At 37.6% G+C, this 72,089-nt stretch overlaps 1 long non-coding RNA gene across 1 annotated transcript; it reads left to right on the top strand.

Moving 5' to 3' along the window:
- The first annotated feature begins 34,607 nt into the window (after positions 1-34,607).
- On the top strand, positions 34,608-39,879 carry LOC141575098 (uncharacterized). The gene is made up of 3 exons (XR_012502433.1): positions 34,608-34,659; positions 35,293-35,422; positions 38,576-39,879. It is a non-coding gene; the product is annotated as an uncharacterized LOC141575098 (long non-coding RNA).
- The last annotated feature ends 32,210 nt before the right edge of the window (positions 39,880-72,089 follow it).

Here is a 72,089-nt window from a genome sequence, read left to right as displayed (position 1 = left end):
TTTATAAATGACTATAGACTGTTGGAAACTTCAATAAAAGCTTTTGAAAGTTATATTTTTAAAAATAGAAACATCCTTCAAAGTAATCTGAAACACTCTTAAATGGAGCATTTCCTCCGTCTCTAGACACTTTAAAGGTGCAGAATCAGACTGAAGAATGGAACAGAGTGATGGATACTTACTCTCGCCCCAGGATGGGGAAAGGGCCTCCTGATTCAGGAACAGGAGGAACTGCAACAGGAGAACACGGCAATATTTGTATCCTAGAGCAGGCCCGTCTGAATAGAAAGTATTTTTAAAGCACAGCTGACTTGTAAGGAGCACGGATTCTTTTGAACTATTATGCATCTTAACAAATTTGGATGTGGAAGTACAGAACGGGTACTGGGGGGGAAAAGTGGTGACTTGATCTACCTAACAGTAAAGAAAATAATTTAGAGTTTTAAGGGAAATCAAGGATGGACTAAGGATGGGAGAATGAAAGGAGGAGACTGGAATGGAAATAGTGAAGTGGGAAATGGCAAGAAGTCCAGGAGGAGAAAGACAATGTAGCGAGTGAGGGAGGTGAGGGCGTCACCGTTCAGTGCAAGCTGCTCCCCTCCCTTTTCTTCAGTAAACTATACTAATAACTCTCAAACGCTTCGTGCAAGTAGTTTTTTTTTTTTTTTTTAAGTATTTCCTCTTCTGGAAAGGAAATTTTGAATGAAACTGAATTTTATCGTTTGGGGTTTTACAATGTGAAATAAATTCAGTCATTATAGAAAGTGGAACCAAAGTCCAGGATAGATAATGACACTCTGGTTCCCAAACTGATAATTAGGTATTTACCTGGGACTTCGTGTTTCCACAAGTGCGGAATGGCCTTGAACCAAGCAGACCTAGATTTCAGGGGATCAAGATGTGGCCCCTGATAGTGAGTTTCACAGTATGAAATGGTTTTCTTTGGTGGCTGTTATTCTGAAACACAGTATTCAGAGATCAACGTGGAATAATAAGATAAGGTAGATGTAACCTGGAGGTATCTATATGAAGCCATGAGTATTAGAAGGAGACAAAATTACAGAAACTCTATTCATGTAATGTGGAAAATGGCTTAAATCGTGAATGAGGATCTGGTGTAATTAGATCAGCTTCTTAATTAAGGAAGACAAAACTGAACAGGGTGACTCAAGATGGGTCAAAAGGGAATGATTTGAAAATCACAGGGTTTTAAGAGGCCACTAGGAATAGTTGATATAATATCCAAATACGATTTCATTAAGATGCAAAATATCAATGGTGAATTCAAGAATATAGTATTTTAAAATCTCTTTATGATTGAAATATAACTCACATATAGAATATAGTATTGATTAATTAATTTTGAATCTGGGACAGTTTTCAAAAATGTAGATCTTTCATGAACTCTGAACTTCCCTATTATTTAAATATCAAACTGGGATTTGAACATAGGCATAGCGTCTTCTGAGTTGCTGCTGCTAAGTGGTTACTAATTCTAGTCCTTAACTAGCAAGGGTCCCCTAATTAAAAAGAAAAAAGTCATAGCAAATGAAATCACTATAAATACAATTACATATAACATTAGAATTTCCAGAAGAACTATTCAAGTTCTGATTGTTTCATATGTGGGTATTTGCAAGTTCCACTTTTACCTGTCTTCAGTTTTTTGAGCTGGGTTATCTGTTTTGCTTCTAAAGTGTTGCTTTTTGGTTCATTTCTAGCCAAGAATATGAATGGTTTGTTACTGTGGAAAACTTAACACTTTTTCACCCTAGTCATCTACCATTTTCTCCCATTACACAAATTGTTCCTTCTGGTTTGGGCTACTGTTGTGATCTGCATCTGAATCCCATCTGCGCTAAACATCTCTGTACGTATACTGAAAGAGATCACAAAACTGTAAGGGAACACAGGACTCAAATAGTGCTATGTATTTGTTTTGCAAGTGAGGAATATAAACCAGTAGTATTAAATGTTTATCCAAGATCAAACTCCACGTGTTTGCCTCAGTCGGACCCTAGAATCCATGTTTCTGCCTGTTAACTAGTGCTCTCTACACCTAAACATTTAAACTTGAATTTGTCTCCCCCAAAAGAGAGAGCAAGCAATTTCTACATACATGGACACATGCCTAATATTGTCTAATAAGAAAAACAGTTAAGGTAAGGAGTATCACACGTAAATGACATCAGTAAGTTTATGTCCATTTGTCCTTTCCCAAATGCAGCCTTTTTCAGAGGCTATTAAAATGATCAGGAAAGGCTCCTTTCAAAATAGGTACATAGTCTTGAAGTTTCAAAAATCTCAGCCCTCCGTTTGAGTCCAAGCACTTACAAAGCCAATGCCATAATCCCACAGTTGAAGGTGTATTTTCTGGTATCATTCCTAATGCCAAGTTTCCTGTTATCCTGGCTTAGAAGATCAAAAGCCATACTAAGTAGTTAAAACAGAGAGGATTTAATTTGGCTGCACAGTGGTGTAAGGCTGAAAGAGGAGATGGGATGCTCAGATGACACGTCGATGCCTGTCTGCGAGAAGCAGCTGCCTTGGTCTGTTGGGACTGGAGGGGAGAAGTGAGGCTAATGAAATGCAGGAGTCCGGAGGAGGGGGCTGTGACATGGGCTTAAAGTTTGGGAGCTGGAGTAAGTAAAGCACAGGTTGCTCCTGACTGATTATCACCAAAACAAAACCGGAAAGACATCCTGTCCCTCTTTCTTAAACTCCCCATTCCCCTCCATCATCTGCGGCAGGTCCAACTTCATAGGAAGACCCTGCCGGCAGGGGAGTTGGAGCCTCACGGCGTCACAGAGCAGGAAGGGCGTGGCACTGACAGAGAATGGGTTAACAGCTGCAGACCAGGAGCCAGGGAGGAAGTCTTTGGTGACTCTCAGAATAGTGCAGGGGGAGGGGGTAGGAGCAGAAACCTGACTTGTGAAGACGTCAAAAAGAACAGGAGGAGAGAAAAAGTAGCAGCAGTAAGTGCAGACGACTCTTTTGAAGTGTTTAGGGTCATGATTTACCAAGAAGCAGAGCAGTAGCTGGAAGGAGGTTTAGTTTTGTTTTAAATCATCTTTATCGAAGTATAATTTACTATGATAAAATCCACCACAGTCAAGATATAGAACATTTTTCACCTCATAAAAGTTTTTCATGCTCCTTTTCAGTCAAACCCAGCCCAGCCCAAGCCGCACAGCTGGCCCCTGTCAACCAGGTTAACCTAATTCACATTTATGGAACACTATACCCAGTGGCGGCGGAATACACGTTCTTTTCAAATGCTCATGAACATTCGCGTAGGTCGTATTCTGTGCCATAATCCAGAGGTGAGTAAGGGTAAAAGGAATGAAATCATACATAGTGTGTGCTCTGACCATGAGGGAAGTGAATTAGAAATCAATTACAGACCATAATCTACCAACAGCCCAATCCAGAAATGGGCAAAGACCTAAACAAGCAATTCTCCAATGAACACATACAAATGGCCAATAGGCACATGAAAAAAATGCTCAATATTGCTAATTATCAGAGAAATGCAAATCAAAATAAAAAATGCAAAAAAATAGTGTCACCTCACACCAGTCAGAATGGCCATCATTCAAAAGTCCACAAACAGAAAATGCTGGAGAGGCTGTGAAGAAAAGGGAGCCCTGCTACACTGTTGGTGGGAATGTAGTTTGGTGCAGTCATTATGGAAAACAGTATGGAGAGTCCTCGAAAAACTAAAAACAGACTTTCCATATGATCCAGCAATCCCACTGCTGGGTATATATCTGGAGAGAACTCTAATGTGAAAAGATAGACGCACTCCAGCGTGCGTAGCAGCACTGTATACAGTAGCCAAGACATGGAAGCAACCGAAATGCCGCTTGACAGATGACTGGGTGAGTAAGTTGTGGTGCACATATATTCCACATAATGGAATTCTATTCAGCCATAAAAAAAAGAATAAAATAATGCCATTTGCAGCAACATGGATGGACCTAGAGAACATCATTTTTACTGAAGTAAGCCAGAAAGGGAAAGGAAAATACCATATGATATCGCTCTTATGTGGAATCTGAAAAAAAAAAAAAAAGACACTATGAACTCATCTACAAAACAAACAGACTCGCGGACATAGTAAACAATCTTATGGTCACCAGGGAAAGGGGGTGAGAAGGGATAAATTGGGAGTTTCTATAATGAACTAAGGACTCTCATCAATAACCTGAGCTTCCACCTTAAGAAGTTATTGAAAAGTTTGCAAATACAAAGTGAAGGAAAGTTTTAAAAACAATATTATCTATTATCAATAAATACAATGCTGAAACGCTGTGTGTTATAATTTTAACCAGAATATTTTTTTAAATATGCTAATATTAATTTTTAAGATAAAAAGGCAAAAGTAAGGCAGTAGTAAAGGCAGGTCACTGAAATTCATACACTGAAGTGCTGTAAGCATCCTGGCCAGGAATGACAAAGAGTGAATGTGTTTTACGTCTTTTCGTAGATTTCATTAGTTATAAAAACTACTCCTTGTCAATTGGTTCCATGAAAAAAATGAACCCAAAGCAATCCTTGTTTTTTTTAAGAGGTGATATTATAAGAGAAACTACACATTTTTTCTGAAGTAGTAACAAACGCAATAGTCAAGACCAACAAAAATCATCAAATTACATGCATGAGTGTGAAAATGCTCTCAAAGTTATTAATGAAAGACAACAGACAGTGCGTTATTTGGAGAAACAAATTATGAAGGGATGATACCAGCCCTTCACCTTTGTCAGTTCCGAGTTGCCTGTAATTTGGCACTTCCCGTGATTTAAATTTTTCTGATGACTGACTTTGGGATTGAACAGCCTCGTTAACATTCCAGGTGTTTAAACGGCTTAATTATCAGTTTGGAAACTTCCAGATTTGTCTTGTTTTTAGTGCTAAATTAGACGCTAGAAATTGGCTATGCCTGCAGAAATACATTCTCTCATAATTATTAGATCACACGGGTCAAGTTTTAAAGTTTCTGCTTTTGTTACTGATTGGGACTATTTGCTGCCTGTTGGGTGATAGTATGTTAAGAGCTCTGTGGGGGTTGCTATTGTAAGGTAAGAATGAGCATCACTTGCCGCCTCCCGGTCTTTAAGATGAGCATCACACTGATTTGGATCCCTGTTGTGACATCCTTCAGAATATCTGATGCTACCCCTGTAAACGTTCCGCAGATTCCCAAGGAAGCCTGTATTCCTATAGTTGGTTGTTTCTGAAATTCTTTCACAAATGCTAACTTTACTTTTCACTTTCTTCATTCCTGTATGCCACTTGGACACATTCTTTGATGGAGCATACACACAAATACGTATCTACACACACACATGCAAAAGCCTGTGTACTTATGTTCACCAGTTAGGTCAAATGGATACTTTTCCTATATCTGTTTTGAGTGAAATTTGTGATCATAATCAGCAAGGGATGTTAAACAAAAAATCTCATGGTCCTTGGTGTTCTTCCCCTCTGAAAAGGAAAGGGAGTGAAAACAGAGCTACCAGAAGCCTAGTCTCGTATCAGGACAATGATGTAGAGATGATGCTATTTCTGAATGAACTGATGTAAAAATGGTGTCAGGGAGGAGACGGGGGAAGGCAGCCAGGCTGCCTCTACTGCACTGATGGAAACAATGCTCTCCTCTGTGTGACAGCCGGTGGGCCTCCCTCCCCACCCTGTCATTACAGACACTTGCATATCTTTCCGTCTTGGCTCTTTCTAGATCTCTTCCTACCCTTATTTAACAAGCTTCCTTGAGAACTTTCAACATACTGTGCTAAAGGCCATAACTGCATGAATGAGTAAGACCTAGTCCCTTGTCAAAGAGAAGTGGACCACAGACATTGAGTCCATCATAGAATGAGAGAAAAGCGGGGGAGTGCAACAATCAAGGTGCGTAGAGGGTTCGGTTATAGCCCAGAGGAGACTGAAGCAGGCTGAGTGAGGTGGGAAGGGCTCCTTGGCTTTTCCTCTTCTTTTTCTAAGAGCAGTGACCCCCAGGAGTGGACTTGTTCACCTGGCTCCTGCCGCATTACATGCACAGCTCTGAAGCGCATCTTAGGAAACCCACCATTGAGTAGGGGCATTCCTCTTAGGAATCAGCTTATTCTAGATGATTCAACTGTGGACAAATATCAGAACAACTCAGCCAACGTAGTTTCAAGAAGAGTGTTGCAGCATGGCTTAGAGGGAAGGTATATCCCGTGACAGTACCATAGGATGAGGCTATACCAGAGAGAGTCCAACATCCGGGCTTCGCATTTCCTACAGAGAAGGAACAGTTTATTCTTTTGTCTCTGCTTCAACATTTATCCCAATGCTAATTTCTCAGTGGGATTCAGTATTTTCCTGTTGATATAATTTAATTCTCAGTTATTTTTGCAGTAATCAATATTTTATCTTTACATCCAGTATGAGAATCTGTAATTCTTAATTTTCACCTAACTCACTTAAATCACTTCCCTGTTAGTGAGAATCATCTCACGAAGTTTCCAGACACCCCCACCACTCTGCTCAGTGATTGTCATCGAGTACGGGATGAGGGCCAGCTTCCTGAAGCTGTCTGAGTTCTAAAGAGGCTGAGGCCATTCTCAGTGTTGAGGCCTTCAACAATAATAAAACCAGATGTGTAAATATATATTACAACTAAACACCTTGCATTTTCCCCCTCTATGAATTTCTCACTTGAGGAAAAAAATATATGTTCTATTCCAAATTGATACTCCTAGCTCAGCTGGTGGTTATTTGTGGACACGTAGTGAGCACTGAAACATGTGACACCCAATAAGCATGTTCCCAGGTGGGGTCGAGCAATGGGACACTCGGCTTTTTGGGTTCAGATCTCACGCTGTACATGTAATACATTTAGGGCCACATATTTTAATTTTTTGTGCTTTTCCGTGGTGTTTGGGGGTTTAAAATGGCCCCCAAGTATAGTGCTCAAGTTCTGTCTAGTGTCTGTAAAGGTAAGAAGGCTTATGGAGAAAATATCTGGGTTAGACAGGCTTCCTTCAGGTATGAATGAACACATCACCAGTATGATTTATGTAAGATGTCTCAACAGAAACACACACAAAACAAGGCTGTGTATTGATACTGAGGTAAATGTGATCAGAGGCTCACCAGAACCTAACTCTTCATCCCCTAGGAGTTCAGAATTAGCTCATTCAGTGTTCACAGCAACTTTTTAGACCTACCTTGAATAATGAGAATTGACTGTCTATATTCAAGACTTTGTAAAGCTTTGTGAAATTACCAAAATAATAAAAAGAAGTAAAATGAGAATCTACATTTTCTAAGTTCCTAATACTCACTCAGCTCTGTCCAAAGTCTTAAATAAACGCAAAGTCATTTGATCTTCAAACACGATTATGTAAACAAATGACCCGAAATATCATAATTTTCAAAGACCACAGAGTTTGCAGGGGACACAGCAGGGACTGGAAGGGTCTTTGTCTTCTGACTTTATACACTTTTTATTTGCCTAGCAAACCAGGTGCTAAATTTAGACCCGTTTACATTCCTAAATGTGAGAAACATGTTGAGTCTAAACTTCAAACTCAATGTTTTTCCTACCTCTCCCCTAACTGGCCCTGTACATTTTTCCATAATTCTAAAAATGCATCTTTAACAGTGTTTCACCTTATTATCTTTGGATTGAAATCCTAGTTAAATTCCCCTCTTCTCATTCTATATTCTGTTCTGTTCTCTTAACTTCTCAATTCTTAATGCCAGTCTTTAAGTAATTTTTTTTCTTTCCTTTTTGTTCAAAAATCAAATTCTGCAGCTGCTTGTAAGTTCCCTGCAGGTGCCACTGATAGATAATTATTCCCTGTGGGTTTCTAGTACAATTCCACCAGGCTCATTTATCACATACAATTACATCCATTCTACTTCTAAAATGTTTTTTGTTTGGTTTTGTTTCTGGTAGACTTACAAGAAACATCATTATATCAATTTTCAACTAACATCTGTGGATAAAAAGCATTATAATACAAAAGAAATGTCTTCAGGGTGCAGCTCAACATCATGTTTCTTTCTTCACTGCTTAAATAGCACTATGCTCATTTTATTGTCTTGAAATTTGGGAGGGAAAAAAAGCAAGCAAGCAAGCTTATTTTACCATGGTAGAACTTGACAGAGTATGGTTTGCTATTAAGGACTTAAGGTTGGCAAGAGAAGAAATAAAGAATAGTGATTTTTTTTGGTACAAAGTTCTCACAATAAAAGGTAACTATAGCCTTAGCTGTTTTTTTAAGGATAAAAGTAAGCAATAGAAGAAACACTGCCGTGAACTCACTTCCAGTTAACAGCCAAGCAGGCTATGCGTTTGTACACCAAGCTTGAGAATGATGTATAATGACAAAGAGGGACAGATCATCTTTTTCTGGGTATTTATGTCAGTCCTACTGTTAAGCCTTTAAAGGGGAAGTGAAAATACTTCACCCTAATATGCTCATACAGACATTTTTCTTTATGAATTGATTGACAAACATTGTGAGGGTTTTGTTTTTTTCTTTTTTTGGTACCACAAGCTAGCTTGTGCTATTTTAAATTGGTCAGAGAGCAATTTTGTTGAAAATGGAAATGATTATAAGAGCCCTTTCTGATAACAGAGTAATACGTAATTTTAAGAACTGCTTCACTGAATCGACAAGAGAAATTGTGCATCAAATTATCTTGAGACTCAAAATTAGGAACAGATCTCCCCTGTAAAGGTTGGGAGATGTTGCCATAAAAGCATAATCAAATTGGCCTGAGTGTGTAAATTCAGAATCAAAGGGATAACATGAGAAGTGTGCTGTGTTGGGAGAGAGATTTAAGTGTGGCACATACTAAGCTGGGCACGACAGACAACTTATCAAGTCTATCCTGCATCTAGAAAGAAAGTAACAATAAATGTTTTCTGTTGCATTCATATGTTTAAGCTGATTATTGTAGTACTTGGGAATATCAGAGTCACAGATGCTTCAGAGAAGGGTCAAACTGATGCCTTTGAAATTGATGGGCAGAATTATCAAAGACACAATGGATATTTCTTACCATACTCCAATTAAATGAATAAGGATGAAGAGAAGAGCTTATATCAAACCTAGAATAAATGAACTAGAAAAGAAATACTAAAATGTTCATTTCATTGGTCTAGGAAGGCCAACTGACAAGAATGACAAAATTTCAAAGGCAAACAGCACACAAACAAGGGCTGAACTCTATGCAGAGGAGCACCTGGCTCTCAGAGTTACGGGACCATGAACAACTCAGGTGTTTCCCACAGCTGCCTTCTCAGCCTGGAGGTCACCGGGTGGGGTCCCTCTTTTGAGAACCTAAAGAGACACCAGGGAGAGCGCAAGAGTCCAAAACAACCAGAAGGTTCAAGCCTTTCAGTGCAGCAGTCAAGTCTCTGCTGTAAGGACTGCATTCCCAACAAACTTGAGAAGACTCAGCTAAGCTCTCTGCTGGGGGCGTATCTTGACTGGTCCGAGAAACAGACTCAGCATTTAGCCATATAAGTTCTCTGATCCTTGGAGATGTACCCAAAAAGTCCTTACCACTCTACTATTTTAATCCACCAAAGAATTCTACCTAGACCAAGATCAAAGAGTGAAATAGTAAGCTTTATTTCCCTCTTAAAATTTGAACTCAAAAAAAGTGAGGATCCAAAACTATGTGGAAAGTAGGATCTATTTGTATTATGTAGAATGTAATATTGTACATAATGAAATATTTCTCTGAATAATACTATGGGTGAATTTTATTTCCTAATTTATTAAAATATATTTATCACAAAGGATTTATGGTCATTATAATCAGAAAATAATAGCATTATTCTATCAGTGCTGTTATATACAGGTCTAGAGTGTTGACATTTATCCAAATAATTGTCTTTTTTCCAACTTGCAATATTACGTGAAACAAAGGGCACTTAAAATTCCATTCTGAAACCCAAATTAATAATGTGCAACATTTTACTACTTTAAAAAATTTACAGTACACCAATAAAGCACACATATGCCTTAATAGTCATCTATTATTTCTTCTGATATGAAATAGCACATGAATCAGAAATGTCTTCTCTTTAAATTAAGGGCATAAATCTTGCCAGAATTTTATCCTGTTGTCATTGAAAGCCATCAAATCCAATGTTTGATGAATACTAACAACAATATACTACTTGGAATTGATAAAAACATGAAACTTACTTCGTATAGATGTGCTAAATAGTACTAATGCATTCTCAAACACGTTCTCACTGTATGAGATTTGAGATGTTTGTTGGCCAGGTAACATGGAAAAAGTGGTCTTAATGCTAAACAGTAACTGCCCAATTGAAGACATAAAAATTCATTGACAGGATAAAGAACAAATGAATTTACAGACCGCTGTACTTATTTCTGATGCGTATACAGGTTTTTTATTGTGGGTAGTGGATCAAGATTAAACTAAATTAATACAGAATTCTGCCAGCTCAATAAAAGGAAGTTTCTACATTAATTTTTTTTTCCCCAAGACAGTCTGGAAATTATGCCTTCTCATGAACCTAGAAGAAGAGTGTACTGAATTCATTCGAACCCCCTAGAGCACGTCCTCAGAGTCTGGGTTATAAAGGAAGTAAAGCAGATCCTTCACGGACTGAGGAAGCTAACATTATAATGCGGAAAGAAGTACGCTTCACGCTACAGCGGGAAGAGGCCCCTTCTCGGTCCCCAGTTACCCAGTGTGAACAGCCACTTGAACTGGGGTAGAAAAAAAGCCCAATCTGAAACCATTTACATAAACTGACTTTAGTTCTACGGTCTTTTTATTATTATTCTCATTTCAGAAGTCTGTCTGTGTCTGCAAAAGACCACAATTTAAGCGTTACTTATATTTAAGATAACAAACATTTTATTGATTTTGCCAATGGGTGCAGTACAAAAAATATGTGTAACCATTTTTGTTAATTTAAGGATTTTCTAGTACTTAGACCACGTAGTAAAACTGAACAGTAAATGAGTAATTTATGTGACAGTGTGGCATTTTGTATTAGATTCTTTGATACCTTCATGACTATAAAAATAGTCCTGTAATATTTCTGTGCACATAGTTTTATAAATTTTCCTCTGATTAATGGAAACTCAAAGTCTACTCATACATGATAATGAGTGTTGGTTTCATTTATGGTTAAATGTTCAGGTTTGATATTTCAGATCTCAGGACAGAAAAATCTCAAGACCTATACTTCCTTTTAGTGTTAGCACAATCTGCCGTTGGAAGGAGAGCTGTCACTCTCTTCTTAATACATTCCAGTCCTTTGCAGAAAAGCACAGGGCAAAGGGGAAGACCCACAGTGGAACATTTCTGGAGCTGATAATGGAGAAGGCTGCGTGGCAGTCAGAGGCAGATTTCCAAAGGGATCTGATTAACACTGCTCTATCAAATAAGAACAGGAGAATAAGCCATAAATTTTATGGCATTTTTTCTTCTACCTGGTTTTTCATAAGTTGAACTTCCTTCCAGGCTAATTAACCACTAAACATTTTACAAGCAATCCAAGTGCGGAAGCAGTCAAAGATGAATTGCACTTATGAAGTAATTGACAAAGAGTATATCGGGCATTTTAAGCAATGATGGCGTGCATCCTAATACCGGAAGAAAGGCTTATGTACTGTCATTTGACAGGTCATTAGTTAATCTCAAACCACAGCATTAGATAATAGAGACTAAAGGCTAAAACGAACTTACACTAGCTGGGGGTATCCTGAGAAAACACTTAGTGATCTTGCCTTGGCATTATCAAAATACCCCTGGTGTTATCTCAGATGAATTCCCTAGTTATTTTGACAGTAAAGTCAAAGCTGACAAACCAAGGCAGTTCTCAAAGAAATTCAATTACTAAAATGTCTGACAGCTGGCTTTGCTTCTTACTAAAGTTTCCAAAGTTGCTTGCAGCCTGTATAATATAGTTTGCTTTGCAAGACATGCATTGTGTTTTATTTGTAAAATAAAAAGTACTATCCAAAGATAAAATTTTCAGGGACAGAAATTTTGGCTGAAAAAAAGGTAATGATAGTAGATTTGGAAATAGTCACAATTTTTGTTTTGAGAGCCCACTGGCTTTCTAGTATTGTTCATGGCAGTTGGCAGAGAGAATACAAAATTGTTTCCATCTTTATGACCGAAATTTATCAAACATTTATTGCTATGAAATCTGAAGTCACTAAAAGAGTTTATGACGCATTCCTAAATTTTGAACTTAAATGTTTTAGTTCTGAATAACAATATCCCCAAGTGCTAAATAACTGCAGTGAGTGACTATCAGAGTGAGTACAAGTAGCAAAACGTATTAGGGAGAAGGAATAACTTTGTATTTCTATTCCAAGGCTATTCCATCCAATTCAGGGGAGCTGGCAATAAAGAATTCTTTGAAGGATTAGTGTTCTTTCTGTAGTTTGCATTAAAATATAAGAGAACACCTGCACTGACTGCCCAATTAGTCTTTACTCTTTTCTCCTCTCTCCCCAGGGTTTCAACATTTCTAGGAAAAAAAAAAAAAGATTATGTTTAATGGACAATTTTTTTCACTGAATTAAGACTTAAGAGTTTTTACCCTCCCATCCCAAAGATGGGACTTTTGGAAATGAGAGGCTGTCAGAAATCTGACCTGTCTGGTCCCAACCTTTTCATTGACAATGTGAGGAATTCAAAGTTAAAGAAATTCCTAAGGTGAGGTATTTGCTAGAAAAAAATACATTTGGGTTCTACATGACTCTTATCCTCAAACACACATGCAGTATCTTCTCTTATATAGAACCTACTCACATATATCAGTTTTCAAGTATCTACTATGCTTGGAACCCATTTTAAAGTCAAAATTAGACAATGTATTTCTTGATTTTATATGATAAACATTTTCTAGAGACTGTTAAACAATCTACTTTCAGTTATATTGCACAACAAAAAAATCCATTTTTTCCTAGTAATATAATACCAGCATGGATTCTTTTATCAATTTCTAGTGCATGGCTCCAAGCAGAATTAACAAAAATAGACACATAGCTAACTGAAATACTCCACGGCCTTTTCAACAAAGTGAATCAGAAACTAGTGAATACGACCTAAGAGTCCAACTTACCAGGATTTCTGCCCAATTCACCACTTTTATTTCTCTCCCTCCATCAATGCTCTCCCCGTTAAAACAAACCCTCATCTGTGTTTAAAATCCAGCTGTCTGCTTATACCATGATGGATACTGGGAGGAAACGACTTAGTTGACGGGTCTGCTCTACACTTAAAGACCAACTAAAAGTGAACATTGTAACTGCTTTGTAGAGTGATAACGTTTTCTTAGAAAACTATGTCTTCCACTCTTGTGGATGACAATTTCATACGTTCTCTATTCTCCTCAAACTGCCTAAACATTGTCACCCCTTCTCATTCTCAAGTGATGACCTTGACTCTTCCCCTAAACAAAGAGAAATAACAGAAACATCTACCGCCTCCCGGGGCGTGTAGATGCTAACCTGTGTGCGACTGGATGATTATGCTTTGCATTTTCTTCCATCACATACATGACACACAACTGATTCCATTTCCTTTCCCTGTTCAAAGCCCTGGCTGCCTGGTTGTTCTCTCCGCCTCCTGCAGCATCAACTGTTCACTCCCCTGTGACTAATTCTCATAGCATATGTACACATAATTGTATACCTGTGGGAGGTGGTATCTGATCTTAAAAATAAAAACTGGAACCTTCTCTCTCAGATGTATGCACTAGCCAGACACTGCCGTCTTCTGCTATTTTGCTCACCTTTTTCTAAATTGAAGTATAGTCAGTTTACAGTGTTGTGTTAATTTCTGGTGTACTGCATGGTGATTCAGTTCTATATGTATATATATATATATGCATGTTCCTTGTCATATTATTTTCCATTATAGGCTGTTACATGGTATTACATACAGTTCCCTGTGCTTTACAGAGGGACCTTGCTGTTAATCTTTTTATATATAGTAGTTAGTATCTGCAGATCCCTAACTGCGGGCGGTGGGGGCGGGGATGTGGAGGGTGTTTTGCTTTTCTTGGTGAAGAGTCAGTCTTCTCAAGAGTCTCTGAACTCCCTGGCTTTACTTCCTCTCCTCCAATTCTTCCTTAAAGTTACCCTCACCAGTTTTATCCTCATCACTCCTTGGAATCTTACAAGTTTCCAATGACATACAATTTGCCAAAATCAATGAGCATTTCAGTCTTCACTGTTATTCAACTTCTTAGCATTATCTGATACCACTGATCACTTCCTGCCCCTTAAAACTTATTTCTCACCCACATTCCAGGACGTTACTCTCTCTCTTTCCTCCTTGGTTCTCCTTCCATTCCACTGGAAGCTTTGTATGCATCTTCTCTTCATATTCCTGACTTTCCCTAAGTTCTGTTTTCTCCCTCAACCTACACGTGGTCCACAGGTATTTTCATTGTAGTCTATGACTCTAAATATAACATGTAGGTCATTGATGATTTCTGTCTTAGTCCATTCAGGTTACTTTAACAAAATACTGCAGACTTGTTAGCTTATAAACAACAGGTATGTATTTCTCATAGTTTTAGAGGCTGGAATCCTCCACTAAGATCCCCAAAGACTCCCGCTTACTCAGTGAAGTGTCAAGTCCTTGCCAGAGCGCATGGTGCCTAAAGCACTGACCCCTCATACCTCTCTGACCACATCTCCTTCCACCTGCCTCCTTGCTTATTGTCTGCTCTTTGACACCCCAAGAAGCTATGACTTGTTCTTTCTGCCTGAAAAGCTCTTACCATAGGTATCCTCATTAACTTGCTTCCTTGCCTTGTGCATCAGAGGCTTGAATTGTACCCTCTGAGAGAGCACTTCCTAAAAGAGCACACCCCATCATTCTCCTCCTCTGATTTATAGTACCTTTGAACATTTAGCACCATCAGTGTGGACGTTATATTGGCCTGTCTGTATGTTTACTGTTGCTCTCCATTTCCCAATAAAAATAAAAGTTCATTAGAGAAGAGTTTTGTTCTCTGTTGCATCCCCAGCATCTGAAACAATGCCTGCCACGTGGTGATGCTCGATTAATATACAGTAGGTGAATAATATATGAACCACAACTCACCCCATTGAAAATTCAAAAATCTAAAATCTGAGGGAAGAAAAAAGGTTACCATTTGGCTTTGAATTTTACATAGATCTGTTCTTCAAACGAAGAAAAGGAGGCATATCTTTTTTTCACCACCTACTTCAGTTCCCCATTTACCAGAAACCAATTTTGAACCCTTTGGTTGCAAAATATAGCTGAAAAATTTATTAAACAATGAGATATAAACATAAAATTATATAAATCTACAGAAAGACTAAATTAAAATATGCAGTTTTAACTTGTCTCTGTATAAATAAAACAGTAAGGCTAAAGGAAAGGAATGATTCTGGGTCCTCAAAATTTATAACAAAGGAAAACATTTTTTTCTGTAACACTGTATAGCTTAACTTTTGAAACCTGAACAATAAATTACTTAAGAGACACTGGGAATACCTCCTCATACGGGAATCTTACTGCTGGCAGGTGGGCATCCAATTTCTACTAGAGATGTTTTAGAGCTGGAATAGTCACTGCATTAAAGGTGAAACCATCCTGCTATTGGACGGTTAGAGTTACCAGGGAGACTTTCATTTATCAAACCAAATCTGCCTCCTGGTCATTTGCCTCCCTTGGTCTTTATTTTGCTACACTAAGTCAAAAAATTTTTTAACAAAATGAAGGTTTCAGATATACAAATATATTTAACATGTTCTTTTTAAGTCTTTTAAGCAGAACTAAGTCCTTCCGTTCATTTTTTCACACCAGGTATAGGTTCACATCTTTTTTAACTGTCCTAAGTTACCCTCTTTGGAATCTGTTAGAATTTGTTAACATATGTCTTATACTAGGTTTCGCGGTATTCACTGCAATACATTTTAATAATAAGCATCTACATTCACAAATCCAAACTGGCACTGAAATGACCACATGACTGTAAAAAACAGCAAACAGCTATAGCAGCACTGGAGATTAACCGGTATGCCATGCACTCTTCAGAAGCTTGAATAAATTTCTTCTGAATTTAAAATAGGTAAGATAAGATAAAAAGATGTTTTCACTCCCTGACTTGGAAATTCTACTTACTGAAAAAAAAAAACTGCACAATGTCAGGGAAACAGGTCCTGTCAGAATCACATCATCCAGCAGGAGTGGCGCTGAGATAAATGCAAGATACAGAAATGCAAGATACATTATTCTTGGCTCTGCTAATTTGAATAAACACCATTTGAGTGGATACACCAGAAGACCTCCCACACACGTGACTGCAGATGTTTGGAAGGGACAACAAAAATGCAGGACAAAAACTTTCTAAGGACCAACTGTGGTTGTCAGGGCTAACTGGACTTTCAACAATATGGAGAAGAAACCATATAGAGAAAATATGCACTTCTGTAGACTAACCATAACCCACAGGGGTCTGCTGCCTCTACTGCCCTGTGTCAGGCTGTTTACTTGAACTTACGTCATAAACTTTTACCGACCATCCTCCTGACTTAAGGTCCTAAGCTCTTTAGTAAGACAGAGAAGTAAATAGAAAGTGAGGGGACTCAAAACAATCATCCATCTTTACTGCTGGGAGAAGGGTTGAAAAATGATCACAGAAACAGAAGACACAATCTCAGAAACCCTTATAAATACCTGCAGAACTGTTGCTCAAAACTTATCTGTAATAATTATACTGGTTTTATAGATAAGATGTACCGAAAGGTCAAAAGGTCCATGATTCCCTAGCTATTTAAATGTTCTTAGAAGAATCTCTGATAAAAATATTCCCAGTAATTTGACCCATTTGAAATAACTGTATTCCCCAAATCCTTCAAAGATAGCAATCAAAAAGCAAATTAAAGATTAATCATATTTGTGCATACGTGTGAAAAATCTTAAATTGAACATTAGAAGAATCAAACCTGTCAAGGTATTTAAAAAATAGACCGTGAACTAGTTGGGATTTTTCCAGAGGTCTATGGATTATTCAACATTAAGAAATCTATTAATTTATTTAATTCCATTAAAAGGGCAAAGAAGAATAAACTTGGTCTCATGACTCTAAGTACTAATGATGGCACTTTAAATTTTTAATAGCCATTAGTATTAAAAGGAACTTTTAACTAGGATAGGAAGAAAGATAATTCCTTAACTTTATAAGACTATTTATATGAAACATAACGCCAAAATTCCACTTAAGAATGTAACACTAAATACATTCTTATTAAAGTCAAGAAAACATACATACTTATAATTCACTATTTCAGTTTGTAACATTTTGGAATAGTTTTTCTCATAAGTCATAAAATATATATAATAAATATAATGTAAATATAAGATATAATAGATGAGAGGAAGAAATGAAATATTTTCAGATGACATTGTTTACCCTGGAAAACACAAACAAATCATTTACTAATCTTCTAAAATTACTAAGGCCACTTAGTAAGAGTTCTGGATACAACTATGTAGGCAGCAATCAGTAATTTCCTATCACAAAGTGTATTTTGTAGAGAAGAGAATCCATTCATGTTAGCAAAGATCAGTATGTGAAAAATCAACTGAAATATTCAAGCACAGTATTTTTCAAAAGACTATAGATATGTAATAGGTCAATGAAAATTTAGGATGAATACATTCAGTATTACCCAAACATCACTTCTCTCCAAACTAAATTATTAATTTGATGTATTTTTTAAATAAAAGTACCTAGAATTCTAGTTGTAATTCTATCAAAAAAAAAAAAGATAATGTAGTCAATATACTCTTAAAATTAGCTAAGAAAAGTGAGATAATACAAAGATTGATTTCCTCCCAAATTATTAAGAATTACATAGAATATATCACTGAAAAATAATTAAGTGCCAACAAATTTCAGGGATTTGTGATGAAAACAGCATCACAATAAAAAAGGAAGAATTACTGAATGACTGGTATTGAGTGATATGACAACCATCAAGAGAAAAATTGTTTATGATGGGTAAAGTAACAAATTAGAAAAGAATAATTAGAAATAATTAGAAGACAATTTAGAATATTAATAGAATTTAGGATAATCAGTGTTCATTCAGGTATGAAAACAAAGGCAAACGTAAAAACTAAAAACTCAATATTCTAACAAATATTAAATCTTTATAAGAAAACAGTTACAAAATAAATATATAGGTCAAATTAAGAAAAGTATTTTCAGCCTATTTGTAGCTGCCAAATGGTCTGTTACAGGTGCGTAAAGATTCCTAAAGGTACCTTTGCCTACCAGGTATCTAAGCAAGTCCCTCTGTTGGACGTCAGGCCATGCACAAACCCTCAGCGCTATGGAAACCCTGATGTTCGCACTGCCAGTATAAATACAGCCTGCTGCAGACGGCGGGTACTGAGGGTGACTGAAGTATCTGCCACAAAATACGACTATGACTACACAGTATCCACACACGGGTTTTCTCGTAATTAACTTCTAAAAAGAGCAACAGCAACACTCTGCTGTCCTAACGCCATTACAACACTTACAAAGAAAAATGGACCTCCCTCCCATCGAAAGTCAATTCACAGATTTTGATGGACATTGATACTTTATCTGTTTCAGTCACAATCCAGTATTAACCAACAGTAACCCGCAGACCACATTCCTAAGTCAGCAACCTTATTATGCAAAGAGGTAAATGTTAGAAAAAAACTGGAAATTATTTAATGTCCCTAATTATATGCTAGAAAAAATAAGGATGGTGGAAAGCAAATGACATTCACGCCATCTTGCATCTTCTTCACGGACTGTCTGTCACTGGGTGCGCAGTGAGAGCGACAGGGCACAGGGAACACGGAACCCGTCCCGTGGTGGCACACACGTGCAGGGAGGCTCTGCAGAGGCGGACATGGCACAAAGACCCACCTGGGGGGTCTCCCTCTAAGTAATAAAGCCTTAAATCCCTGGAGGAAGAACAGCAGACCAGTCACCTCAAAGACTTAGACAAAGACAACATATTCAGAGGAAGAAAAAAGTAAAGTAAAAAAATAAAACAAAGCCCCATCTCAGGGCAGAGTCAGGCAACCAGGCATTTAGAGTCCCGTGAGTCTGGGAGCCAATAAAGGACTTCTGAGTATTTTTACTACAGGTAAACACTCGGGACATAACTACAGATGAGCACATGTGTTGGGGCACTGGACCACAGTGGGACCAGCCTGGGCTCAGACTCCACTGCATTTTATCACTCCTCCAGGATAAGCCAGCCCATGACTACAGTAAGCATGGTAGTGTTCTGTGTCCCCTAAAATCATTGTAACTTCAGAACCTTGGTTCGCTCATCCACAAGAGATGTGGGTTTTTCGTTTCCCCAGGGCGCAATCGTTTTAACAAATGGCCCTAGATCACTTTGAGGAAAGCTGGGAAGAAGTTGTGTAAGACGCACTTGTGGTGGAAAGGACTCTTGGCAAGCGGTTTCATTTGAGAGGAACTAGCCATGTTGAAGGCTCTGGTCTGGAAATGAGAACAGCTATTCAAGACAGAACTGTGCCCTAACGCTGACTTTCATTACTTAGATCAAGAAGAGCCTCAGTTAGCTACCAGTTTCTCGCAGGGGGTCAGAATACTTGTTTTCACTGCAGTCTTGCTGCCTCTTTCAGTTAACAATGGCTATCTTGTCTAGGTCAGATAAATTTTGCAGTTGGCTTCCATCACCTAAGATTTCACCATTTACTCAGTTATCCATTTCAAGGCAGAATTTTCTATTTTATACCAAGGCTACCAGGGACAACCACTAGGGAGTCTGTGAGGATTTCCCCCACTCCATCATTGAGTTGTTTCTCAACACTACAGTAAAGGACAGTCCTCTTCAAGAGACAAGAATGTAGGTGAGCCTGTAGCACATTTTTCATTCAGTTTCACTCCAACAGTCCCACCTCCCTCTAGAGACCTTTGGATTCATTCTTTTTACATCCTGCCAAGGGAGTTCTTACACCTCAGCTTCATTCAGGTTACAATTCTGTTCAGATTTTAGTCAACCATCCATGCCACTTGTCTGAACAGCTACACACACTGAACTTCCAGTGTGTGAATGAATTTCCAGTCATTCTACCCATATCGATAAGTTTGGTCTGATCTCAAACTGTTCCTTTCTCTCTGCACTACCATATTTAAATTCATTCCAACACATATTCCCCATGTTTCTGCTGATAAACTTTGGTAAAAATCTTAATTGTCCTGGTAGGTAAGCATTCTCCTCTGGGTGTGACATGTTAGTTGCCCCCTGGCTAACTTATTCTCCTCTTCAGATCTGTAGTTCCAGTCTTCTGTAATCACGTAGTTTCACTGAGCATACAGCTGCCTGATTAGGCAACAGCTCTCACGGCCTCTCCTGGAGCTAGCGGTGACATGTGACTAGCTCACCAACACCTGAAATGATCAGAAGTAATATGTGCAAATTTTGTGTCTTTTCCTTAAAAAACCTGTTTTCCTCCCAGTTCTATTTCTTTGTACCTATTTGAAACAGGATCCCGGATATGGAGCTGACTTAGATTCCACCATATGGAAGTGATGGCTCAGAAGTTTGTAGAGAAATAAGGTAAAAAGGATCAAAGGCTCTCCCTTAAAAAACAGAACCGCCCTGCCAACAAATGTCACTCATGTTTTTGACCTTATATGAGAAAGAACTGCACTCTTTCGTGTCACTTTATTACAAGCAGCAAATCTTACATCCTGAATATTGTAACCCTCTGTAGGATGTAGGGTCTAAAAATAACATAGGAGGGGCAGGTCATAAAATACTAGAGAGGAAGGTACCTACTGCAGGTGTGGTTACTACAGACCCTTTAAGCCAGGCAGGAATTAATATCAAGAGAGAGTTTCTCTTGATGTTATGTTCCTTTTCCAAAACCCCCGCATGGATATATCTGTTGAGTGAAAGAGAGGAATTTTAAAGAATGCAATCTTGAGTTTCAGGCTGAAGTAAGGGGGTTACTGCTTTCAAAGGAGTTAAAATGAAGCAGATTCAGCCCATGTACATCTCTGGTTCCCTTACCCGGCTTTGAGGTAAGTTAGTTACCCGCGTGGAGAAAACGTGACATGGAAGGGGAAGATTAACAGTGGCCTGATACTGCTCCAGAGAAACACTAGACAAGAAATATTTTAAAGCATGTAGACTATTCCGAGAGGGAAGAAGGAAGCTCGAGGATGTAACACTCAGAAAAGATGGTGATTGAGTATATGTAAGAAGCTGGCAATCTTCAATGTGGATTTCAAGAAATACAGTAAAATGTGCCTACAAAGATGTGACTCCAAATAATTTGGGAATAGAAACTGTGTTAAAAGGATTGGTGGCAAACACTGAATGCAATTAAGTACAAAAGTAAAACTGACATTCGTGGGATTTATGGATTAGCATAGAGAGTTTTAACTCTAATGATGACTTGATATTTGTGGAGTTTTCCGGTATTTCCCTTCTTTGTAGTATTGTTGGATTATTGAAACTAATAATAATGTTTCTTTTTAATAAATATAATGAATTCATTATTCCAAGATTAAAGAAGAAATACAGTTTTTTCACAAGAATTATTAACAGCAAAACAATCCCTGTTGGTATTGAATAATTATGGACTCCCATTTAAAATACCAAATCTCATGTCACCTATTTAAAATTTTGGTCAAACTGACAAATTATCCCAACTGATGCTTATAAATAAAACAAAAATCTTAACATTTCTCTTAACATTTATCAAAATCTTACCAATTTGAGGCTTGAGGCTTCCTCTCTTCATTCTTGAAGTTTTATCTCACTCTTCTGGATTTATGCTTGCTTAGTATGCTGTTGAGGGGGAAAATTTCCCATAAACCAAGAAAAAGATGAATTGCTCTGTAGTGATATCAAGTAACCAGTAACCATCAGAATGTGGGAAACCCTGGTCTGTTGATCATGGACAACTCAACTGAATGAGAACTTTTTTGTAAGCCAACCAGCGTCAGAACTTTGCTTCTGAAGTCAGCAATAAAGAACAGACTTATTCCATACACATACCTTTGCGGGTTATTAATCAGGAACATCTCGCGGTGTAACTGCACTCCTGCAGATAATCTCAGCACACCTCACCTTCTGAGAGACTGCTGAGTCCTCTGTCCACGATTCCGAAAACTCCGTAAGATCGCCAGCCTGCTCCGCGCAGAGACTGTCTGGCTTCACTGAAATACATAAATTCAGAATAGTCCATTTCAGAAACTGAATGGTGGTCTCATGAGCATTTCTGAGGGTTTGCTTTACAGACATGGAGTCGACAGAACCAAGGAATCTCAGGCCAACAGGCAAGCTCGCTGGATTCCTTATGCCAAAACAGCTTTTCCTTTAGGTCTGTTGGCTGCTGAGACAATCTCAACAGTGACCTAAGCTCCAGCTTCATTTTTAAAATTATTTTGTTATCCTAGAATTTGTAACCAAATAAGTTTTTGTATAAGGTTATTAAACCTAGATCTTTATAAAAAGTGTTGAAGCCTAGATCTTGAAGTAAATTAATTTTGGCTTGAAGGTACATAGTTCTATCAGTTGGGCTTGGATTTTCATGCAAAATCGTTAGACCTTGGGTTGGAAGCTGTACCACTGGCAGGTGTATGGGTTTTTGCTGTTAATGTGATTATTTTCTGCTGCTTGCAGTGCTTTTGTTTTTGTTTGGGTCTATGTACAAAGACGTTTTTACAGACAGACTTCGATTCTGTCCCTTGATTTTTTTTTATTTCTGTTGAACACATATAAAGGACCTGGCTGTCATAGAAAGCAGACGTAGACAGTGTTCTGTTAAGTCTCCAAGTCAATCCAAGTGGCCTCTGAGTTCTAATGACTAGAAACCATCAGGCCAGTAACCAGTCATAAAAAGCATGAGGCAGAATCTCTCCCAGGTTCTTTACAGGAGGGCACTGTTTTTAGAGAAAACCTGCTTTCTACTTAAAGTCTCATGATACTCCTGGCTCTTGCATTTTCCTTGATAAACAGCCCAAAACAAAGTCACTGTAGAATACCAATGGCCCTTATGGGGGACCTTATGACTTGTAAAAATTAATGAACTAACAGATTTACAAGGAAGTCTGTAAAAAAAAAAGTAGAGGACAAAACATGGAACATTCAAAAGTTAGAGTATGTCACTGGAGTATCGAGGCCTCAGAATAAAGTTCAAGCAAGTCTCTCTTAAAGGTTTGTTACCATTGAAATTAACCCTCCTTCACTCTCCGCTCAGCTTTACATGATGTTCTAAATGACCTATCTTTTCTTCAGGGAAAGAAATACCACATTGTTCAATCACTGCATCATAAAGTTCTGTGAGATTGCTAGTCCCTGGTCTAGAGCCAAGGTAAGGATTCTAATTAAGGAGTTTCCCAAACTTTAATAATACTGGCAAAACGTTTGTTCCTGGATGACTGATTTGCAGCAATTAGTTCTATTAATTACTGGCTGCACAGATGGGGGAAATATTTAATAACAGGAGAGAAAAGTATTAAATAAACTCTCTGAGTAGTATTTTATACTGCTTTGAGAAGGTAAAAAAAATAATGTACTAAATAAGGCAGTTTCAAAATTTATAGACAGGGGAGCATATACAAAGTTTCAAAATTATAAATTAAATTAAATCTAAGTGGAGAAGCCATTTACAGAAAGACTGGTGCAAAAGCAAAGCAGTCAGGACTGTGGGCACCTACCAGGCAGGCTCTCCTGCCCGCAAATAGGCCCTTTCTGTAAATACACCTGTAAAGCAGTGTTCCACCCACTGCTTTCTGCATTGAAGTCTCTAAGTACCCCAGAAGGGTTGCCTGCCTAGGACAAATCTTCAAGATCTTTTTTGGCTCAAAAATTCCTGCCCTAATTAGTATTAATTTGGATTGCTAATGTACGATGGGGGAAAATCCAAGTTTTGATTTTCAAGAAAAATCATTTTAAAAGGAACATCTTTGCTTTCTTCCTAAGCTTAGCAAAATTTTCTGGCCCCTCTTCTAAAGGAGAACGTAGCCCTTGGAAGACTGACACATTTTATAGGTGATCCCAGTGCTAGATCTGTGGAATTCAACACCCGTGTCCCTTCCATGTGGCGTTCAAACCAAGCCCTTTGCAAAGCCATAAACTATTCATATATATTCAAAACCACATAGTATGATTAAGGATTTGAACATGTGAATGTAGTTTTTACTCCAGAATTTAATTAATATACCATTTTACGATAGTATAATAAACATGTAGCATAACATGACCAGCACAATAGAATGCAACACAATGTGACATAATACAATTATTAGTACACAGGGTATGAAATCAGACCTGGACTACACTTATCTGATCCCTGTGGCCGTAGGCAAGTTATTTAACCTTTACATGTCTGTTACCTCATATATACATTGGAAAAATAACTGTACTTAATTTATATTGATGCTATGAGGATTAACAGTGAAATACTCATAGCAGTTTATGTCACATAATAAGGAAAATAATCTCTTAAAAACATTCAGCCATCATCAACAGTATTACTATCACTTATAATAATTTTGATGTCATTTCAATCTATCAGAATTAATACTACATAATATGTATGGAAGACCAAATAATTATAGAATTTAGTTCTTTGAAAGAAGCCAAAAAAAGTAAACATAGTTCTAGGTCAGTGTTTTTTCTTTTAAATTCTGTCTTAACATTAAGTATGTTTTAATATATTTTCTACAATTCTTCAATATGATAGATTTTTATTTCTGTATTTGATCTAACATCTAAAAAAAGGTTTAACCGGTATAGACACCAAAAGGGAAACAAAAAATGCCTGACATGGAAAAAAGTTTGTTTCAAGTTCACATTTCAAGAGATTAGCATTTGGTTGTCTGCAATCCCATCTATTTCCTCTAAAGAAAGGTCAGATTTTACATTTCATATTCCCATCTCTACATTTTAAAAACCTAAATTATTTTGACTATATTGCAAAGTGACAACATAAAGGAAGAAATGAAAGTGGGTTTCATGAAAAATTCTAAAAGTTCAGGGATATTTTTCAGTCGTCAAATAAATGCTACATCAGCATCCTTTCCCTATTAAAATCTTAGTTATTAGCATTGAATATATATACATGTCAGTGTTTCCCAAGACTCTGTCGTATGTCATGCCAGTAGAGGCAAGCACGAAGGTGTTTCCAGACCTGGTCCTAAGAGGACACAAAAGTGTCACTGGACTGTGTCTCCCTCAATCCCCTCAACTCCTCACTGTGTCACATGGCCCAGGGGAGCTCCCCACAGTGTTCCAGGGAAAACTCAAGGGAAAGGAATGTTTATCCTACTAGGTTCTGTCCACCACTAGTCCCTAGAGATTCCACTTCCTCCTTTCCTTAAATTGACCTTCCCCTCCCATAAGAAAGATAAATTTGCATCATGGTAACTTTTGTGGAGAAGAAAACACGTAACTAAAAATTAAGCAATCAATTAAAAATCAAAATCACTGTCTACATATCTTAGTGTCTGCTTGACCTTTGGGCATAAAAAGTGAGATCATTAGAGTTTTAAAAGATAAGAAAAATTGATCTCAATTTTGGTAGGAGAAGGGAAACACTGCAAAGATGCACATACAACAGTGCATCCGTGTCACGTAGGATGAAAGATATATCACAAAATGAGAGTGTAGAATATTTTCCTTAAATCTGAAACAGCTTGGTGGTCTGAGGAAACATTATTTCAGTGGGAGCCTGTATTGAATTATAATCATGTTCTCCATCAAACAATAGGGGAAAAGAGAGCAGGATCACCAGGCCAGGACCTACGACACGGTATACCACAGAAGATCATTACTGAATATTTGAGAGATCAAAAGTCACACCTGAAATTCTGTTCTTGTATGTAGGCTCCATATTCCCTGTACAGTCCTTTCTCACCAGTATTATCCTCCCCTTTGCCTTACTACCTGTGAAGAAGGCCTCACTACAGAGCGCTCTCCATCTCTGTCATCTGATTACCCACTCTTCTTCATAACTTTCAGTTTCCTGAGAAGAGATGTATTAAAGCCACCTGAGCCTGAGTTTTTGATGGATAGTTTCTCATCGAATCTTCGATTTCGTTAATTTAAAAGCGGCCTCTATCAGGCCATCCAGCTTCTCCCTCTTCACATAGCTATTTATTTTATGACACCCCCTCATCATTTCTAAAATTGCAGTAAGTCTTAATTCTGCGACTGTCTTTTGCTGTTGATTTCCTCTGCTTGTTCACTCATAGACGTTGTGTTGCTGTGTTTTCATTTCATGTTGGCATGTGCTTTTTTTTTGTTCTGTGTTACTCAAGATAGAATCAATTTTTTCAGACATCTACAAAGTATTTGAGTTCTGTTAGCATTTGGTACTACTTGTTACAATAAATGTTATACTTTTATCTAGATGACAGTTTTTCTGCATTTGTATTAAATATCACATTCATAAATTGCAACCTTACGAGCGCAGAGTACCAAAAGAAAAAATGTTAATACGTATGGGATATATAACCAAAATATTTTAATGTAATATAATTAGAAGCAATTATTAAAAGCAAATTAAAATACCCACTAATTGAACATTTATTATAAATTATAGTAAAGTATGAAGAGGTAACTCACAGGATTTCAAACTAGCTTCCTGGTCCAAAGAAATTGCTATAAACATTGCAGAAGTACCCTTTGGAAATCATGAGAAGAAACGGAATCATTTCAGAATAAGTAGGCTGGAAGGGAGGGAGTGTGTGGAAAGGCAAGGACAAGACTGATAAAGACAGAAACACAGGGAGAGACAGGAGCAGACAGACAGAAGGGAAGGTCGGTGAGTGAGAACACAATGAAAACTGACAGTGGGGAGAAGCAAGCCAGAAAAAAAGAGCAAGAAAAGAGAACATTTCTTCAGAAAAGTTGATGCCCTAATGGCCTCTACACATCACATGTTCAGTCTCATTCCAAATCAGTGAAACCAAGTTTAAACCAAAGTGAAGCACCAAAACACACAAACTCAAACAGATAAAATTAAACGTATTGATAAGACCAAGTTTTCTTGAGGATGTGCAGAAATCATAGTTTAAATCAATACTGTCTCTTTAGAAATACGACTGCCTTTATCGGCTAAGGTTATCTAAGCACAAAGCAGGCTTCAGCGATTTCTTACGTAAGAGCAGCACACGCACACATGCATCATACACACATACGTACAGAACGCTCTCAGCGTGGGAAGATCTCTCAGCAGCGCTGTTCAGAATAGCAAAACTTGGAAAAAGTCCAAATGTCATCAACGTTAAAATGGTAAATAAAATCATGATACTGTTACAATGGAATACTATACGGTAATAGGTAAACATGAAAAAACAAAAACCATCTGCGGTTACACACAACAGCAGAAGGAATTCCACACTGTGGTGAGTGAGAGAAGCCAGACAGAAAGAAACCATATAAAAGAAGATACTGTATAATTCTGTATGAAAGCTTTGAAAAGAGACAGAACTCACCTGTGGTGTCAGCCATCAGGACAGGGATGCTCTTCGGGAAGGAAATAAGGGGTAAACTAGGGGAATTTGAGGTTTTTTAATATTTATTTTTGATCTGGGTAGAGGTCACGTGGTATGTTTATGTTATTCATTGAGCTGCATGTTACGGTTTCTGCACTTTTCTGTGAATATATTTTGGCAAAATATTATATAAAGTAAAACAAACAAAAAACATATCTATGCCAGGGAGCACACACAAGAAGGAGATCTATACAGAACTCAAAATGCGCAGACACTGCAGGAGAAACCACCTGACACAGAATAGATTTAAAGGACGAGGATGATGAGATCAGATACGTTGGAAGAAAGATTTTGTTGATAAAATGTTGAACATACTAGAAAAGATGCTTTTGTAAAAATAATCACACACACATGCGCACACACAACACACATGAAACAGGTGAACACCAGGTCGATTTTTTTAAATCAAATACGGCTCTCTGTGTTAGATAAAAGTATTTCTGGCCTTACAAGATGTAGACCTAAAATAAAGGACACATCTTATTGATACAGTCAAGGAAGAACCAAAAGGGCTCCCGGGTAGTTCAAGTGAAAGAAGAAGAAAGACATCTAAAATGAAGATGAGGTTAAGGTACCGAACGATGAAATGTAAAAGAAGAAGACAGAGCTAACACACGATGAGGAGTCAGACTACGCCTCCTGGGCATTTTACATAATTGGAGATGAGTTCTCAGTAGAGAAGGCAGGGTGGGGAGTGAGAAGCTGGGGACATATCTTTTTTGAGTCCATGATGGAGGAGAAAGGATTACAGGGAGAGGCGCTCGATGAGGCAAGCTGATGGGGAGTATGTTCAGATAGCAGTTTCATGTCCCTGCACATCCCTCTCTCTGTGCGACAAAGGAGAAAAATGTGTTTAAGGATCAGAGGTCTTGTGCCTTGAAGAGCTAAGAAATACATTCCATTTAGGATGTCTGCATCCCGCCTGTGACCTTTTTTCCTTCTTTAAATCCAATCTCATTCAATCACTGAACTAAGCCTTTTCCTTTTTCTTTTTTTAAATCACAGCGAGGGGTTCTGACTTAATGTGTCACCACTTACTTGAGAGTTTGAATTTTTTAATATGACAGGAATTACGGCAGGCTTGGGAGTTATTAAAATAAGTAAGTCATGCTCCCTACCCTTGAAAAGCTCATGACCTACTGAGTCTGGAAAACCAAGGGACGATTTTAAACTGTCTAAAGTAAGAAAGCATGATGTACTGAGGAATGGATTCTAAGACCAGAAAAAGAGGGATTTCTGGGCAGGACCATAAGCTCAAATTACAACACATTCTCTGCCAAAATACAATTTCATGCCTGGGAGAAACTGTTATGTGGAATGTAGGGGACCTTGGATACAATCTTCGGACTTAGGAAGGAGTTCACAGACAAGGACAGTTGTGGAGAAATGCTGCAGGGAGTGGCGATCACTTAGCTTAATGATTCGGATACTTCTGAACACTGGAATTTGACACAACATTGTAAAATGATTATAAATCAATAAAAAATGTTAAAAAAAATGATTCGCATACTTCAAGTTGTTCTTGCTTCATGGTCTGCTTTGGCATCTTTCTTGGGAGCATCATTTAAAAAATTCTGCCCCCTACCCCAGTTCTTTCCTTTCTTGGCAGTTGGTTCAGAAAACTGTGCCTATAGTTACCTCCCACTTGGCAGGGGGCCTCAGTTTAGGAAGAGTTCTCATCCAGGACATTCACACCCGCCTCTTCCAGGAAGAACAGCCCAGCCCTCAGAGATCACCCACACCTGAGCCCTATTCTCCAGGGGTCTGCACTCAGGCTTGGTGGTGGATGCAAAGACTGATTTTGTCCAAACTCCCCTCTTCGTGGACTTCTAAGAGTCCACTGCAGACAACTGGCCAATAGTTCTCTGCTTCCTAAAAACACGGACAGCTAACGGCAATGAGTTTCAAAACTTCTTTAGGTAGGGCTGAACTGATGAAAACTTAAATGTGCTCACATATTCCAAAAAAGCACTCTTCTATCTTGGTAAAGGAGGCTAATGGTACTCAAAGTGACAGAAATGAGGTGAAATCCACGTTAAGGCACTTCCATCAATTGCAAAATTCTAATTTTACTCCAAAAATTAGCCAAGTACGGGCCTTTGGTAATTAACTGGCATTGAATTAAATTCAGCAAACACTTACTCCCTTTATATTCTGGTTTAATTAAATGCAAATCAAGGTTAATCTGTATCCCCCAAACACTCACTTATAGCCATGGCAAAGGCAAATATTAAGAGAAACACTTCCCTTTGATGCACACAACTGTGCTACACTGAAGTATCGCACGCTAATGAGACTTCCCTCCACTTTGCTACTTTACGTTAGTGGCGGTTTCAGACAGCACTGAAAAATCACATCCATACTGCTTCATTTACAGTAGCTTATCTGCTTTTCCCCTAAACTCAAGTTCACAGAAGATAGAACAAGATTAGCTAAACACACAAATTAAAGAGATGAGAGTGGATCTACAAATAGTTATAATGCCTTTAGTTACTGCTATGGAATAGGAAGTTTAAAATCGGAGTATTGTGGCTAAATCCTGTGTACAATGACATTCAGTTAAACTTCAGTATTTGAATAAAGGAGAAACAAAACATATCTTACCGGATTAACAGCTGATTTATCATTAGACCCCCTAGCTACCCTGACTGTTAACATAAAGCAAATACCAACTTTCTTCTAGTTTTGCAGCCTGCAGTTTGCCTTGTGTCACTGTTGAAGAAACGAAAAGGAGAGAAATCCTGATTCAAGGGTCAGAGGATTTAAGATTGAGAACATTTAAGAGAAGTGGAGAACTGTAGCTTTCTTGATTTGGCCTTTTGACTCTTGTGTGAACTACCAAGAATTTAATTACATTGCTTTCTCCTCGGAACATTCAGTTACCAAACTGTACGATTCTGCCATCTGTCCGGAATCCTTGCTTCACTGTCTTTCAAGGAATGAGAGTTATGAGAGTGAGATGATACCAAAGGGTTAATTGTGTAAATCCATCCCCTTACTAGTGGCAGAGGCCCATCTATGACTGTTTAACCATGACAGGGTATCTCACCGCCAGAGAATCCAGGATCATTCCAGTAGACTTCCAGAAAGATGGCGAGAAAGTGTTAGCTACAGAAAAATGGAAAGCTCCACTGTTGGGATGACTGTAAGTTATCCTTAAGAAAAGGGACAAAACTATTAATAAAAGAAGCTGTAAGAGAAATTTATGATGAAGGAATTTATAATTTTTACTTTTTACAAAATTATATGGTCAAAGCTTTTTTTTTTTTTTTAAATTAAAAGACTTTCTCCCAATCTCGAGGTGAGCAATGACTTAAAAGAAAAAACAAGCAAACTGGCATGATATTCATGAAAACAGCAATTTGCAGAAACATAAAATTTTTAAACTGAAGTTCAAATATGTCTTGAGTATATTTAATCAAACAACCCATTGCTATAGCAAGAATCTTTTATATAGAAACCAAAAAGTTGATCTCTATCTTCTTTTTCTAGTGAGCGTGGTCAGCTCCTCTCAAGAAGCAGATACCACTGTTAAACAAGTCTCTCTGGTACGAACTCTTAACACAGCACTAAATGTTGTATTCAGAGAATGTCTTCCGGTCAGCCCTTGCTTTGCCCTGAAAAGTTCAAGTCCTCTTAAAAATGTATTAGGATCTACTGTACTAATATGTTTTCTAGAATTCTGTAATTTCCCAATTTAAGACAGACCACCATCTAAAAGCTTATGAATCAGTCAGTTATTTGTAACTGGGGATTTTGCCATAAAATAATGAAATATACCATGGCCACATGCCCACTTTAAATCTGCATGAAGAAATGCACATCCATACGACCTGCATGCATATGTACAGACACACGTTAATAAATGAATACACAAAACTATGCCAAGGATTTAGCTCTATAGAATCTAGACATTTATCTATTTATCCAGCAAATATTTTTTTCTCTTTTAAAATGCAAGGCATAATGACAGAAGATAGTATCAAGAAAATGTATAAATTTTGCATGTGGAAGAAAATGCATGTGAACATTCATCCTACTCCAGGTACTCTACCCCCTGTGTATTATGTACGTCATATGCATTATGTCACTCTGGAAAAATGTACTCAATAGTTAAATGCTGGGTGCTAAAATAATCTCCTGAAGGAAAGTGACTGGGATCACAAATAAGGCGAAGGATTGAAAATTTTACTTTCAGATAAAGGAGCAGTCGCACCAGGAAACCCGCAGAAACAGTCGCATTTTTGTCCGTGTGAATGGCACACCTTGTGACTGCGCAGTTAGCGTGCGCCTGGTGTAGCCGCACACAGGGGCCCTGAGACACATGCTGAAGGATCACCAGGAGAAATGAGTGTCTAAGGTGATGTCCACCTGAGGGAGCAGCGCAGGCACTGGAAGTAGACATGCCTTTGCTAGAAGCTTGGCTACAGTACTTACTGACTATATGAAGCCCAACAAGTTAACAGTTCAACGGTGTTTTTTGCTTGTCTGTTTAAAGTACGCACACCACAACACATCCCTAGAAGAGGGGTTGAATTAATCACCTGCATGGTCCTGGTCCTCCTCCAATGGCTGGCGGGTGCGAGTGCAGGTCATGGAGAGAACGTGGCCATCAAGTGACCCACGAGCTGACCTAAGCAATCAGAGGCTCCCCGCCTTCCCCCTTGTCCTTGGAGTGTACCTCCTGCCCAGTGTTCCCACAGTGGGAGCCGTTTTCAAGGCCACAGCCTTGAGACAGCAGTGTGTCCCTGAGAGCATCTGGATGGGAGACGTGACTGAACCCAGTTAAAGTCTCAATGTGCATTAAAATTTCACATTCTGGTGGGTAAGTGGAGAGATCTACTTGTCTTGGGGCTGCTCATATGTAAGTTCCTTTGCTTGTTAAACCTGCCACCTCCCTATCTAGAGTGGTCTGCCTCTTTCTTGGATCTCTCCTTGCCCCCTGTGTATGGGGCCAGTTTGCAGACCAACAGCGGGTGAGGAAGGGAGGCGTTTGCTCCAAGAAGCAGACAAGGGGACATGCACATTCATAGCAGAAGGGAACCATCAAGAGGCAGAGGGCTGACGTGCTGGACCAGTAGAAGAATGTGTAGGTCTTCACATGGATCACTCTGCATCCTCACAGATGAATGGGGTTATGCTGGAAATTCCCTCAGCAGGGATCTGGCGTGACTGACATCCTGTCCTACAAACGCACACGTTTTTCTCGTTGATTTTTTTCTATAGTTGAGAGATGTATTAATGTAATTTTAATAATTCAGTATTTTTAGTTCACAAAACTAGTTTCTCATATCATTAAAACAATTCTGAATTTGAAGAAACAAATAAAAGATTATGTATTGGGGGATTGTCTAGTTGCTTAAGCCAGCCTGCAGGAGCTGAAGGCAGTATTTATTTTGACCCTGTAATGCTTCAAGAAAAGGAATCCGTTGGTTATCAAAATTTTAGATGTTTTTAAAAATACTTTCAAAATCAGTTGTGTATTAATGCAATTTTCAAAGGATTATTTTAAACAGTCCTTTGTTAATTCAAGTCAGTGCCTCTGAAATTAGCCTTCTAGTAAATCTGGACTGGCTTCTTGGATTCTCTTATGAAGGATGGGCTTGTAATTAGTAACAGCTGTGAATCTCCATTTTGTAAAAGTGGAGAAGATAGGTTATCAAATTAATCACATTTGGACACATATCAAGTTTTTAAAAGAGGAGAGATTTGTGTATTTTTTGTGTGTGTGGTAACGTTTTGAAAATAGTACATAAAAAAGTACAAATACTTTAGCTAACCTTGCTCTAAAGGCAAAATATGAATTATCTTTCCTCCCAACCCCAAGTTAATTAGGCCATTCACCTCTTTACCTCCTACAGAGTTGCCTCATTCTCTGAACTATTCTGAGCATCCATTTTATCACCTCTGTACATCTTCAGATGCACACTCACTGTTGCAAGGGAAACTTTAACTAGATCACCCATCATCTGCAGAGAGCTGGGACTTCAGAGGAGCCCTGGAAAATCATCTCACCATTAGGCTATAAGCAATTTTGAAAATGGAAAGTAGAGCGTATTTACTCCACCTGGTGAGTCTCTAATTACAATGGTCTAGATTCATCATTTATACGCATTTGTCATTTTAATTAATTACTCAGGGCTCCACTGAATCCCTTTGCTGCCTTCTAAAATTCCCATTGATTTAAAACGATAAAATTGTCACTACAGAGTCACAGACTTTTTGGAATCAGTGGGTTTTTATACAATCAAGAACTATTCTAAATAGTTCATCCTCTCTGTGGAGTTCAGAGATTTCCTACCCCTTAAGATCATCTTGCCTTTCTTTTCCCTCTGACTATGAATACGAAGAATCTATTTACCATATTTTAGAAAGTCACTTAAAAATTCTGTTGTCAGTCTTACAAGTCCCATGTTTAATATCACTTTAAGTATGCATTGGGGTTATTATGTTATATTTTTAATAACTGCTTTAAATAAATAGTAAAGGCTGATTTGGTAGGTAACAGGTTTGCCTGTGAACACATTCATGCACAGAAGTGTCAAGACTGATGTTGAAATGCAATACAAACAGTCTCAGCTATTTATGTAATACCTTTCATTCTTGAACTTCTTTTTTTCCAATTCCATTATAAGTACATTCTTGGTTTTTAATTTATTCAACAACTTTAGAGATTCACCCAATACCATGAAAAAAGTTACTCACACTAGCATGATGGAATCCCTTAGGTTTTGAGTAATATAAAATTCTGGAGCAAAAACCTTTTTTACTAGCCTGAATTAACTAAATCAGTATCTACACCAAAAGCAAATTGATTTAAGTTGGTTACATGGGTGTCTCCTTCATGAACTGCATACCGATGCTAGTCAGTTAACGAAGGCATGTATATGGTCACGGATAACTTCTAATGAGAACTGTGTTTTGCTTACTTAGACTAAGGTACTTGTTCTAAGTGCTTTTTGTGGACAAATTGACTTAATCACAGCACACTTATCAATACCTTCTATTTTCACCTGCATTTTATAGAAGAGAAAACTGAAGCACAGAGGGGTTGTGGAATTTCCAAAGTGAACATGGTAAGTGGCGCACTCTACACACTCCGAGCCTGCACTCCTAGCCATTTTCCTCCACTGCAGCCTGTTTTTGTGTATTTTCACTCTGTTACATAATGTTTGATGTTTGAGATCTAGTCTTTGCCATCTTGTTTTTCTCCTACAAGGCCAGTCAAAACGTAAGTACTGAATATTTTTATTTTTCACTGACATACTTTTTAAAATCCCAACACAATTTGTGGCCAACTCAATATATGTATGTACTGGGCCCCTTCCTAAGTCCACGACTTAATTCGTTGGACAGCTTTACTGAGGAGTAAGTTACATTCAATAACTGTCATTTGTTTTAAATGAGCAATCTGATGGGTTTCAGGATAGTGTTTATATGCATGTAATAATGACCACAATCAAGATACAAAATTTTAGCAATGTCTCGGAAAGATCTCTCAAGCCTCTTCACAGTCAGTCCTCTTTCCCTGAACCTACATATATTGATCTGTTTTCTGTTTCAGTTTTTACTTGCTTTTTCTAGAATGTCATATAGATAAAATCCTGCAGTATGCAGTCTTTTGCATTTGTTTTCTTTCACTTAGCAGGATGTTTTGCAACTGGTCCAGAGTGTTACAAGTGACAACCGTTTGCTCCTTTTCCCTGCAGCATGGATTCCACGGCACAGTACCAAAATTTGCTTAGAATCAGTTGACCAACTTTTAGATTGGATTATTTCCAACTTGGGGCTCATTTCAGCAACGCTACTACCAACATCCATGTACAGGTTGTTGTGTGGGTATGTATTTCACTGCACTTGGGCAAATTTCTAGAAGTGGGGTTACTGGGTCATGTCATTTTTACACTTAACTTTATCTCTAATGCTAATTTGTTTCCCCAAATGCACACTTTTATATTCCAATCACCCAAGTCCAGAGAGCTTGAGGTGCTTCCCATCCCCTCCACATGTCTTCTAAATTTCAGCCACAAGTGGGTGTAGAGGGGTATGTCATTGGGGTGTTAATTTGAGTTTCTCTGATGGCCAGTGATGTTGATTATCTCCTTCTATGCTTATTAACCATTCATGTATCTTCTTTTGTAGAGTAATTATTACAAATGTTTACCCATTTGGGGGTTGTTTTCTTATTAACTTTAAAACATCTTCTAGATATTAAAAATACAAATCCTTTAAAGGTTTATGGAATTTACCAGGGAAGTCATCTCTTTTCTGAGTTATTTTTTGCAGGAAGGCTATTAATTATGAATTTGATTCCTTTCATTGAGAAAGGTTATTTATATTAACTATTTCTTCTTGGGTAGATTATAGAAAGTTGGGCCCTTTAAGGACAATGCTGATCTTGGAATGATGTCGCTCATAATAGTCCCTTCTTATCACTTTAATTTCCTCAGGATCTACAGTAACAGTTCCTCTTTCGTTAATGATATTGTTCATCCATGTCTTCTCTGTGTTCTTAATCAGTTTCAGTAGAGTTCTATCAGTTTTAATGAACTTTTCAAAGAATTGGCTTTTGATTTTATTGATTTTTCTCTTTTGCCTAATTTTTTCCATTTCATTGATTTTTGCTCTTATCTATACTGTTTTTTTCTTCTCCTTCCTATATGGACAATTAGCTCTTCTCTTTCTGTGTTTATTAAGAAGACACTTAGGTCATTAAAGTATGGCCTTTCGTCCATTCTAATATAATCATACAAAGTCATAAGCTACCTTCAAGAACTGCGTTAGCTGCACCCTCTACCTTTTGATAAGCTGTGTTTACATTCCCACTTAGCTCAAAATACGTTCTCATTTGCTGTGATTTCATTCTAGACCTACGGATTATTTGGACATTTTTGTTTAATTTCAAAGTACTTGGAAACCTTTTAAATGCTTGCTGTACTGTTTTCCAATGTAATTATGCTGGGGGAATTTCAACGTATTTTAATTTACTGATATTTAATTTGTGTCCCAGCATGTGATCTACCCTGGTGAATACATTATGTGCACTTAAAAAGAATGTGTTCCTATCAAGCGTAGTGTCTGTAAAATCAAGTAGGTCAAAGTGATTAATAGCGCTGTTCAGCTCTTCTATATTTTTACTGATTTTTAATCCAGTTATTGTATCAGTTACTGAAGTAGAAATGATAAACTGTTCCCACTATCATTGTGGACTTGTAATTGGTCCTTTACTTATGTGAATGTTTCTGTATGTCTTTTGAAGCTCTGTTATTTGTCACATACAGAGTTATAATTGTAATGATTTCAAGGTGAATTGACAATTTCATCATTAGGAAATGTGCCACTCTTCCAATGGTAATCATTTTTTCAATTTAAATCCATTTTATGGGGGTACTAATAGATTAATGAAAGGCCCGCTACCCTTAGTGTTTACATAGTATATATTTTTCAGCCATTTGTTTTCAACCTACATCCATCATTGTACTTGACGTGTCTTCTTTTTCATCCATTATGACAATTAGTGCCTTTTAACTAGAAAGAGGCTATTACAGTTCAATGTAATTATTAAAACTGTAACATGTTAATGCTGCATCATTTGTTTCTCTTTGGTTTATGACTGACATTTCCCAAATTTTTTATTGAAATTGTTTCATTTTCATATATGCTTATTTTCATTATGTTTTTAGTAGTTTTTCAAGGGATTCCACAGTCTACTTCAAGTTTATATCATGACACTTTACATAAAATGTAGATCATAATGGTTACCTTATCCTCATCCTCATCTTCTGTACCATGGTAGAAATCTGTAACTTTATAATCTCTCTCAGTATTTGAAAAAAATTAAGCCATTCTTTTTTCAAATATTCCTTCTGCTTTCTTTCCATATCAGCTTGCTGGACTGCTGTAGGGTGACACTGAGAACTGAGGGAACATAAATAACAAATCTGGAGTCTCAGAGTTTTGGAAGCAAGAAATTCAAGATCCAAGTATTAGCAGGACTGGTTTCTCCTAAGGGCTGTGAGGAAGAATCTGTTCCCTACTTCTTCCTTCATTTTTGGTGGTTTGCTGGTTTTCTCTGACGTCCCTTAATGAGCAGCAACCTCACCCTGATCTCAGCCTTTACCTTTACATGTGTGTCCCCTGTATGCAGACCACTGACCAAATTTCTCCTTTTGATACAGAAACCAGTCATATGGGGTAGGAGTTCACCTCACTCCAGTGTGACCTCATTTTAACTTACATCTGCAAAGATCCTATTTTCAAAAGAGAGTCACATTCTGAGGTACTTGGAGTTAGGACTTCAGCATATAAATACAGGGGAGACAATGCAACTTCTAACACTCCCCTTCTGGGAATCAAATGAAGTGTACGTTAAACTCTTTGAGATTACCTAACAGGTATTGGAGAGACTGTTCACTTTTTCAATTTTCTTCTAAGAAATTAACTGATACAGAGCCAAGGTCACTGCCTCCTCTCTCATCACCCTTCCCCTGGACACCAGTTATTTTTTTCAAATTTCAGATATTGTATGTTTTCATGTCTTTGACTTCCATGTTTTACTTTTATTGTTTTTATCCCCTCTAGGAATATCTCCTGTATTTTCAATCTTTGAAAGTATATATATATTTACATATTTTATATTTTATAAATGTATCTATATTAGCAGTTTTTAAGATTCTTCTCTGTGAATATCACCATTTGGTTCCTCTTAGGTTGGGTCTCAATTGATGGTTTTTATTTTTAAAAATGGGTCCCAAATTACAGATTCTTTATATCAAGTGTTTTGGAACGTGTCCTACACACGTCTCGTGTTAATCTGCGGGGACTCTGGATTTATGTGCTGCTCCTAAAAGTGCTGTTTCTTTTGTTTCCGCGAACATTCATTTTGTTATAGCGAACATTTGTTTTAGAAAAACATAATTCGTTTAGATGCAAACTGTGCACTCCATCTTCTGGGGTAGCCACTCATGACCTGTTTTGATCTTTTCTCTTTAGATTAATGCTTTTATTCTTGTCTGTAAATGCATGATTCAGGCATCAGCCATGTAGAGAGAAGAACGTGATCTGAGTACCTTCTTTCTGGCTCTTTCCTTTCCTGGATTTTGCCTTCTCTCTCCAGTGGTCATGATTGTCTTCACTCCATTTCCTGGATTCTCAAGGCTGAAGACTGAGTTTCCCACTGACAGCCTCACTGTTCTACGCTAACTGTGTCTGCTTTCAGTCTAAAATGCGCATAAATGAGGGACTCACTCTGTTACTCCCTTCTCTGGGTATGATTAGCCAGCCAGAGTCTGCTCCTTCTGTTCAGCCTCCAGAACCTTCAAGTACCAGCTTTAGGTATGATTTACAGAGTTCACTGCGTTAGCTGTCCAAGGCTCAGGTCTCTTACTCTACCCAAGGGGAAGTCCTGTCTCATTGTTTTTACTGCACAGTACAACCAGCTCTCTAAAACCAGTGACCCTCTGGCATGTGAAGCGTCCTAGAAGTTTACCATGTGGATTGATTTATGGTAATAATGAGAAGAGGGAGTGAAAGATTTAACTGTAATTATCATTCTGACAGCAGTAGTATCAGGACCAATAAAACAGAAGTCAGTGAATACTCTGGAAGAGGCCCTGTGCTGTGTGTTTTCCATACATTCTTTCATGTAATTCTCACGTTAATGTTGTAAGTTGAATAGTATTACTGTAAATTAGCCAGTCACATGGCTTCTCCGATACAGGTTTTGAAACCACATCGGGCTTTCCTGAAAGCGCGTGCTCTCAACGTCTACATCCTGTGGTGGTTTTTTACTTACATTTTATCGTGCTAATTGCATACCTTTATAATTACTGCACAACAAATACTATTGCAGCAACTTAAAATGTTTAGCAAAAGCAAGTGCTCACATCCTATGTGTGTCATTTCTGGTATAAAAAACATAGAGAATCTCAGAAGTTTTAAGAGAAGACTCTCAAGCGATGCCCAGAAAAAAAAAAAAAAAAAAAAAAAAAAACCCAACCAAGAATATTACTCCAGGCCAGGAACACAAATTTGAAAGGGCTCTGAGTTTGGAATGTGATTGACGCAGGGATGGAAAGGAGTTCTCACTCTGGTGAGGCATTTTGAGAAAGGGTTTAGAGGTTCAGGGGAGTAAAATTTTAATTTCAGTAAGTTTTGGCTTTTAACCTTTTCTTATTTTTCTTTTAATATTTTTCCCAAAATGCCAGAAAGCAGATATTTAAAATAAGCTATTACACAATTGTCAGTTAACTAACAATTATTCCAATATTCAATTTAAGTATTAAAGTTGTATTTCATAATAACCTCAGCAGTCTGATCAAAATTCTAATCAAGGTCAGAAATGTGGCGCATGCACAGTTATTTGGTTAAAGAGGAAACCATCAGCCGTTTCAGTTTGGCCGGGTCACGCAAGTACACAAAACTTGGAGGTACTCTGGATATTTATTACCAATTTTATACAGGTGTTTACCCATTGTATCCTTGTATGAAGAAAGAAATATTCTTTTCCCCTGTTTTAAATAAACATTGTTCATTATAGAAAATTAAAACCCAAAGATGGGCAAGGGAAAAGGTATCTCCTACTACTTTTTGCACACTGGTACTCTGCTTTACTCTGAATAATTGTTCAATAATTACACTCGCATTAGACATTCAGTATAAAATGATCAGTGACCACTGATTCAAATGACTGTCAGGATTTGATTTATAATTATTTTTGTTACTAGATGTGAATAAAACAGATTATATATGCAAATTTCAGAAATTGACATATTTCATGACTCATGCAAAATAATCAAGACATTCATGTAATTTTATACTTTTTAAACTTTCTAACATCATGAAGGAAACAAAACTCAAATTTCCAACTCTACAGCCAGGACAAAGTGAGTACGAATGTCTGAAGGAGTAAGAGTTCAGAACGTTCCATCTAGTTCCCTGATGAAGGATGAATGTCCTTAGGGTTGAGAAGAATCAGCCACTGCAGTAAAGAGGAAGGGGGAGAAAATGAGATCGCTGTCAAATGAAACACAAACCCTGAGGCTAAAAGTACTGTAAATGGTGGATTGAAAGGTATTACAGCCGCTGAATCCAAATATTCTCTCAGAATTAACATATCTTCTCTCCAAACTCTAACAAGGATTATAAACGCCAGTTAGACACAGCACTGAGGACACACGTGACCCTGAGTAAATGATCAGGTTCTAAAACAGTATGTTTTCTTCTTCTTCGCAAAGAAATAAACATGTAAAGAGAAAACGTGCAAGTTAGCAATGGAAGTTCCTTGGAGAAACAGAATTCTTAACTATTTTCTCTGAAACATTTACACACACACACACACACACTCCCAAAGAATTTAAATATATTTTTGTAAGAACTTGGACATACATATAATTAAGCTGCTTCTCTCCAATCTCATTTCCCTTTTTTCTTAATGACCGAAATTTATTTTTGAAACTACACATTTAGACATGTCACATCATTACTCAGGGTGCCTTGAAAGACAATCTCTAAGGTGGCCCCAGTGGTCCTATCATATTGGTGTGTATGATGTTTAATCCCTTCCCCTTGAGTGGGGGAAAGGTGTAACTGGCTCTAACCAAGAAAATGTGGCAACGGTGATGGGATGTCACTCCTGTGGTTTCCTACTTCAGATGACATGCTATCTTGTGATCATGCTGTCTTGCTCCTCTGCTGCCCCGGGGAAGGAAGTAAAGACGCTCTGAGCTGCTTCCCTCCTTGTAGGGAGGACCACAGGAGAGGGGACTGTGGGTGGCTTTTAGGAACTGACAGCAGCTTGGAGATGACAGGCAGCCAAAATCTGGAGCTTTCAGTCCCACAACCATGAGGAGATGAATCCTGCCAACAGTCTGACCAAGCTTGGGGGTGTTGATTCTTCCCCCGTTAAGACTCCCTATGAGACCACAATCTGGCTGATTCCTTGAAGGCAGCCTTCTGAGACCCTGAGTAGGGAAAGAACTAACCCTACTGAGACTCTTGATTGGCAGAAACAAGTGAGATAATAAATGTATGGTTTTTAAAGTCACTGAGTGTGGTAAATTTTTACACAACACAGCTAACATAGCACTGTTTTGAAATCATATGCTATCCTTAAAAAATGCATTCATCTTAACAATTTTACTTGTTTTTAGTTGCTGTGCAGTTGGGAGGATATGCTAACTTTTTATTGGGTTGTTTGCCCCAACATGACCAGTAATCATTACTAAATTAACTAAAAATATTTTAAATTTTATTTCATCTCTATGGCTTGACTTCTATAAAAATTTAATGTCTCACCTTGACTCTGGCATGGTCTGTGTGGCCAAAAATCATACTATTGTCTGAATGTATACTTGTAGGTTTATTTATACGCAACTATATACCTGTATCTATATATTTGTATATAGATATATTTTTAATTAAAAATTACCTGTATTCTTGATGTCATATATACAGATATGTGCATACAGATATATAATACTCATCTTGATAATTTAACCCCTCTTGTAAAATATTCACCACTATCTGAAATTTCCGTAATACAAAGGGAATGCTTCAAATTTTCTTGAACAGCTTATCCTGACCCTAAAACCTGTATCATCTTTTGGCCCTTATAAATCAGCTCCTCATACATGTGGGTTTATTTGTACTCAAAATGTAAAAGACAGTAAGAAAATACCTATGAGAGGGCTGCTTCTGTGAGGTGCAGCAACACAGGGGTAGACAATTACTCTCACTGTCAACAGCTAGTCAAGCAAGGTAAATTATAGCTGTAAAATCACATTTTTAAAGCCATCAGTGAGTTTTCAAACCAACAAGCTGTAGATGGATTCAGTTTATACAGGGGGGGCAAACTGTTCAGGTGTGAGCTAAGGATTAACAGCTACTTGCTTTTTGCTTTTTATTTCCTAGTTGCATCTGCACAGTCAGAATGCAGGCTTGTGCTGGGTAGAGGACCACTGAGCGTATGTGGGACGGGAGCAGGGGAGAATGAGAGAAGCTTTTAGCTACTGCACAGAGCTGCTAAAACAAAATGTGGGTCTTGATGGGTCTTGAACTCAAGACTGATTCTCTCCAAAAGCACGATTACCGAATTTTGAGGATGTACAAGACATAGGATTAGAGTGAAAGCTTCTTAAAAGGAAAGTGCAAACTCTCTACGGGCTACAGTGCATGGTGGACAAAGACCTGCTGGAATGAGTGATCCTAGGGGTTTGAAAACCTGATGAGAGGGCTGAGCTGGCAAGGACAAACTGCATCTGCCTTTTTCTTGCACAGCTTGCTAACCCAGATATACTCAGAGGCCAAGATTACAGGGCCTGGCCCCCAGCAGAGGGCCCCTCCTGAAGGACAGACTCAGAGCAGAGACTCTGGTGGAAGTTTCTAAACCGGAAACATGCGAGTCCTTACAGACACCGCCAACCTCCCCGAAAGATGTATGACAGTATTTTAAATCAGAAAAGGTAGGCTTAAGAAAAAATGTAAAGTACTCTGAAATGAATTGCCAGTAGTCTTTCAGGGATAAGGATCTAGATCCAACCACAGCTACCTATTGCAAGTTCTTGAGGGACACAGTCTGGAAACAGGAGTAAACCATAGGCAGATTTAGACTTATAAACACTGAAACCCTTGACACAGCTCAGTCCTAAAATGGGTGCGGTGACACACGTCAGACTCTATACGGTAATAGGAGAAAGTATACATCCTCTCCTGTGAAAGGTACCATAATGTGCAACTTCCCAGGTTCTGTCATACAGAGTTCAGCGTGCATTAAACACGTACACGGAGAAGCAACAACTACATCAGTAATAAACAAAAGGAACTCTAGACAACAGAAGTGAACAAACAGGTGGGCCAGACAGGAAAGAAAGCAGACGACAACTATGATAAAGTGGGCACTGAAGATAAGAAAAATACGAAGTAAATTGATGAAAGGACAGAAAATTCCCTATCGAATTTTAATTTATGAGAAATAATTAAATGATTTTCTAGAGCAAATGTATATTACAACTAAAATTAAGTACTCAAAGGATGGCTTTAGCAATGGATTGTATAGCAAAACAGATTATCAAATGGAAGACACATCAGGAAATAAATCAACCTGAAGCACAGAGGGGAAAAGAGGAGAAATGTGGATGCAAGCATGAAAGGTTAACAGAATACACAGAGCAAGCCTAACATATGTAATTTACGTAACAGAAGGAAAAAGCAAAATGGGGAAGAAAAAATCAAAACTTGATGACATAATGCCCTCAAAATTTGCCAAATGAAAACTATCAATTCAGAAATTTTAGCATCTCATCATACTGCAAAAAAAGATAGAATGAAAACAATACTTAAATACTCCACTGGAAACCAAAAGAAATAAAGCATCTTAAAAGCTCTATCTATCTATATCTGCTATATTGCATCTTTCCAAAATTCATGTGTTGAAGCTCTAACCCCTAGTACCTCAGAATGTGACTGTATTTGGAGACAGGGCCTTTAAAGTGGTGATTAAGTTAAAGTGATGCCATTAGATTGGGACATAATCTCTATCTGTCTGATGTCCTTATAAGAAGAGGAAATTCAGACACACGAGCGAGATACCAGGGATGTGCAACCACAGAGGGATGGTCGTGTGGAGACACAGCAAGAAGGCCACCATCTGCAAGCCACTGGAAGAGGCCCCAGAAGAAACCAACCTGCTAAAAACTTGACCTTGGATTTCTAACTGTGAGGAAGTAAAATTCTGTTACACATGTCAGCTTTGTTATGATTAGTATTTCCATGGTAAATATTTTTTAATGATTTCCTTTTGCCTTATATCTTTACTTTTTAACTGCTATGAGCTACGTCAAATACATAACAGCACAATACAGAAAACACAATTTCACTGTAACTTTCTGTTGATCCAGTAATGTACAAACATTCAACATGTGGTATGTGGATTAAAAAAATGCATCCGTGAAAAAGGAACCCTTGTACACTGTTGGTAGCAATGCAAACTCGTGCATATGGAAAATGGTATAGAGGTTCTTCAAGAAATTAAAAATAGAACTACCGTCTGATTCAGGAATTCCATTCCTGGGTATCTATGTGAAGAAAATGAAAACACTAATTCAAAGAGATACCTGCACTCCTGTAGCCATCACAGCATTATTTACAATAGCCAAGATACAGAAGCAACCTACATGTCCATCTATAGGTGAATGGATAAAGAAGATGTGGTAAATACATAGGATGGAATGTTTCTCAGCCATAAAGAACATGAAATATTGCTATCTGCAACAACCTGGATGATCTAGAAGTAATTATGCTAAGCAAAATAAGTCAGAGAAAGACAAATACTATATGATTTCACTTATAGGGATAATCCAAAAAAGCAGAACAAAACAGACTCATATATTAAAAAAACAACAACAACAGCTTGTGGTTGTCAGAGCGAGGAGGGGAATGGACAAAACAGGTAAAGGGGAGCAAGAGGCAAAAATGTCCAGTCACACAGTAGGTGAGTTACGGAGATAAGACAGAGTAAGAAATACAGTCAACAGTGTTGCAGTAACTTTGTATAGTAACAGATGTTTATCAGGATTATTGTTGACATCATTTCATAATGTACATAAATGTTGAACTATTATGTTGTACACCAGAAACCAATATTGTATGTCAGCTATACCTCAATAAAAAAACACATCCGGATGCAATTCAGGAACTCAGTTTAAGAAATAAAGACCTATCTCTGAGGGAATTATTTCCCTTTAACATTGATTCTTCCCTCCATGCTCTGTCCCCACACTCCTGTTGAAACTTGACTTTCATTAAGATTTTATGAAAAGTTTGTGTAGTAAACTAATTTTTGAGTAAATAGTGAAGGAATTTAAATTTCTACAAAACTGCATTTGAGAGATGTAAACTATCACCATGTTTATTTGAGTATTGCCAATCTCTAGTGACTTAAACTGTAATCTATAAACATAACAATTACTCATTTTTTCAAAACATATTAATGCTTACAGCATGAAAACAATCTTGTTTAAAATTGCATCAAAACGAATAAAATACTTCGGAATAAACTTAACCAAGGAGGTGATAGACCTGTAGTCCTAAAACACTGATGAAGGAAACTGAAGATGATACAGAGAAATAGAAAGATATCCCATGTTCATGGATTAAAATAATTAATACCATTAAAATGTCCATTCTATCCAAAAAACCTACAGATTTAATGCAATCCCTATCAAAATGCCCATGACATATTTTTTTTTATAAAACTAGAACAAATATCCCAAAAGTTATGTGAAACCACAAAAGACCCTGAATTGCCAAGGGAACCCTGAGAAAAAAACAGAACTGGAGGAATCATGCTCCCTGACTTCAGACTATATAAAGCTACATTAATCAAAACAGCATGGTATTGGCACAAAAACAGACACACAGATTGATGGAACAGAACAGAGGGCCCAGAAATAAATCTACATACTTATGGTCAATTAATCTATGAAAAAGAAGGAAAAAATATAAAATGGAGAAAATGCATTCTCTTTAATAAATGGTGCTGGGAATACAGAACAGCTACATGTAAAGGAATGAAATCAGAACATTTTCTCACACCATATACAAAAATAAACTCAAAATGGATTAAAGGCCTAAATGTAAGATCATAAAACTCTTAGAAGAGAACAAAGGAAAAATACTCTTTTACATAAATTGTAGCAGTCTTTCTTGGCTCTGTCCCCTAAGGCAAAAGAAACAAAAGCAAAAATTAACTAAAGTAACCTAATTAAACTTAAAAGATTTTGTGCAGCAAAAGAAGCCATAGACAAAATGAAAAGACAACATACTGAATCGAAGAATATATTTGCAAATGCTACAACAGATAGGGGATTAATACACAATATATAAGCAACTCACAGAACTCAATACCCAACCCCCCCCCAAAAAAACATAAAACCCTAAAAAACTGAACCTGATTAAAAATGGTCAGACGATCTGAATAGACATTTTTCCAAGGAAGCGATACAAATGTCCAACAGGAACATGAAAAAATTTTCAGCACTACTGATCATCAGAGAAATGAAAATCAAAACCACAATGAGGTATCACCTCACTCCTGTCAGAACAGTACCATCAAAAAGTCTACAAATAACAAGTGCTGGCAAGGATGGAGAGAAAATGCAACCCTAGAGCACTGTTGGTGGGAATGTAAATTGGTGCAGCCACTATGGAAAACAGTATGGAGGTTCCTTTAAAAAACTAAAAATAGAACAACCATGTGAGCTAGCAGTTCCACCTGTATTTTGTAAAAGGCTAGCAATCTTGAGTTTCTGTAGGTTAACACAGGACAAATGAGAAAGGAGTTGGATATATTAATGAGGTTTTAGCACAGAGCCACTGTGGAGAATTTGGGATGGATTATTTGGAGGTGGTATCTAAAAGGAACACTCAGAGACATGGGGTATCTACAGGGAGACACGGACACCCACCTCCTTGCTTGGATGTGTGCCAAGGTGCATAAACAGCTACATACAGCCTCATCCACCACATAGGGACGCCTTGAGAGAGTTTTTGAGAGTTGAGCCTTTGTTCTCAGGATGTTGACTGGGACAGACAGTCTTAGAAACTGGTGTCTGCTTCTTTCCTGTAGGCTTTTGAAGGCAAAAAGTAGCCTAGGATAGGTACAAAGAAGCAGTAAGACGACTAAACGCCCTCCTTTGGGCATATGAAGGGTGTGTGGGTTAGTGGATACCAAGGAAGACAGACAGCCTGTCTTCAAAATAACTAGCCAAGAGTGCAAACTTGTGGAGCACAACAAACTCAGTAACTAGGTTCTTGAAGCAGGATTTGCAGCAGCATTGCAAGAGTTTGATGAAAAAGCAAAGAACTGAACTCTGGGGGAGGTCCAGAATGTGACTGTCTACTTCAAAGAGGTCAGTGATAACAGAATCATCATGGCTTCCATATTAAGCATTTGACCTCTTTCCTCCTTCCAATTTACCCAATGTCCATCCTGGAGACCACCAAACACGACACAGAGGCAGCAGAAGAGAAAAGAAGTTACCACAACCCAGTTCCCTGCTACAAGCCCCCGAGCTGAGGAGAGAGGAAGATCGAGTAATTCGACACGGTATTGGTGTTTTAAATTGGATACTGAAATTCTCTCATTTTGATACTTCAGTTGCCTTAATTACCAAGGTGAGACCATTTTAATGACTGAAAGTGAGTGGAAGTCTACAGGCTATCCTTGAGATTTCTAAAAAGAGCAGGGACATCCTATACAACATACAGAAACATAATAGTTGGGGGGAAAAATGATCCATTTCCTCTCTGTAGTCAACAAATTCAAAACCTGTGATAGACTGGTTACAAATCAAATAAAAACACGCATGCACATCTTAGTTTATCTCAACTTCTTCCTCTATTTTAAATGAAATCTTTATCACAACATAAAGTTAAAATAAACAACAATGTACATTTTGTGGAAACCAAGATGGGCTTTTCATTTTAATCATCTGTTATTTTGATTTACCCTAGCCAAACAATATAATTTTATTTGTAATACAGTATACAGAACATGATTCTGTATCATACACTGTACACCATAAAATATTTATATAGTGCATATTCTGTGGTTTATGTGATATAGCATATATTACCTATTATATATTATATTTTAAGGCTTTAATATTAAAAATATAAAATAGGTATGAAAAAATATTTTTGTATTTGTTATGGTTGGTACCTAAGAAAAATTAGATACTAGTAATACACATGTATTTGTTTATATGCATACACACATATATACATACACATATCTTACATATATGAATCCAGATAACTATCACAACTGTGTTTACAGATAAAAATGTTAAGCTGAGATCATAAAAAAAATCAATATACGATTTCCTAAAAAGAAAAAAATCTATACTATCTGCAAAGGTGGGAGTCCATGGTAAGTTTAGTGGTGGTCATTTTTAGTTTGCCAAGTCTTTTCCTTCTCTTCCTTGGGGATGTCTTTGTTTCACTTCATTTGCTTGCACAAGTAAATGCTTTATTATTAACTGTGACTTTACTACATGTTCAAAATACATTCACAACCTTGTAAACTATCTTAACCATCTGCAACTGCATTTAAGAATTTCTGTTGTTTAACATACCTCAGTAACATTTATAAAAAGAGAGCCACAGTAACGAGACATTGTAAATCTGTTTGGATATTTAACCACAATTTTCACAACTCTGAAGGATCAAGTAAAGCTTATAGTCTTTGAGTTTTTGCTGTTACGGTTGTTTTTTAATTAACCAGGATCACCTTGAAAATAGCACAAATGTGAAATACATTATTTTCTTGGGCACATTAAATAAATTGGTTTATACTTTCTTACTTATGTATATTGATCAACAACTGTATCTCACCAAGCACAGGGACTTGAGCTTGTTCTTTTTTTTCTTTAATTATGGTTTATTTAATCCCTTTAAATAATTTTTGACAAGAGTCAAAGTCAGGGTCATTTCATTTTTATGTGATGAAAACGAACACAGAAACTAGGTAAATACAATTTTCCTGTATTTAACTTAAAGGATAAGTGCTTCACAAATATTATTTCATGAAGATGAAGAATAACAGAGTATAGCTGGGCTAGAAACATTTTCTTAAAAATCATAGTTTTTCATCCCCTAAATCCACTTTCAGAACATAAAGTGATAACAGTTTCAATTCATCAAAGAATCTTTTAATATAATTTTCCCCTCTTAGTTGTTGGGTTTTTTTTTTTTTTAAGTCAAATCTTAGATTGAATCAGTATTCTAGGCTTTGAATCCCAAAGAAAGTCAGATGATTTAAAAAAAAAAAATCAAGGACTAGCGTAACAGGAAGACATTAAGCCTGGGAATCTCGTGGAGTCCTGAGATGGTCTTTCCGTTCGATGCCATATGAGACTTTACAACCACCAAGTCAGTGAGAGTGGAGTCTGTCCTCATAAGAGGAAAGTAGCTCCCCTCAGACAATCAGTTTGACTTCCTCTAGTCAGAGACACAACCACAGTATCACCAGTTACCACGAACGCTGTTCCCATGTGACAGTAACTCAAATGTAAATTATCTAAATTATTAAATAATCAACCAATCCTTATTATACTTCTTAATACGAAGAACCATTTATTTCTAGCAATTTTTATAGGTTGTCAAGATGTCACATTTGAACTAAATTATGTGCCCTTAATCTTACTCCTACTATTCTAAATTCATATTAATACTGCACTTAGCCTGATGATTATAAAGTATAATTCACACAAATTATAATTATAACTTTCACAATACTGGAAAGTTCTGACCACTCAAGAAGGAGTGGCTTTTCTATTTTCATGACCTCTCTATTAAAGTATTAAATATTACTTCATTCTGTGGAGGGACAACATACTATCTTTTAAAGCACCGCAAATTTCATGTTTATTTTATATTATGCTCATGAAATTTTAACCCAATGGATATCAATTCGTGTTTTAGAAAAAAAAAAAAAAAACAACAGAGAAGATGAGTACGTTGCTTAGAGTTTTGAGCCAGAGAAAGTCAGAGAAATCTTCCTAAAGCCCAAGTCAGATAAAAACATTTTTAATGGATTCGCTTTGCATATGGAACAGAGAATTCAAAGATGGAGATAGTCTGGCTCATTTTTAAACTTCATTTCTCACTGTATCTCTTTGTAAACCCTGTTTTCCCACCATTTCAGAATGAAGCAGCACTGTCCCAAGACTATGCACTTTCACAGCTATGATATTTAACTCATGCTGTTACTTCTGTGTAAGTGCCCTTTCTCCTCCTCCACTTTCCGAATCCCTTTACCCATCACATTTCAGTGAAAATTACCCTCTTCCCATCAACCCTTCCTTTTTGCCACAGTTATATTTAGATGTTTTTCGGTTATGCCTTGTTGGTATAACCACTATATAGTATTGCATTCCCTCCTTTCTTACACAGCAAGTAAAATCCACTACTACTGTGTTTTTCATTAAGTGGGGAACATGTCTTCAATGGATTTAGCAAAAAATAGGAACTCAGTGAACGTTCACCCATATCAAACCTTTGTATTTAGTCGTCATCATGCCAAAGCTTGTATTGGATGTGGCCCTAACCAGTGAAAAATTAAAACAACATTGGGTGACTGCTCTGTAACAAGCACAGCTTGTTACATTCACTCAGGGGTCTCCCTCAGTGTTGCCTAAGATCCCAGCACAGCCGGCCGCTCCCCGCAAGGTCCTGATGTGGGGCTGGCGGTTGCCCACATCAGTGTTGCCTTACCCCCTCTTCTCTCAAAACTACACTATGCTTCACCGGTGGGGACCTAGAAGAAAACATTCACATCAGGTTCTACAAGTCTGCACACAAGCAGACGTTTCTGAGCTCATCACCAACTCAGAAATAGAACTCTCAGCCTCACAGGGTAAGTAACTACACAGGAAACCTTTTCAGGTTGACATTACTCAGTATTTTAGAAAACAGGAGACTCAGGGTGTACAACAGAATTCCGGTTACCTTGTAACAACCTTTATTTTTTCCTTCCTTTTTATAAATGAGCTTTATTTTTCAGAATAATTTAATTTTTACAGAAAAATCAAGAGGACAGTACAGAGACTCCCCATAACCTTACACCCAGCTTCTCCTAATCCTAAAGTCTGACGTTAGTAAGTACATCTGTTGCAGCTAGTGAACCAATATTGATACAGACCTATTAACTAAAGCCCAGACTTCATTCAGATGACGTTAGTTTTTACTAAATGTCCCTTTTCCTTTAAGGGATCCTATCCAGATACCACATGAAATTGAAATGTCATCTCTCCTGATGTCCCCTCTAGGCTATGACAATTTTTCAGACTTCTCTTGTTTTTTAGGACCTTGACAGCTTTGAGGAGTACTGGTCAAGCACTGTGTAGGACGCGCCTCTTTTGGAATTTGTTCTTGTCACGACTGCAGTGGGGTGATGGACTTTGGGGAGGAAGATCACAGAAATAAAATGCCATATTCATCACATCACACCAAGGGTACAAACTAGCACCATGATTTATGACTGTTAATGTTGACCTTTATCGCCTGGCTATATTGGCTGAGGGAGTGTTTGTCTTATTTCTTCACTGTACAGTTGCTCCTTTTTTTTTTTTTTAATCTAGTTTCTGTAATGTCCTCCTTGGAAGAAAGTTACTGTGTGCAGCCCACACTTATGGAGTTCCTCAGATTGTTCTAGCATTGGTCTTGGCCATTGGGAACTAGTTGCCTTCTGCGTCTCTTTGACATACCCCAATTTGTGTGTGTGTGTGTGTGTGTGTGTGTGTGTGTGTGTGTGTGTGTGTGTGTGTGTGTGTGTGTGTGTGTGTGTGTTTAGCACTTCCCTTACCTCCTGTAGGTACAAGATGCTCTGGACACACCCTGCATGTTTTTACCCCAGCCCTATAATCAGCCATTCTCGGTGCCAAAGTTCATTTGACTGGAGAATTAGCAACTAAGATCTGGATTCTAGGTGTCCCTGTTGCTACTGTCTTTTATTTCAGGCTCTCTTAACTCATAGGGCCAGGAAATCTGTGTGTGTACTCACCTGTGCGTGAACACCTACGAGCATTTCTGAATGGAAACCTCTGTGTGGGGCTAAGCATGAGTTCTTACTGACGTCTCCAAGTCAGTTTCACTCCCACGCGGCTCCTTCCAGCCCCCTCTCCTTGTCTGTACGTTCACACTCCAAGAGAGGGAGCCCTGCCTCCCACCACCTGCCCTTCAGACCTTTTGAACCTTTTCATTTGGCTTGCTTACTTTCTTATTGCTGCACATTAAGTGTTCACTGTGTATTTGGGGTACACAAAACACTTGTTTTTAAATTGTAGGCATAAAGCTGTCAGAGCCTAAAGATTTTAGTCCAGGGAGATGGCAGCGCTAGTTCCGAGTCTTGTGATAAACTCAGAGTTTGCTCTGTTCACTATTTGTATTAGTATCTTTTCAACTATGTCTGTAGAATCTGTGTCATTTTTCTCACATCTTTTCTTTTTTTTTTAAACCAGAAGAACCAACTAACTGACTAGGTCATATTTCTCTGGTAGCTCTCTTTCCCGAAATAAAAATACTGCCTGCTCTGCTGAGTTTCCTTTCCTATTTCTATTGCACACTTCATCTCCTGCTTTCACTTCTTTGGGGAATAGAATGTATCCTGTATCTTTCTGAGGCCTTTTTAAATTCTATATTATTTCTTCACAATGTGAGAAGATAAAAGTGGTTCAAGGTTATTTATGCACATCCATAGGTATGTAAAAATTAACTTAATAGCATAGAAAATAGCAATTTTATTATAGCCTCAAAAAGCAAAATAGTAATTTGTCGTGTTGAAAAATTTTAGAACAAAAATTTTAGAATTATTCTGTTTTTTCACGATTTAATATTTACTTAGCTCTCTATGTCAGACATTCTTCTGATCATTACAGACAGAGCACATAAATGGACAGGAAATGTCCAAAGTCTCACGGCACTGTTTTCTAAGGAGACAGACAATGAAAAAAATTAATGAATAAGAAAATGTCAATTTGTGACAAATAGAATGATAAAAATAAATCAGAAAAGAGTCATATATTCTAGTCTGTATTTCCAAATAAAAGCAATTTTAATTACTTTTATAACTAAAGCTACCTATAGACTCAAATTAGCTCTTTGTTTTAATACTATAAACTTTGTCTTTTAACTATATTTGCTTATACTCAAACCTTAATATGTAGGATTTATCCAGAATATATTTGAGCCTATTTCTTCTGTATAAAGACACGGAATTCTCACATATGTGTGCGAACCTCAGTGTTCCTGTCATCATGGTTGCAGTTTACATAGTTTTTCAGAGAGCATCAGAGTATCAGAAAGTTTCATGTGTAAACATGCTATGCTGTATTTCATGATTTTGGAGTCAAAGCAGAGAGAGAGAAATATTTGTGGGTGCATATGGAATTGAAATCACACTTTCTGATCTGAGGGCTCTCCTTTTTATAGCCTTTGAAATAGGATGTAATGTCACACAATAATTATATGTATTTATACCTCTAAACATAATGATTCAGAGTGTCATCTGTGGAGCTGTGCCGTGCAGCCCTGTGGCTCGCATCAAGAACATGTGTAAGGATTTACAGCTGAATGTGTGCTTGAATATGCATTTATGGCTGAATCACGTCCCCTGACAGAGCCAAATACACATGTGAGCCCTGTCCAAGTGCTGGTTTGTCACCAGTCACATGAATCAAATGAGCGCCTGCATGATTTTAAAAAATGGGTGATGGAAATACTTGTAAGAAAAAAAGTAGCTACACCTGGATGTATCTAAGGACTAGGTGAATGGATAAACTGTGTGTGTGTGTGTGTGCATGCAAGTGTGAGTAACTATTTATAAGGAAATCACAACCCAGAGAAATACAGGCCAACCACCACCAAGTGTCATCATGACAAAAATATACTTTAAATTTGAAGGGACAGCATTGCAACACCATGAGGGCCTGGCTAATGGGGAGGAGAAATATTCCTGCAGGTGCATTTTTCTTTCTAGACCTGATGTTAAAGGCCTAATATTTTCAGTAGAATCCATTAATATATGTGCCAGTTTTAACAGTTCTATGGAGATACTCCTTGTATTGTAATCAGTAAATGATAGAAATCCCACCAAAGGCCCTGAATCAGGTTTAAAAACCATTCCTTTATGATGTGATAAGTTGGAACTTAAAATGCTTTGAAGCTCAAGTTTCATGGGTCTTCTGACACCGTAATATGGAAACTTGATGGCAAAGTGGAGATAAATTTGTTTTGAGGGGATTTCAGTGATGTGGTTAGTTGACATGTCAGCTCCAACATGCTTGAACAGGGCTGTATCACTTGCTAAAGGTGGATATTGAGGGAAAAAAAATTGCTCTCCTAAGGATTCTGTATCCCATTGCTTTTTTCCATGTTGTCAGAGGGAGGCTGGAAGTCCAGGCATTCTCTACCCTGGCACTGTATGTGACTCAGACAACACGTCTGTGATTTTTTTTTTAATTTGCATTCTTTTTTATTGAAGTATAGTTGGTTTACAATGTTTTGTCAATTTGTGGTTTTAATTGAACTACATATGAACTAAGAGAGTGAGAAAGTCATTTTTTCCTTTATTATTGACATTTTAGAAATTTTCCTAAATATAAATTTTATATACTCACTTTTATTTTTATAATACAACCTACTGCAGCAGGAAGGCTATTAGAGTGGATATGAAGACAGCTCTAGCTTGGCCGGTAACACACTACATGTTCTTGGGACACTTGTCAACTGATTTAGCTTCAGCTAAACAGGCTCAAGAAGTGATGAGCTCTCAGATACCTTTTTAGCTGTTAAGTGACGTGATTCCAAAATAGAGTCATTATTCCCTTGTATAAACCTCCTAAAAATACAAACCCAAAACATTAAGGTAAATGCCATACTCCATTACATTTTTTTTTTTTTTTAATACAGAAAGATTTCGTCATCCCAGTCTTCAGGATGCTCAAGGATGCCGCAAGCCTGAACCTGGTGCTTTGCAGAAAGACATCCATGATCCACACATGGAGGAGAGAAATGTTCTGGGGCTTGGCCAGCACAGCAACCAGAGCACACGTCCCAGACATTTCTATGCTCCATGCCTTCCCTGATAGATCACTTGACTCAGAAAAGAGCACTAACCTCTTGTGGCTTTAATGTCACAGTTACTAATAATGACAAGGTGCAGAAACAGGATGAAATTATGAAATGGTTGGCTCTTAGGAGTATGGTTTACAATTCTCTGCAAAACAGCAGCTTAACTCACCTAAGAAATTGTTCATGAGAAATAAAGTAGCTTTTGAGGGGAGGGCATGGGAGACGCAGGGTTCACAGCAGTGCCTAAGGGGAGTCGTGTACTCCAGACCTCAGAAAAATCTGTAGATATCTGCGTAACCCAAGGAACAGCAACACACACCCCGGTAAGGGGGGAAGGCGCTAATAAAATGCATAAGGTAAAGGTCCAATTAAAAACTCCTACATGTTCTCACACTTTTATAAGTAAAAGTAAGACCTAAAATGAGTAAAAAGAATGACAAAGACTGAATTTGTAGATGTGTTACAAGAATGCCTCTTTTCCTTATCACCTAAAGAATATCAAAATCCTGTCTACTTGGTAGACCTTGTTCAACAGCACTCTACCGAACAACTATTATTGAAAAACCCTTTAGAAAATTAGGTCATTTTTTGTCTTTCACACCCTCATTCTGGATCCCACAGACCTGTTTTGTAGCTAACAGGAAGAGTTCCAGAACTCCCACTGACTTTGTATGTAATGAGAGATACATTTGATTTTCTCCTGCCACTCAGAGATTTATTCCAACACTCTTTTTGATTCTGAATAAAAGTCAACCCAGGCTCATTTTTAGGGATAAAAGTCATTTGTAAAAGAGCAAAGCATCAAACCAGTGAACTACTCTAACACATAAGCATGGTTTGGGTCACTGGGCTGCTGGCTTCCTTGGGAGTGTGAAGAACTATATTGTGCACAGGAATTCTGGAAGGGTTAAAAAAAAAAAAAAAAAAAAAAGAAAGAAAGAAAGGAAAGGCCAGCAAATAGAAATGAAGGGAACTGGGTGGGGGGTGTGAGGGGTTTATAGCTCAAGTAGTAGAGTGCGTGCTTAGCATGCATGAGGTCCTGGGTTCAATCCCCAGTACCTCCTCCAAATATAAATAAATAAACCCAATTACCTCCCCCTCATTAAAAAAAAAAAAGGGAAAAAAACATTAAAAAAAGAAATGAAGGGAACTGGATCTTTTCCATGTAACACAGATTTTACAAAAACTATACATTTCAGGAAATTTCATGTTCCTAATCTGCATGTGAGACCTAACCTGACTTGAGACCTGAGGACAAAATAAATGGTTTTAAATATCATCTTTCCCCTAAGTAATGAAAACAGTTCATTTTTGTGTTAAGAGATGGTGGGTTTAACAATTCCTCAAGGTCCGTATTTTAGTGACATTCGTATAACACTATTATAATCTATCAGACCCACATGTAGTGGTAATTTTTGCTACTTTTTATAAGCTAATGACATATTAATTTATAGTAAAAGCATCCTGTGACAAATATGAAACTTAGGGTGAAAAATGTGCAGTATCTGTATGTATGCATGTTTGTGGCATCAATTTTTATTTTGTTGGACTTTACTAATGGGAAAGAAAAATATATATCATCTATTTGTGAAGGCTAGGTCCAGAAGTTACTCAAAAAATTGTGGAACTCTTGGTTTATTCCAGTGGGGCAAGACAAAGCATCCTGGATCGCCTCTTGTTTAATGACATGAAGATGCGGGGAAGAAAAGCCCCACTCAGAAACTCACTCTCTCCTAGGCAATCAGTGTCAGCAAACAGTCATCAGATTTCACACAAAACCGTATTTTCAGTTCACTTTTATGACCTTCTAGTGCTGTTCTGCCTTCCAATAATAGGTAATTGGAAAAGGGTCTATGCATTTTACAAATGTTTTCCCTTAGATTTCTGAAGAGGTGACTTTTTCAAAAAGTAAAAGCCAAAGCATTTCCAAGTCAGAGAAATCTCCTCTAATTACAGCCTCCAGCTGCAAGCATTTTTAATACCGCACACAACATGGTGGTTGACATAGGTGGTTCTGAATCACACTTTGGATTTGAAGTTATTTCAGTCGGCTGAAATGTGTTTAAGTGCACTAACCAGATATACTTTCAGTAATTCGGCTCTTAATAACTATCCTTCACTTCAGAGCTACCTTTGATGTAAAAATAGTCTGAGAAATAATGTAATTTCCCCACATGCTGGTTGGGTTATAGTCAGATGTTACTTAAATATTTCATGTAAGAACTCTCCCTGACCCCTGCCACTGTGAAAGTGTGAGGAGATTTTACTTACAATAATTTTGTATCTTGTAGTTCACTAAATTAACTGGAATGATCAAGACCTCAACTAAATTGATCGCTGAACCAAAAATAAGATCAAAGCAATAAATCAGAAGGCTATCGCAGATGTAAAAAATACAAATTACAAGAGTAAGTTCAGAATAATTAATATTTGCAAAATGGCCCTGCAAAAGACCCTGGGAGGTGTAAGCCTTGTAGGACATTAAAATCCAAAATTTTCAATAGGTCTCTGAACCCGAGAAAGACTACTAATTACCACTTATTTGCTGTAAAGCTAATAGACATCACACCACGGAGCTTTCTTATCCTTTACACTATCTGATGTCCATGCTTACTTCCTCTTGTGCCTTAAACCTCTTGCTTCCAGACTATTCAGACCTACAAGAGCATCAGAAAGATTCCCAGTCACCTTCCATATATATGCACCAGCCAAGATTACAGTCTCTGCCCTCTTCTGCTTAAATTGTTTAGACAAAAAAAATGTATACAAAGGAAAACCATAGAGGACATTATTTAGTTAATTAAATTGAATAAGCATCCAGTAGCTCCCAATATTAAGGAGCGAGCCAGGTGTTGGGGTACACTGAGAGATGAAACTGAAACCATCCCTGTCCTAGAGAAGCATCCATCTACCTTAGCTATGAAATAAGAACATAAACAGATGCAACATGTGAAGGACAGGACGAATGCCTGAAAAGAGTAAAGATTAATTTTCAGTGTTTACATTGATGCAAAATATTATAATGTCTATTAAGAGTTTAAAGGGGTTGGGTTTCATTTATTTGAGATAATAAGGAAACATTTCATGACAGTGGTCATTTATGAGATGGATTTTAAAGAATTGGATGAGGAATATTTCCAGCGGGAGAATTTATATGAATAAAGCATAGAATTCCAAAATGTGGGGTGTACCCAGAAATCAACCGGCAGTCCAGCTTGGCTGTGACCCAGCTACTGCTCGGAGAAATAGTGGCAGTTAGGACTGGAGAAGTTGGACTTTGAAGTTTGTTGTGTAGCCATCGTCTGCAGACTTCAAGGTCTGTAGTTCTTGTAACTAAATCACATCACCTCTTCCTGGTGATGTAGGCAGAAGCCAGACCAAGGGAAATAACCAAGAAGTGAGACCAGTAGACTTTTTTTTTTTTTAAATCTGAGTAAAGGAAGAGAGAGGGGAAAAATATGATACTAATATTAGTTCTTGAAAGACATTTCCCAGAGTGAATAACTAAGATGAATTAACCAATGTTTAGGATGGTTTTAGAATCCAATGTCACTGAAGTGACAAAAAATATACTTCTGATCATGCAGAAAGTTAAACTGCCAAGTATATTCATGATGCATTATTTGGGGGAGTCAAATGAGATTTTTCAAATTATTTTCAATTTAGTATAGAAATAATTGGAAGACAATGCTGAATAAAAAATAACCAAAACACCTCAAATTGAGAATAAAAACACAAAGCAGACACGTGCAACATGTCAAAACGAGGCTAAGTCACCCCCTGTACAGTGTCTCAGTGAGAGATTACACCGTCATGATTAGTAGTAGCGTTTGCACTTAATACATGTAGACGAGGAAGCTGAATACATTAAATGACTGGGCCAAGTCTACACCATTACTATCTTACAACATGATGGTTAAGACTTCAACTTCAGTCTTTCCATCTACACAGAATGAAGAGATGGATGTCTGGGAAAGAAAAGTAGGGAAGAAGCCAGAGAAAAGTCACCGTATGGGTATCAAGAAACCTCTAACAGGTTGCAGAACAAAAAGAATACAAACTAATTGTAATTGTAAATAAATGCAAGAATCAGAAACTGTAACAATGAATCTAGTCAGTATAATGTTTATGTTATGTAGTATGTTACTAGTCAGTATAATGGTCAAAGGGAAACAAAGGATGGAAATTTTTATTTGGCTTAAAATTGTGAGACATCAAGTGAATGGTTATTGGTGTTAATAGAAAAGTGCAGGACAAAAAAAAGGGAGATTGTGAGATATTTGTGGTTTTTAAAAATTAATTTACAAAATAGAAACAGACTCACAGACATAGAAAACAAACTTATGGTTACCAGGGCGGAAAGGGAGGGGAGGGGTAAATTGGGAGTTTGGGATTTTCAGATACAAACTACTGTACATAAAGTAGATAAATAACAATGACTTACTGTATAGCATGAGGAACTATATTCAATAGCTTACAGTAAACTATAATAAAAAAGAACATGAAAAGAATATATATATATGTGTGTGTGTATATAACTGAATCACCATGCTGTATGCCAGAGACTAACATAGCATTGTAAACTGACTATATTTCAAAAAAAAAAAAAAACAAACAGAAAATGTGATATATGGATGTTTAGGACCTCATAACAAGATTGTAGGCTCTACATAAAGGATTTTTATATTTTTGTATTCCCAGGGAAAAATTAGCTCTTAGTTTTGAAAAATATTTGATAAAATTTAAATTTAATCTATTATAGATGATCATTAAATATTGATATTAAAAGATGAAAATTGGTATGCAGAAAGTTCATGGGGTTGTGGCTTCAGAATATGTCTGTTGGGAATTCATAGGGAATTTCAAGGAATCCTGAATAGCCAAAACAATTTTGATAAAGATGAACAAATTTGAAGGTCTCACACCTCCTGATTTCAAAACTCACCACAAAGTTACAGTACTGAGAAGAGTGTGGTTTGGCACAGAGACCAGTGAATTAGAAAAATAAGCCCAGAAATAAACTCTTGCATGTGTGGTCAGATGATTTTTGACAAGAGTGCCAAGACAATTCAACTGGGGGAAGGACAATTATTTCAGTAAATGGCGCTGGTAAAACTGGATCTCCATATGCAAAAGAATGAAGTTAGACCCTTATACCATATACAAACAGTAACTCAAAATGGATCAAAAACTGAAATGTAGAAACAAAAACCCTAACACTCTTAAGGGAAAAGTTTCACGACATTGATTTCGGGAATGACATATTGAATATGACTGCAAAAGCACAGGCAGCAGAGGAAAAATAAGCAAATTGAACTCTATCAAAATTCTAAACTTTTGTGCATCAAAGGACACTGTGAAGAGAATGAAAGGGCAATACACAAAACAGGAGAAAATATCTGCCAATCATGTATTTGATAAGGGATTTATATCCACAATATACAAATGGCTGCTACAACTCAACAACAACAAAACCCAACAACGCAATTTAAAAATGGGCGAAGACTTGAAATAGACATTTCTCCAAAAAAGATACACAGATGGCCAATAAGGGCATGAGATGGTGCTTCATATCACCAGTCATTAGGGAAATGCAAATAAAAATGACAATGGGCCACCACTGCACACCCATTAGAGTGGCTATTGTCAACAGACAAGTAAGTGTTGGTGAGAAATTACAACCATTATGCCTTGCTGGTGGGAACATAAACTGGTGCAGCCACTCAGAAAACGCTACAGAAGTTCGTCAGAATATTTCACATAGAAGTACCATGTGACCTAGGAATTCCACATCTAGATACAGACCCCAAAGAATTAGAAATGGGTACATACATTTTTTCAGCGATGTTTATAATGTTTGGCATTATTCACAATGACCAAAAACCAACTCAAGCGTCCATCAACAGACAAATCTTTACACAATGTTGCATATACACACAATGGAATATTTAGCCTTCAAAAGGAAGGCGACTCTTGATTATTCTGCAACACGACAAACCTTGAAAACGCCATGCTAAGTGAAATAAGCCCAACGTAAAATGCCAAGTACCATGTGATTCTACACATAGGCGGTACTTAGTGTAGTCATGTTTATACAGGCGGGAAGTGGACTCACATTCACGAGGGAACGGGGTGGGGGTGGGGGGTCCGTGGGTAATGTTTAATGGGTACAGAGGGTCAGTTTTGGGATAATGAAGTCCTGGAGTTGGAGATATATGCCTAATAATGTGAATGCATTTAATGCTACTGAATGCTAAAAATGGTCAAAATATACTTAACCATAAAATATCAAAACGACGAATAAAACAGTGCTGGGGCAGGAAAGAAGTATGGTTAGCTGAGGGGTGTTAACTGCAGTGAGGACACAGCAAAGGCCTCAGCAACTCCACGGGGAGCTCTGGACCTCGGACGTCCCTTCGGAATGGACCTGTCCTGAGGATGAGGGCAGGGAACTTTCTACCATCCACATCTCACCGACTTGGGGTAGAGGCTGCTTCCGGGAGATGAAATATGCCTGGATGTGACTAATCTATTCTTCAAGATTCCAAAGGAGGGACTTCACTGAGAGCAATTAGCCCCCCCCCCCCCAGTCCCAACAGCTGTGGGGAGGAGTGCCCCAGTCCTTAAGGGAGATTTGAGCAACAAACCACATGGCCCGTCACAGCCCATGCTTCCGGGCCCCTGACTGAAGCCTCTGCGTAACTGTTACGCATGGTACGTGTGAATCCCGTGTAACAGGTGAGTGCTTCCCTGTCAATAACCTACTTCATATCCCACCCGAGAGTTTGGCCCACCTTGACCCAACACCTTCAGAATCCAATTATTTTCACATCCCCCTAGTGCCTCTTGTTACCCGTTGAATAAATCGTGAAGCTCCTTCGGTTCTAAAATGTATGATTATTTCCGAGCATGAATTAATACGATGGGTGACACTTCTGATAACCCTCTCATCTATTTCTTTGTTCTCTTTCTAGAAAACACTCCTGGTTACCTGATTCACCTAGAATAACTGAAAATTGCATCCTCTGTGGATGAGAAGGAGAGCAACTTTTTTTTTTGTAGTTTGGTGTTTTACACTACATATGTCATCCTCATAAGCATGAGTCAAATTTTATCTCAGTTTTACAGAGTAAGACCTGAGGCTCAGAGAAGCTAACTGACTTGAAAAGGATAAACAGCTCAGTAGTAGAGGAATAATTTGGCTACCGAATCCTTACCAACCATTTCCTTATTAGTAAAGTTAATGAAAGCTACCATTTATTGAGCATCTAGTCTGTGACATACGTTTTGAAAGTCACTCATTTTACATTCAATGCTTACATCTACCGTATAGGAAGTAAGGAAAAGTGATGTCATAGGTAAAATTATTCCTATGCTTCTAGTTGGAAACGTGGACCTCAAGCAGGCAAAACTCCTAAACACGAGCTCACACTGTCCACCATCTTTGTCCAAAGACACTCTGTTTATGGGCATGCCACACCCAATGTGATTCTCTCTTAGAAACCTTAGGAGTGTTCAAAAGCATCAAAAAATCATACATATATACATATACACACATGCATACATATTTGTGGAAACATTCAGTTATAAAATACTCCTTTTGTGGATGTAAGTACCAAATTCCTTGGAAGTATCTTGGCTTAGAAAAGTCACAGAATAACCAGCTGATAAATTTAAGTGCCTTTTTCTCTGCCACAAAGTAGTTGAAATAAATGTGTCACTTTCTATTTAATATGAAACAAAGTAACTGAAATAAGGTGTGTTTAGAAATTAATATATAGAATATTCTACATTGGTTTTAGGCTACTCAGAAAAAAATCAGCATCTCCTTTATGAGATATACTAAATACATTATTTTTTTTCCTCAAAAGTCCCTAAAATTGTATCACAGATAAATAGAATTCTACTACTACTTTAATTAGGCTTCAATGATTTAAATTGGTAAGCCCAAATCACCTTATCGTAGCAGTCTAGTGGGTTAAGCTTTTCTGAGGGTTCCCAGAGGTTGAGGGAGACCCAAACTGGTCACCAAGTTTCAGGATTAACAGTGCGAGGGCATGTGTGAAGGTCACCCACCTGTGCCTGTGTTTAAAGTACATGCAGTCCCCAGTGTTGCATTTAATCTGCAAGAGGTAATGCAAAAACCCGAACAATCAACAAAACTGAAATAAAATCTGAGCATGCTATCTAAAGAATAGCAGATATGCCAGCACAGGATTTCAGATAATAAATAACAACTGGAAAATCTCAGAGGAATTCAGTTCAGTGTTTGGCACCAATGCCCTTGATTTGAAAAGCTTTAAAGTGACGAGCTGAGCCCACGTAGAGGGGAGCATGGTCTAAATTCACTGAGTTTAGAAATATATGCCACAGAGATTCTATTTCCTACAACACAGGTTCAACTGTAGAGTGGGCTAATTTCATGAAATTCTTCCTAAAATAGGGCTGAATAATGCTTACCTGTATGTAGAATCGTGTTTTATTTAGTTTGCAGCTATTTATTTGAAGATAACAAGTGGTAACTGCCACAAATTAAACTTAGTCCTTTTCAATCTCGTGCACAGAAGAGCAGTAATGCTGTAAGTAAAATGTAACGAAGCAACATGATCACTGAAGTCTTTCAACAGGAGTGTACAACACTAGGAAAGTGATTTGAGAGTCACAGGTTCCTATCTGGGTCATTATACCACAAATGTCTCAATGAAACAGAAAATAAGAGCCACAAGAGTTCCAACCAAAATATGTGACACCGTGGAACCGATAATGCAGTTACAGAATTTTTAGGAAGGAAATCCTCCATTCAGGGAACTGTTCATGTTTTGGGAGTTGTATTTTAATAATATGACTTCTACTGTATTTTAGCAATGAAATCAGAAAAGGAAGTAGTCACATAGAATGAATTCTTCCCTCCCAGAGAAGAATGGAAGTTGAACATGACCACTCGTAGAAAGCAGTAGTCTCTATTTAACACGGCTTTGTTCATGGTTCTGTTATTACAAAGCAAATTTGAACATTTTCCAAATCTTAGTTTCGTTTCTACCAAAAAATAAGTCAAAGGAGTGTTAAAAACCAGGCTAATGTTCTCTCTACTTTACAGATAGAAATGTTTTTAGTTGCTAATTCTATCAATCATGGATGCTGTATGCCAGAAATGGACACATTGTAACTGACTGTGTGTAGATTTAAAAAAAAATTAACAAAGTGAATTATACTGCAATGAAAAATTAATCTAAACCACATAGTTGATTTTATGAAAAGAAATTATAAATGTGGCTAATGTTCCTGACAAGATGGGAAGGGCATGTGTAGGGAACCTTGAGAAAAGGTAGGGCGTGCAACCACATGCTCACGATGAATTTGTATAGCTCCACCGAGCAACAGACAAGCTATTATGACTTTATTGTTTCAGAATATAAGCCTATTATACTCAGCAAATGAAGACACTGACATTTTGCTGTATCGGTGGAAAAGATTAACAGTGCACAAGGAATAGGACCAACTGTGCCAAATTAAATATATTAAAATGTGAAGGCTTTACATTCGATATGCCCTCCACGGTAACGCACATACAGTATAGTTTAACGGCCTTGGTGGCTCCCTTAATGTGTAGAGGCACGTCAGCTTTGGAGACGCAATTTACGTCTTTGCTATTTTGTAATAAAACATGCCAGGGTGTGTTTCTAAACCATTTGTAAGTATGTCTAGTGATGGGGAAAGAGCGAAGCAGGATTTATGGAGAAGACTATTCACATAGCTAGACAGATAATTTGGTCACTCTCGCCCTGGCACACCTTAATAGACTTAGGAAGAAAAATACTTATATAATATATTCAAAATTTTTCATTCATAGTTAATGTATTTCTTATTCCATCTTATGTCCTGATAGCTTTTTTCCACTCCTTTCAATTCAAAGTTCCCTTTAGTTACATATTTCTTTTTAAAAGAATTTGTCTGCTTTTATACAAAGGCAGATTCCATGGACTCTTTAAGTTATTACATCTGGTTCTACTTCATTCTCCTCATATGTAAACTACTGATATTCACACCAAACCTACAGATTTAAAGTGAATATTAAATCCATATAATATGTTAAAGCATTTGCCACAATGTCGAGCATAAAGGGGGAGTACAGACACGTTACATAATAATGCAGATGATAATGGTGATTATCAGTATCTCACATGCGTACTGCATCCTCCTCTGGTATTTATTAAAAACAAAATAAACCTCAGACAATTGAAAAATTTTCCTAGAAAATATATGCTGCCCTTGCCCCTTCCCACCCCATTTCTGGTGCTCCGGTAATGACAATACATCACTCTAACTAACCTCACTGTTTCCTCTCCTAAAAGAACAAAATTCAGCAGCATGTTATATTTTCTCCACTAGAAATGCGTAATATCTCAAAAGGCTTTTCCTGCCTACCTTGATGAATAACATCACGTTTCCTGACTCACATGTAATAGGACCATGCCTCCCACTGTAGCTGGGGCCAGACTCTGTGTATTTCTACTTGTATTTGGGAATTCTGCTTCATTTTTAAATACAAGAATGCATTTAGCCCGGTGCTCATATGCACATAGACATCAGAGGTCACCTTTGTATATTTATTCAACATGATGACTTAATCTTGATAACACTTCGTGCTTGGTATCTTCACAGTCATAATGTCAACTAGCTTAAACTGGGCTACTTACAAAGGTTAGGAGGGGACTTAACTGACTTGGTCAAATATGTAGACCCAACAGTTCTTGCAACTGCTAATTATAACAAGATCAAAGATGAAGGAGGATGAGTGAGATTGTGGACACCATTCAGAAGGAATTGTGCAGTCACCTTCCCAGGCTGGCAACAGATCCTAACCCGCATCAGATAAGGTCCTGAACTTCCCCACAGAAAGATGCGATAATAATCGCTCAAGCCATGCCTTCTTGGTTTGCACACTTTCTGTTCATAACTGTTATCAGTGCTCCTGAGAAAACACAACATAAGGATTATACAATCAACAGGCTTTTGTTTCTCTTTTTTTCTTTTTTTTTAAGGAGCAGGGGAGAGAGATGATGTAAAAATATAAAAAGCTAAATGCTGGGATTCAGCCTTTGGGATATTAGGACACATATTAGGGCTTTTATTTGGTGGCTAAAAAGTCTGCCTCTGCTTGAGATTCTCAATAAACACATACATATGTCTTAAAGGATTAATTCTTTAAGGGCTTTGAGTCTCATTTTTCAACAGTTTGCATTTTTTAAAATAAAATCACAAGCTCAGTGTAACTAAGATGCTAAGAAAAGCATACTATGAAACCTAAATGTTTGAAAGGATTCAGAGAGGAGATAAAAATCATGAGAACCCAAGAGAGAACCATGGTTCTGAGCTGACTGATCACCAGAGAGCAACACCCAGATGTGACATTCTTCACACACCAACTCGACTATTCATGCAGGGAGCAAATACTGAACTCACTGACGTTGGCCACTCTCATAGGTGCTATGGATATAGCAGTGAATTTTTTTTTTAATTTTTTTAAAAAGAGAGAAAGAAAGTCCTGACATTACAAAGTTCTCAGTGTGTAGAATATGTAAAAAATAAACAAAAAAACAAACAAAAAAAACCCCTAGTTTTTGTTCTCGCCCAATTCTCAGTACTTTAAATTCTTCTCAATGATCATTAATTATTGCTGGTGGATTTCAAAGGGCTACATTTAAAAGTGCAAAAATATAAAAAGCCAGATTATGGATGATAACGACTTTCTTAAAAGACTTTGAAATGTCTTTCCTTACTGTAGTTCAATATTTTAGCAGTAATCTGCTTCATGGCATTATTACAAAGCACTGAAATGACTGAAAAACTGAAGAAATCTATGTCGGTCAACTTGTAAATACACAGCTCTAAAACAAACAAAATTATTTCAGCATTTTCCAAATCACCTTTTCAGCTTGATAACTAGTATTCATTTCCCTCATGTACGTTAAGGATGTTACTAACGTTTTAACGTTTTAAAGGGGATTGTGTTATTTTCCTTTCATATTTATGGGCAATATATTTTAACATTTTTTTGAAAAATGCTGTAGAACTGTATCATTTTGACAGATTTTTCTGTGAGAGATAAAATGATTTCCCTTTCTAAAATGTAAGATGGTAATAGGTCTTTTATGGTATTTGTATTTTTTACATTTCTGACCAAGACAGCCATAATAAAGAGCATAAAGAAAAGTAAAAGATACAGAGACATAGATACAACAATATGACTACTAATATGCATTCTTTATAAGTTTACTTTCTGAATCAGGTTTCTGAAACATACTTAGAAGTATTACGTTTAAATTACACATATTATACACATAATACCTGTTTAGACAAACGTGAATTTCTCTTTACAAAGATGCTGGGATCACTAGAAAGCTTGTGAAAAGAACCTTGCTGACTTATAATTTCAGGTCATCTAAGTAAGAACTGCTTCCTGGGCTGTGCTCCACTGATATTGCCCAGGTAACTTCTCCAGTAAGGACAACACCCATCGCAAACAGAGCCTGGAGCTCCGTTCAAAAGACCAGGCCCGGCTGATCCACCCATGAAATCCAGTGTTGGGATGTTTATCTTAACCCTAAACTGATTTATTTTAGACAAACAAAATATAATGAGAGGTGCATTCTGTAACAATCTATAAGAATTTATTTCCATTAAAAAATCCGGGAGAATTAAAATCAGAACAAAATAGTGGTGACGAATTTGTGATTCGAAAATTAAACTTTGAGTGGTAAGCTGCTAAATTCTATTGTTAAGTAAGGAACCTATAGTTTCTGCATTCGATGTCAATTTCACCCTTGCTTCTGCCACGGAAAATCAGTTACGCATTGTTACCGTCAGCTTAGTCATTCGAGATAGTACCAAGCAATGACCAAGAGAGTAATATGTGTTATGCATTTTAAGTCATGTTTTAAGCACAAAATTTGAATACATCTTATCCTACCTTTTATCAAGTCCACCATGTAAAACTTGTACAAAGGAAGCAAGCAAAAAAATAATAAAAAAGTCTGACAATCTTCAAAAATGTTGTCAAAATTATCAGTTACTTTTAGCAAGTTAAGATGATCTTTTTAATGTTTTACAATTTAAAAAATCTTTCACAGGATACCATGAATACTTCTAATACTCCTTTGAGAAAGACTCTTTGGAAAACCACAGTAATTCTTACCCGAAAGTGGAAGAGATCACTTACTCTGGGCATTCACATCCTTGGAGGGAACAGACCCTGAGGTCCCATAATAACCAGGTCTCTCAAACGAGGCCAGAATGGATTGGGGTTGACAGATTTTGCCATCCTCAGGGAAAGCCAGAAACAAATCCTCTCTACAAGAGAATATCTCCAAATAAACCCTGATTCTTGCAAATTAAAATCAAGCAGGACTTCTATCTAGCAAAGCAATCATTCAAGACTGGAAAATAAACCAATGCACTTTCAGATGAACAAAACTGATTTTTTTTTTCTTTTACCACCACAAACAGTCATACTGAGGGAGCGCATAAAGACCTAACTTCAGAGAGAAGGAAAATTATCTCAAAAAGAGGCTGAGATGCAAGGAGGAAAGATAAACAAAGAAATTGCTGAACGTAAGGAGAATATAAAATATTCTGCCGATCATAACAATCATATTATATGGAATTAAGAAAAATTTAAAAAAAACTAAAATACGAAATCATAAGAGCCAACTGCAAGCACTGTCTCTGAATGCTTAGTATAAACAGTCAGCAGCAGTAAAATCGATTCAAATAAACAGATAGCAATGATATATGCATGCAATGCAAGAAAAAAATGCCTATTTAAAAAAATATATAAACAAATATAACTGTCCCTCAAGACACAGTAAGATTTATCAGACACATTTTTTTTTCTGTTTCACATTCTCAAGAACCATCTAGGGAGAACAGATTTTATGTTTGGTTCAGTCGCTCCAGCTACTCAAGTCTTGCCTCCCATCCCCTCTGCAACCCTCACACTGTATCCCTATAGACCCGGAGGTGGATGCTTCTCGTGATGCCCTTTCCTATCTTTATGAATTACTTTTCTCTGCAACGAAGATCACAGGTCCTACAAACACAATGTCTCATTCCAGCTAGTGCAACCCCTGCCGTGAAGTATCAGTTTTATCTTCCAGATCAGCGGGAGAAATATGAGCAGAACAAGCTGTGTATTGTCTGAGCAGTATCGCTAGATAGCTTCACATTGCCAAAATATTTCTGTTCAAAATAGCTTCCCTGGATTTCTTTGTCTTATCACCACTTAATATTCCACATCAAAATTGAAAACTGCACAAAAAACCATGTAACAATGGAAAACACACTCTATATATTTTATACACAGATACATATATCAAGACGTGTAAATCATTAGAAATAAAAAACAAAACAAAACAAAACCACCTCTCCTTTGTTTCATCAGCAGCATCATGTTAAAAAAGTAGACTTTGGTCCTCCTCATTGTTTTATATGAAGCATCATATTGCCATTATTTGGGCAAAAACACAATCCAAGATATGAATAAATTTTCTAACAGTCTCACAGTTACTTGCACAATATCTACATTTTTAATTACTAGAAGGACTGATAAGTAAAAATGATATCAATATGGTTTTGCTTATTTCTCCAAATATTATGAAATTGTGGGTCATAAGCAAATTATGATTTTAATTCTTCTGGTAATAAGAATTAGTCATTTAGCAGTTCTGACTCACTTCCCAACTGACAATAAGTATCAGTCAACCAAGTGAAGGCTGAGCTTAAAAAGGTGCAGATTTTCAAAGTAGCGAGGCAGGTCGGTATCTTGGAGAAAATGGAGACAGAGATTCCTTTGGAGAATTGCTGCTGTGGTGTGAATCCCAACACTTCCTGGCAAACGTGGACAATTCGGGAAGTGCTCCCTCCTCCCGAAGCCTGGAGGGTGGCTCTCCTGAAGGACTCAAATTGTTTGTGTTTCATTGAGTTTGGGGGGTGGGGGGTGGGAGGTGGGGGGGTGGGGCAGACTCCTGTCCTGATTCCTACTCTGTTAAGAAGGCAAGAGATGTACTGCTTAAATTCTTTGCTAGTGGACTTGGCCATCACTGTAGAACTGGTCCAGGTAAATGTTAGATGAGTAATTCAGGTCAAGGTAAGCTAAAGAACCAGCTACTCTGCCCTGTGGGAGGAGGAGAGGAAGCCTGGAGCCCATGGGACTCATGCTTAGGAATACTGTCTGGGTTACACTGAGACCCAAGCAGAGTTTGTCCATGGAGGAGAGCCAGGCTGTTACAGGACGTAATACTCAGGGGAAGGGCACCTACAACTAACGAGAACAGAGTCCAAGTGGAGGATCCCCAAAGACACCACACATTTTTTTCCCCCAAAATGACAAGCAATTTATTGAAGATGCCTTGGAAGTACAGTCTATTACTGGGTGCAATGAAGCAGCTAAAGCTATGAGAAATTTACAAGATAAAGAATTGATGGCTGGGCTACCAAATGGAAAATCAGAGCTGATAAGCCCAGTGGACCATCCTTCTCTGTTTGTTGAACCATGAAATAACTGATATTTGTTAGGAAAGGGAATCTGGTTACCAAGCACCTGCAAGGATGTTATCAACACACCACCGTCGTCTTTTTGAGTACCCACTTCCTGTTCAATTTTACCTCTCCACCTGCTTGACCTCGGAATGGAGAGGCATAAGCAGCATCATTCTTTCCCGTTGTGAAATTCTGAGTTAGGTTAGGATTAGGAAATACATTCTCCAGTTATTCAGAAGGACAGATCACAGTCTCACAATGAAAGCTTAGACTAGAGCAGTAACTAGTGAAAGTCAGCTGTAACCATCCACCTAACTCAGGGAACACAGCAGCTGAGAGCAGTACCAGGCAAGAGAAAACTGAAACTCTTCCCCTTCGCCACTCTCTCTACTCCAACCTGGTGGGCTTTGGGAGAAGGTGCATGGAAAGAAGAGAAGCAGCAGGCAACCTGCCCGAAGCCAGTCCTATAGGTCACGGTGGAGATTTAAATCAAATTCTCAATTGTGAATATTATAAGGGACTGGGTATTTTAATTGCTGACTTCATGCTGTGTTTTGTGATATAAAGTAACAACAGGATTCCCTAAAAGGGAACAGAAGACTTATGGGAATCACCAAAACTTTCCTTTAGTGGCAGAAGAATATCTTCCCTCTTGAAATAGCCTTTAAGGGGTAGTAGGGACAAATAATTAGCAGGTATATAAAAGAATCTCCCAAATCACATCGCTCAATATCTGGCGGCTGTTTGCACAAATGAATCTTCATTTCTTCTGCCCAAAAAAGGACAGAACATATTTCAAACAAGACATCAACTTACCCTGTGAAGACAAAGTGAAATGGGAAAGAAAGCACCAGAGTTCTTTTTTTTTTTTTTCCTTTCTTTTTTTCATGCCGCCCTTCTCAGTATCACCATCTGGCAGTCATCCTGTGACAATTACTGTAGAAACAAGTGGCTCTTATCCCAGTAGTCATTGAAACACACAATAGACATTTAGAAGGAAGAGAATCTCCAATCACAGGCAACGCAGATGTGAGAAATGTAAAATGGATGGGTAGAGTTTTATTTCCTTGCTCTCAAAGTTTCACAAGGCAAACAATGTATTTCCATCACCCTCTCCTTTTGAATACAATGATCTGTCTAAAAGAGGGTCTCCTTGGCACTAAGGATGTTTTGGGGCCAGGTAATACTTTGTTCCATGGGGCTGTGTGCGTTGTAGGCCGTTCAGCAGCATCCCTGGCCTTTATCTCATAGATTCTGGCTTCTCTCCCCAGGTGTGACAACCAAAAATATCCCCAACATTGCCAAACATCCCCCAGCAGTACCATTGCCTCTTTCCCCA

The sequence above is a fragment of the Camelus bactrianus genome, chromosome 26, assembly GCF_048773025.1.
Source record: "Camelus bactrianus isolate YW-2024 breed Bactrian camel chromosome 26, ASM4877302v1, whole genome shotgun sequence".
Classification (NCBI taxonomy): domain Eukaryota; kingdom Metazoa; phylum Chordata; class Mammalia; order Artiodactyla; family Camelidae; genus Camelus; species Camelus bactrianus.
Note: the sequence above shows the minus strand (reverse complement) of the source record. Positions and strands in the feature narration are given on the sequence as shown.